Here is a 71,915-nt window from a genome sequence, read left to right on the forward strand (position 1 = left end):
TAATTCCAAGTATCCCGAAACACGTTAAAAGTCGTTTCTAGCATCTTGGTTTGTAATTCCAAGTATCCCAAAACACTTGAGAAGTCGTTTCTAGCATCTTGGTTTGTGATTCCAAGTATCCCGAAACACGTTAAAAGTCGTTTCTAGCATCTTGGTTTGTGATTGCAAGTATCCCGAAACACGTTAAAAGTCGTTTCTAGCATCTTGGTTTGTGATTGCAAGTATCCCGAAACACGTTGAAAGTCGTTTCTAGCATCTTGGTTTGTAAATCCAAGTATCCCGAAACACGTTAAAAGTCGTTTCTAGCATCTTGGTTTGTAATTCCAAGTATCCCGAAACACGTTAAAAGTCGTTTCTAGCATCTTGGTTTGTGATTCCAAGTATCCCGAAACACGTTAAAAGTCGTTTCTAGCATCTTGGTTTGTAATTCCAAGTATCCCAAAACACTTGAGAAGTCGTTTCTAGCATCTTGGTTTGTGATTCCAAGTATCCCGAAACACGTTAAAAGTCGTTTCTAGCATCTTGGTTTGTAATTCCAAGTATCCCGAAACACGTTAAAAGTCGTTTCTAGCATCTTGGTTTGTGATTCAAAGTATCCCGAAACACGTTAAAAGTCGTTTCTAGCATCTTAGTTTGTGATTCCAAGTATCCCGAAACACGTTGAAAGTCGTTTCTAGCATCTTTGTTTGTGATTCCAAGTATCCCGAAACACGCTAAAAGTCGTTTCTAGCATCTTGGTTTGTGATTCCAAGTATCCCGAAACACGTTAAAAGTCGTTTCTAGCATCTTGGTTTGTGATTCCCGAAACACGTTGAAAGTCGTTTCTAGCATCTTGGTTTGTAAATCCAAGCATCCCGAAACACGTTAAAAGTCGTTTCTAGCATCTTGGTTTGTAATTCCAAGTATCCCGAAACACGTTAAAAGTCGTTTCTAGCATCTTGGTTTGTAATTCCAAGTATCCCAAAACACTTGAGAAGTCGTTTCTAGCATCTTGGTTTGTGATTCCAAGTATCCCGAAACACGTTAAAAGTCGTTTCTAGCATCTTGGTTTGTGATTCCAAGTATCCCGAAACACGTTAAAAGTCGTTTCTAGCATCTTGGTTTGTGATTGCAAGTATCCCGAAACACGTTAAAAGTCGTTTCTAGCATCTTGGTTTGTGATTCCAAGTATCCCAAAACACTTGAGAAGTCGTTTCTAGCATCTTGGTTTGTGATTCCCGAAACACGTTGAAAGTCGTTTCTAGCATCTTGGTTTGTAAATCCAAGTATCCCGAAACACGTTAAAAGTCGTTTCTAGCATCTTGGTTTGTAATTCCAAGTATCCCAAAACACTTGAGAAGTCGTTTCTAGCATCTTGGTTTGTGATTCCAAGTATCCCGAAACACGTTAAAAGTCGTTTCTAGCATCTTGGTTTGTAATTCCAAGTATCCCGAAACACGTTAAAAGTCGTTTCTAGCATCTTGGTTTGTGATTCAAAGTATCCCGAAACACGTTAAAAGTCGTTTCTAGCATCTTGGTTTGTAAATCCAAGTATCCCGAAACACGTTGAAAGTCGTTACTAGCATCTTTGTTTGTGATTCCAAGTATCCCGAAACACGCTAAAAGTCGTTTCTAGCATCTTGGTTTGTGATTCCAAGTATCCCGAAACACGTTAAAAGTCGTTTCTAGCATCTTGGTTTGTGATTGCAAGTATCCCGAAACACGTTAAAAGTCGTTTCTAGCATCTTGGTTTGTAATTCCAAGTATCCCGAAACACGTTAAAAGTCGTTTCTAGCATCTTGGTTTGTGATTCCAAGTATCCCGAAACACGTTAAAAGTCGTTTCTAGCATCTTGGTTTGTAATTCCAAGTATCCCAAAACACTTGAGAAGTCGTTTCTAGCATCTTGGTTTGTGATTCCAAGTATCCCGAAACACGTTAAAAGTCGTTTCTAGCATCTTGGTTTGTAATTCCAAGTATCCCGAAACACGTTAAAAGTCGTTTCTAGCATCTTGGTTTGTGATTCAAAGTATCCCGAAACACGTTAAAAGTCGTTTCTAGCATCTTGGTTTGTAAATCCAAGTATCCCGAAACACGTTGAAAGTCGTTTCTAGCATCTTTGTTTGTGATTCCAAGTATCCCGAAACACGCTAAAAGTCGTTTCTAGCATCTTGGTTTGTGATTCCAAGTATCCCGAAACACGCTAAAAGTCGTTTCTAGCATCTTGGTTTGTGATTCCAAGTATCCCGAAACACGTTGAAAGTCGTTTCTAGCATCTTGGTTTGTAAATCCAAGCATCCCGAAACACGTTAAAAGTCGTTTCTAGCATCTTGGTTTGTAATTCCAAGTATCCCGAAACACGTTAAAAGTCGTTTCTAGCATCTTGGTTTGTAATTCCAAGTATCCCAAAACACTTGAGAAGTCGTTTCTAGCATCTTGGTTTGTGATTCCAAGTATCCCGAAACACGTTAAAAGTCGTTTCTAGCATCTTGGTTTGTGATTCCAAGTATCCCGAAACACGTTAAAAGTCGTTTCTAGGATCTTGGTTTGTGATTCCAAGTATCCCGAAACACGTTAAAAGTCGTTTGTAGCATCTTAGTTTGTGATTCCAAGTATCCCGAAACACGTTAAAAGTCGTTTCTAGCATCTTGGTTTGTGATTCCAAGTATCCCGAAACACGTTAAAAGTCGTTTCTAGCATCTTGGTTTGTAATTCCAAGTATCCCGAAACACGTTAAAAGTCGTTTCTAGCATCTTGGTTTGTAATTCCAAGTATCCCGAAACACGTTAAAAGCCGGTTCTAGCATCTTAGTTTGTGATTCCAAGTATCCCGAAACACGTTGAAAGTCGTTTCTAGCATCTTGGTTTGTAAATCCAAGTATCCCGAAACACGTTAAAAGTCGTTTCTAGCATCTTGGTTTGTAAATCCAAGTATCCCGAAACACGTTAAAAGTCGTTTCTAGCATCTTGGTTTGTAATTCCAAGTATCCCGAAACACGTTAAAAGTCGTTTCTAGCATCTTGGTTTGTAATTCCAAGTATCCCGAAACACGTTAAAAGTCGTTTCTAGCATCTTGCTTTGTGATACCAAGTATCCCGAAACACGTTAAAAGTCGTTTCTAGCATCTTGGTTTGTGATTCCAAGTATCCCGAAACACGTTAAAAGTCGTTTCTAGCATCTTGGTTTGTAATTCCAAGTATCCCGAAACACGTTAAAAGTCGTTTCTAGCATCTTGGTTTGTAATTCCAAGTATCCCGAAACACGTTAAAAGCCGGTTCTAGCATCTTAGTTTGTGATTCCAAGTATCCCGAAACACGTTGAAAGTCGTTTCTAGCATCTTGGTTTGTGATTCCAAGTATCCCGAAATACGTTAAAAGTCGTTTCTAGCATCTTGGTTTGTGATTCCAAGTATCCCGAAACACGTTAAAAGTCGTTTCTAGCATCTTGGTTTGTGATTCCAAGTATCCCGAAACACGTTAAAAGTCGTTTCTAGCATCTTGGTTTGTAATTCCAAGTATCCCGAAACACGTTAAAAGTCGTTTCTAGCATCTTGGTTTGTAATTCCAAGTATCCCGAAACACGTTAAAAGCCGGTTCTAGCATCTTAGTTTGTGATTCCAAGTATCCCGAAACACGTTAAAAGTCGTTTCTAGCATCTTAGTTTGTGATTCCAAGTATCCCGAAACACGTTAAAAGTCGTTTCTAGCATCTTGGTTTGTAAATCCAAGTATCCCGAAACACGTTAAAAGTCGTTTCTAGCATCTTGGTTTGTAATTCCAAGTATCCCGAAACACGTTAAAAGTCGTTTCTAGCATCTTGGTTTGTGATTCCAAGTATCCCGAAACACGTTGAAAGTCGTTTCTAGCATCTTGGTTTGTGATTCCAAGTATCCCGAATCACTTTAAAAGTCGTTTCTAGCATCTTGGCTTGTGATTCCAAGTATCCCGAAACACTTTAAAAGTCGTTTCTAGCATCTTGGTTTGTGATTCCAAGTATCCCGAAACACGTTAAAAGTCGTTTCTAGCATCTTGGTTTGTGATTCCAAGTATCCCGAAACACGTTAAAAGTCGTTTCTAGCATCTTGGTTTGTGATTCCAAGTATCCCGAAACACGTTGAAAGTCGTTTCTAGCATCTTGGTTTGTGATTCCAAGTATCCCGAAACACGTTAAAAGTCGTTTCTAGCATCTTGGTTTGTAATTCCAAGTATCCCGAAACACGTTAAAAGTCGTTTCTAGCATCTTGGTTTGTAATTCCAAGTATCCCGAAACACGTTAAAAGTCGTTTCTAGCATCTTGCTTTGTGATACCAAGTATCCCGAAACACGTTAAAAGTCGTTTCTAGCATCTTGGTTTGTGATTCCAAGTATCCCGAAACACGTTAAAAGTCGTTTCTAGCATCTTGGTTTGTAATTCCAAGTATCCCGAAACACGTTAAAAGTCGTTTCTAGCATCTTGGTTTGTAATTCCAAGTATCCCGAAACACGTTAAAAGCCGGTTCTAGCATCTTAGTTTGTGATTCCAAGTATCCCGAAACACGTTGAAAGTCGTTTCTAGCATCTTGGTTTGTGATTCCAAGTATCCCGAAACACGTTAAAAGTCGTTTCTAGCATCTTGGTTTGTGATTCCAAGTATCCCGAAACACGTTAAAAGTCGTTTCTAGCATCTTGGTTTGTGATTCCAAGTATCCCGAAACACGTTAAAAGTCGTTTCTAGCATCTTGGTTTGTAATTCCAAGTATCCCGAAACACGTTAAAAGTCGTTTCTAGCATCTTGGTTTGTAATTCCAAGTATCCCGAAACACGTTAAAAGCCGGTTCTAGCATCTTAGTTTGTGATTCCAAGTATCCCGAAACACGTTAAAAGTCGTTTCTAGCATCTTAGTTTGTGATTCCAAGTATCCCGAAACACGTTAAAAGTCGTTTCTAGCATCTTGGTTTGTAAATCCAAGTATCCCGAAACACGTTAAAAGTCGTTTCTAGCATCTTGGTTTGTAAATCCAAGTATCCCGAAACACGTTAAAAGTCGTTTCTAGCATCTTGGTTTGTAATTCCAAGTATCCCGAAACACGTTAAAAGTCGTTTCTAGCATCTTGGTTTGTAATTCCAAGTATCCCGAAACACGTTAAAAGTCGTTTCTAGCATCTTGCTTTGTGATACCAAGTATCCCGAAACACGTTAAAAGTCGTTTCTAGCATCTTGGTTTGTGATTCCAAGTATCCCGAATCACTTTAAAAGTCGTTTCTAGCATCTTGGTTTGTGATTCCAAGTATCCCGAATCACTTTAAAAGTCGTTTCTAGCATCTTGGCTTGTGATTCCAAGTATCCCGAAACACTTTAAAAGTCGTTTCTAGCATCTTGGTTTGTGATTCCAAGTATCCCGAAACACGTTAAAAGTCGTTTCTAGCATCTTGGTTTGTGATTCCAAGTATCCCGAAACACGTTAAAAGTCGTTTCTAGCATCTTGGTTTGTGATTCCAAGTATCCCGAAACACGTTGAAAGTCGTTTCTAGCATCTTGGTTTGTGATTCCAAGTATCCCGAAACACGTTAAAAGTCGTTTCTAGCATCTTGGTTTGTGGTTCCAAGTAACACTTGAGAAGTCGTTTCTAGCATCTTGGTTTGTGATTCCAAGTATCCCGAAACACGTTAAAAGTCGTTTCTAGCATCTAGGTTTGTGATTCCAAGTATCCCGAAACACGTTGAAAGTCGTTTCTAGCATCTTGGTTTGTGATTCCAAGTATCCCGAAACACGTCAAAAGTCGTTTCTAGCATCTTAGTTTGTGATTCCAAGTATCCCGAAATACGGTAAAAGTCGTTTCTAGCATCTTGGTTTGTAATTCCAAGTATCCCGAAACACGTTCAAAGTCTTTTCTAGCATCTTGGTTTGTGATTCCAAGTATCCCAAAACACTTGAGAAGTCGTTTCTAGCATCTTGGTTTGTGATTCCAAGTATCCCGAAACTCGTTAAAAGTCGTTTCTAGCATCTTGGTTTGTGATTCCAAGTATCCCGAAACACGTTAAAAGTCGTTTCTAGCATCTTGGTTTGTGATTCCAAGTATCCCGAATCACTTTAAAAGTCGTTTCTAGCATCTTGGTTTGTGATTCCAAGTATCCCGAAACACGTTAAAAGTCGTTTCTAGCATCTTGGTTTGTGATTCCAAGTATCCCGAAACACGTTGAAAGTCGTTTCTAGCATCTTAGTTTGTGATTCCAAGTATCCCGAAACACGTTAAAAGTCGTTTCTAGCATCTTGGTTTGTAATTCCAAGTATTCCGAAACACGTTAAAAGTCGTTTCTAGCATCTTGGTTTGTAATAAAAAGTATCCCGAAACACGTTAAAAGTCGTTTCTAGCATCTTAGTTCGTCATCCCAAGTATCCCGAAACACGTTAAAAGTCGTTTCTAGCATCTTAGTTTGTGATTTCAAGTATCCCGAAATACGGTAAAAGTCGTTTCTAGCATCTTGGTTTGTAATTCCAAGTATCCCAAAACACTTGAGAAGTCGTTTCTAGCATCTTGGTTTGTGATTCCAAGTATCCCGAAACACGTTAAATGTCGTTTCTAGCATCTTGGTTTGTGATTCCAAGTATCCCGAAACACGCTAAAAGTCGTTTCTAGCATCTTGGTTTGTAATTCCAAGTATACCGAAACACGTCTAAAGTCGTTTCTAGCATCTTGCTTTGTAATTCCAAGTATCCCAAAACACGTTTAAAGTCGTTTCTAGCATCTTGGTTTGTGATTCCAAGTATCCCGAAACACGTTGAAAGTCGTTTCTAGCATCTTGGTTTGTGATTCCAAGTGTCCCGAAACACGTTAAAAGTCGTTTCTAGCATCTAGGTTTGTGATTCCAAGTATCCCAAAACACTTGAGAAGTCGTTTCTAGCATCTTGGTTTGTGATTCCTAGTATCCCGAAACACGTTAAAAGTCGTTTCTAGCATCTTGGTTTGTAATTCCAAGTATCCCGAAACACGTTAAAAGTCGTTTCTAGCATCTTAGTTTGTGATTCCAAGTATCCCGAAACACGTTGAAAGTCGTTTCTAGCATCTTGGTTTGTAATTCCAAGTATCCCGAAACACGTCTAAAGTCGTTTCTAGCATCTTGCTTTGTAATTCCAAGTATCCCAAAACACGTTAAAAGTCTTTTCTAGCATCTTAGTTTGTGATTCCAAGTATCCCGAAACACGTTAAAAGTCGTTTCTAGCATCTTGGTTTGTGATTCCAAGTATCCCGAAACACGCTAAAAGTCGTTTCTAGCATCTTGGTTTGTAATTCCAAGTATACCGAAACACGTCTAAAGTCGTTTCTAGCATCTTGCTTTGTAATTCCAAGTATCCCAAAACACGTTAAAAGTCTTTTCTAGCATCTTAGTTTGTGATTCCAAGTATCCCGAAACACGTTGAAAGTCGTTTCTAGCATCTTGGTTTGTAATTCCAAGTATCCCGAAACACGTTCAAAGTCTTTTCTAGCATCTTGGTTTGTAATTCCAAGTATCCCAAAACACTTGAGAAGTCGTTTCTAGCATCTTGGTTTGTGATTCCAAGTATCCCGAAACACGTTAAAAGTCGTTTCTAGCATCTTGGTTTGTAATTCCAAGTATCCCGAAACACGTTAAAAGTCGTTTCTAGCATCTTAGTTTGTGATTCCAAGTATCCCGAAACACGTTGAAAGTCGTTTCTAGCATCTTTGTTTGTAAATCCAAGTATCCCGAAACACGTTGAAAGTCGTTTCTAGCATCTTGGTTTGTAATTCCAAGTATCCCAAAACACTTGAGAAGTCGTTTCTAGCATCTTGGTTTGTGATTCCAAGTATCCCGAAACACGTTGAAAGTCGTTTCTAGCATCTTGGTTTGTGATTCCAAGTATCCTGAAACACGTTAAAAGTCGTTTCTAGCATCTTGGTTTGTGATTCCAAGTATCCCGAAACACGTTAAAAGTCGTTTCTAGCATCTTAGTTTGTGATTCCAAGTATCCCGAAACACGTTGAAAGTCGTTTCTAGCATCTTAGTTTGTGATTCCAAGTATCCCGAAACACGTTGAAAGTCGTTTCTAGCATCTTGGTTTGTAAATCTAAGTATCCCGAAACACGTTAAAAGTCGTTTCTAGCATCTTGGTTTGTAATTCCAAGTATCCCGAAACACGTTCAAAGTCTTTTCTAGCATCTTGGTTTGTAATTCCAAGTATCCCAAAACACTTGAGAAGTCGTTTCTAGCATCTTGGTTTGTGATTCCAAGTATCCCGAAACACGTTAAAAGTCGTTTCTAGCATCTTGGTTTGTAACTCCAAGTATCCCGAAACACGTTAAAAGTCTTTTCTAGCATCTTGGTTTGTAATTCCAAGTATCCCAAAACACTTGAGAAGTCGTTTCTAGCATCTTGGTTTGTGATTCCAAGTATCCCGAAACACGTTGAAAGTCGTTTCTAGCATCTTTGTTTGTAAATCCAAGTATCCCGAAACACGTTAAAAGTCGTTTCTAGCATCTTGGTTTGTGATTCCAAGTATCCCGAAACACGTTAAAAGTCGTTTCTAGCATCTAGGTTTGTGATTCCAAGTATCCCGAAACACGTTGAAAGTCGTTTCTAGCATCTTGGTTTGTGATTCCAAGTATCCCGAAACACGTTAAAAGTCGTTTCTAGCATCTTGGTTTGTAATTAAAAGTATCACGAAACACGTTAAAAGTCGTTTCTAGCATCTTGGTTTGTGATTCCAAGTATCCCGAAACACGTTAAAAGTCGTTTCTAGCATCTAGGTTTGTGATTCCAAGTATCCCGAAACACGTTGAAAGTCGTTTCTAGCATCTTGGTTTGTGATTCCAAGTATCCCGAAACACGTTAAAAGTCGTTTCTAGCATCTTGGTTTGTAATTAAAAGTATCACGAAACACGTTAAAAGTCGTTTCTAGCATCTTGGTTTGTGATTCCAAGTATCCCGAAACACGTTAAAAGTCGTTTCTAGCATCTTGGTTTGTAATTCCAAGTATCCCGAAACACGTTAAAAGTCTTTTCTAGCATCTTGGTTTGTAATTCCAAGTATCCCGAAACACGTTAAAAGTCGTTTCTAGCATCTTGGTTTGTGATTCCAAGTATCCCGAAATACTTGAGAAGTCGTTTCTAGCATCTTGGTTTGTGATTCCAAGTATCCCGAAACACGTTAAAAGTCGTTTCTAGCATCTTGGTTTGTAATTCCAAGTATCCCGAAACACGTTAAAAGTCTTTTCTAGCATCTTAGTTTGTGATTCCAAGTATCCCGAAACACGTTGAAAGTCGTTTCTAGCATCTTGGTTTGTAATTCCAAGTATCCCGAAACACGTTAAAAGTCGTTTCTAGCATCTTAGTTTGTGATTCCAAGTATCCCGAAACACGTTGAAAGTCGTTTCTAGCATCTAGGTTTGTGATTCCAAGTATCCCGAAACACGTTGAAAGTCGTTTCTAGCATCTTGGTTTGTGATTCCAAGTATCCCGAAACACGTTAAAAGTCGTTTCTAGCATCTTAGTTTGTGATTCCAAGTATCCCGAAACACGTTAAAAGTCGTTTCTAGCATCTTGGTTTGTGATTCCAAGTATCCCGAAACACGTTAAAAGTCGTTTCTAGCATCTAGGTTTGTGATTCCAAGTATCCCGAAACACGTTAAAAGTCTTTTCTAGCATCTAGGTTTGTGATTCCAAGTATCCCGAAACACGTTGAAAGTCGTTTCTAGCATCTAGGTTTGTGATTCCAAGTATCCCGAAACACGTTCAAAGTCTTTTCTAGCATCTTGGTTTGTAATTCCAAGTATCCCAAAACACTTGAGAAGTCGTTTCTAGCATCTTGGTTTGTGATTCCAAGTATCCCGAAACACGTTAAAAGTCGTTTCTAGCATCTTGGTTTGTAATTCCAAGTATCCCGAAACACTTTAAAAGTCGTTTCTAGCATCTTAGTTTGTGATTCCAAGTATCCCGAAACACGTTGAAAGTCGTTTCTAGCATCTTTGTTTGTAAATCCAAGTATCCCGAAACACGTTGAAAGTCGTTTCTAGCATCTTGGTTTGTAATTCCAAGTATCCCAAAACACTTGAGAAGTCGTTTCTAGCATCTTGGTTTGTGATTCCAAGTATCCCGAAACACGTTGAAAGTCGTTTCTAGCATCTTGGTTTGTGATTCCAAGTATCCTGAAACACGTTAAAAGTCGTTTCTAGCAACTTAGTTTGTGATTCCAAGTATCCCGAAACACGTTGAAAGTCGTTTCTAGCATCTTAGTTTGTGATTCCAAGTATCCCGAAACACGTTGAAAGTCGTTTCTAGCATCTTGGTTTGTAAATCTAAGTATCCCGAAACACGTTAAAAGTCGTTTCTAGCATCTTGGTTTGTAATTCCAAGTATCCCGAAACACGTTTAAAGCCGTTTCTAGCATCTTGGTTTGTAAATCTAAGTATCCCAAAACACTTGAGAAGTCGTTTCTAGCATCTTGGTTTGTGATTCCAAGTATCCCGAAACACGTTGAAAGTCGTTTCTAGCATCTTGGTTTGTAAATCTAAGTATCCCGAAACACGTTAAAAGTCGTTTCTAGCATCTTGGTTTGTAATTCCAAGTATCCCGAAACACGTTCAAAGTCTTTTCTAGCATCTTGGTTTGTAATTCCAAGTATCCCAAAACACTTGAGAAGTCGTTTCTAGCATCTTGGTTTGTGATTCCAAGTATCCCGAAACACGTTAAAAGTCTTTTCTAGCATCTTGGTTTGTGATTCCAAGTATCCCGAAACACGTTAAAAGTCGTTTCTAGCATCTAGGTTTGTGATTCCAAGTATCCCGAAACACGTTGAAAGTCGTTTCTAGCATCTTGGTTTGTGATTCCAAGTATCCCGAAACACGTTAAAAGTCGTTTCTAGCATCTTGGTTTGTAATTCCAAGTATCCCGAAACACGTTAAAAGTCTTTTCTAGCATCTTGGTTTGTGATTCCAAGTATCCCGAAACACGTTAAAAGTCGTTTCTAGCATCTAGGTTTGTGATTCCAAGTATCCCGAAACACGTTGAAAGTCGTTTCTAGCATCTTGGTTTGTGATTCCAAGTATCCCGAAACACGTTAAAAGTCGTTTCTAGCATCTTGGTTTGTAATTAAAAGTATCACGAAACACGTTAAAAGTCGTTTCTAGCATCTTGGTTTGTGATTCCAAGTATCCCGAAACACGTTAAAAGTCGTTTCTAGCATCTTGGTTTGTAATTCCAAGTATCCCGAAACACGTTTAAAGTCGTTTCTAGCATCTAGGTTTGTGATTCCAAGTATCCCGAAACACGTTGAAAGTCGTTTCTAGCATCTTGGTTTGTGATTCCAAGTATCCCGAAACACGTTAAAAGTCGTTTCTAGCATCTTGGTTTGTAATTAAAAGTATCACGAAACACGTTAAAAGTCGTTTCTAGCATCTTGGTTTGTGATTCCAAGTATCCCGAAACACGTTAAAAGTCGTTTCTAGCATCTAGGTTTGTGATTCCAAGTATCCCGAAACACGTTGAAAGTCGTTTCTAGCATCTTGGTTTGTGATTCCAAGTATCCCGAAACACGTTAAAAGTCGTTTCTAGCATCTTGGTTTGTAATTAAAAGTATCACGAAACACGTTAAAAGTCGTTTCTAGCATCTTGGTTTGTGATTCCAAGTATCCCGAAACACGTTAAAAGTCGTTTCTAGCATCTTGGTTTGTAATTCCAAGTATCCCGAAACACGTTAAAAGTCTTTTCTAGCATCTTGGTTTGTAATTCCAAGTATCCCGAAACACGTTAAAAGTCGTTTCTAGCATCTTGGTTTGTAATTCCAAGTATCCCAAAACACTTGAGAAGTCGTTTCTAGCATCTTGGTTTGTGATTCCAAGTATCCCGAAACACGTTAAAAGTCTTTTCTAGCATCTTGGTTTGTGATTCCAAGTATCCCGAAACACGTTAAAAGTCGTTTCTAGCATCTAGGTTTGTGATTCCAAGTATCCCGAAACACGTTGAAAGTCGTTTCTAGCATCTTAGTTTGTGATTCCAAGTATCCCGAAACACGTTAAAAGTCGTTTCTAGCATCTTGGTTTGTAATTCCAAGTATCCCGAAACACGTTAAAAGTCTTTTCTAGCATCTTGGTTTGTGATTCCAAGTATCCCGAAACACGTTAAAAGTCGTTTCTAGCATCTAGGTTTGTGATTCCAAGTATCCCGAAACACGTTGAAAGTCGTTTCTAGCATCTTGGTTTGTGATTCCAAGTATCCCGAAACACGTTAAAAGTCGTTTCTAGCATCTTGGTTTGTAATTAAAAGTATCACGAAACACGTTAAAAGTCGTTTCTAGCATCTTGGTTTGTGATTCCAAGTATCCCGAAACACGTTAAAAGTCGTTTCTAGCATCTTGGTTTGTAATTCCAAGTATCCCGAAACACGTTTAAAGTCGTTTCTAGCATCTAGGTTTGTGATTCCAAGTATCCCGAAACACGTTGAAAGTCGTTTCTAGCATCTTGGTTTGTGATTCCAAGTATCCCGAAACACGTTAAAAGTCGTTTCTAGCATCTTGGTTTGTAATTAAAAGTATCACGAAACACGTTAAAAGTCGTTTCTAGCATCTTGGTTTGTGATTCCAAGTATCCCGAAACACGTTAAAAGTCGTTTCTAGCATCTAGGTTTGTGATTCCAAGTATCCCGAAACACGTTGAAAGTCGTTTCTAGCATCTTGGTTTGTGATTCCAAGTATCCCGAAACACGTTAAAAGTCGTTTCTAGCATCTTGGTTTGTAATTAAAAGTATCACGAAACACGTTAAAAGTCGTTTCTAGCATCTTGGTTTGTGATTCCAAGTATCCCGAAACACGTTAAAAGTCGTTTCTAGCATCTTGGTTTGTAATTCCAAGTATCCCGAAACACGTTAAAAGTCTTTTCTAGCATCTTGGTTTGTAATTCCAAGTATCCCGAAACACGTTAAAAGTCGTTTCTAGCATCTTGGTTTGTAATTCCAAGTATCCCAAAACACTTGAGAAGTCGTTTCTAGCATCTTGGTTTGTGATTCCAAGTATCCCGAAACACGTTAAAAGTCGTTTCTAGCATCTAGGTTTGTGATTCCAAGTATCCCGAAACACGTTAAAAGTCGTTTCTGGCATCTTGGTTTGTGATTCCAAGTATCCCGAAACACGTTGAAAGTCGTTTCTAGCATCTTAGTTTGTGATTCCAAGTATCCCGAAACACGTTGAAAGTCGTTTCTAGCATCTTAGTTTGTGATTCCAAGTATCCCGTAACACGTTAAAAGTCGTTTCTAGCATCTTAGTTTGTGATTCCAAGTATCCCGAAACACGTTGAAAGTCGTTTCTAGCATCTTGGTTTGTGATTCCAAGTATCCCGAAACACGTTAAAAGTCGTTTCTAGCATCTTAGTTTGTGATTCCAAGAATCCCGAAACACGTTGAAAGTCGTTTCTAGCATCTTGGTTTGTAATTCCAAGTATCCCGAAACACGTTAAAAGTCGTTTCTAGCATCTTGGTTTGTGATTCCAAGTATCCCGAAACACGTTGAAAGTCGTTTCTAGCATCTTAGTTTGTGATTCCAAGTATCCCGAAACACGTTAAAAGTCGTTTCTAGCATCTTGGTTTGTGATTCCAAGTATCCCGAAATACTTGAGAAGTCGTTTCTAGCATCTTGGTTTGTGATTCCAAGTATCCCGAAACACGTTAAAAGTCGTTTCTAGCATCTAGGTTTGTGATTCCAAGAATCCCGAAACACGTTGAAAGTCGTTTGTAGCATCTTGGTTTGTGATTCCAAGTATCCCGAAACACGTTAAAAGTCGTTTCTAGCATCTTGGTTTGTGATTCCAAGTATCCCGAAACACGTTGAAAGTCGTTTCTAGCATCTTAGTTTGTGATTCCAAGTATCCCGAAACACGTTAAAAGTCGTTTCTAGCATCTTAGTTTGTGATTCCAAGTATCCCGAAACACGTTGAAAGTCGTTTCTAGCATCTTAGTTTGTGATTCCAAGTATCCCGTAACACGTTAAAAGTCGTTTCTAGCATCTTAGTTTGTGATTCCAAGTATCCCGAAACACGTTGAAAGTCGTTTCTAGCATCTTGGTTTGTGATTCCAAGTATCCCGAAACACGTTAAAAGTCGTTTCTAGCATCTTAGTTTGTGATTCCAAGTATCCCGAAACACGTTGAAAGTCGTTTCTAGCATCTTAGTTTGTGATTCCAAGTATCCCGAAACACGTTGAAAGTCGTTTCTAGCATCTTAGTTTGTGATTCCAAGTATCCCGTAACACGTTAAAAGTCGTTTCTAGCATCTTAGTTTGTGATTCCAAGTATCCCGAAACACGTTGAAAGTCGTTTCTAGCATCTTGGTTTGTGATTCCAAGTATCCCGAAACACGTTAAAAGTCGTTTCTAGCATCTTAGTTTGTGATTCCAAGAATCCCGAAACACGTTGAAAGTCGTTTCTAGCATCTTGGTTTGTGATTCCAAGTATCCCGAAACACGTTAAAAGTCGTTTCTAGCATCTTAGTTTGTGATTCCAAGAATCCCGAAACACGTTGAAAGTCGTTTCTAGCATCTTGGTTTGTAATTCCAAGTATCCCGAAACACGTTAAAAGTCGTTTCTAGCATCTTGGTTTGTGATTCCAAGTATCCCGAAACACGTTGAAAGTCGTTTCTAGCATCTTAGTTTGTGATTCCAAGTATCCCGAAACACGTTAAAAGTCGTTTCTAGCATCTTGGTTTGTGATTCCAAGTATCCCGAAATACTTGAGAAGTCGTTTCTAGCATCTTGGTTTGTGATTCCAAGTATCCCGAAACACGTTAAAAGTCGTTTCTAGCATCTAGGTTTGTGATTCCAAGAATCCCGAAACACGTTGAAAGTCGTTTCTAGCATCTTGGTTTGTGATTCCAAGTATCCCGAAACACGTTAAAAGTCGTTTCTAGCATCTTGGTTTGTGATTCCAAGTATCCCGAAACACGTTGAAAGTCGTTTCTAGCATCTTAGTTTGTGATTCCAAGTATCCCGAAACACGTTAAAAGTCGTTTCTAGCATCTTAGTTTGTGATTCCAAGTATCCCGAAACACGTTGAAAGTCGTTTCTAGCATCTTGGTTTGTGATTCCAAGTATCCCGAAACACGTTAAAAGTCGTTTCTAGCATCTTAGTTTGTGATTCCAAGAATCCCGAAACACGTTGAAAGTCGTTTCTAGCATCTTGGTTTGTGATTCCAAGAATCCCGAAACACGTTGAAAGTCGTTTCTAGCATCTTGGTTTGTGATTCCAAGTATCCCGAAACACGTTAAAAGTCGTTTCTAGCATCTTAGTTTGTGATTCCAAGAATCCCGAAACACGTTGAAAGTCGTTTCTAGCATCTTGGTTTGTAATTCCAAGTATCCCGAAACACGTTGAAAGTCGTTTCTAGCATCTTAGTTTGTGATTCCAAGTATCCCGAAACACGTTAAAAGTCGTTTCTAGCATCTTAGTTTGTGATTCCAAGTATCCCGAAACACGTTGAAAGTCGTTTCTAGCATCTTGGTTTGTGATTCCAAGTATCCCGAAACACGTTAAAAGTCGTTTCTAGCATCTTAGTTTGTGATTCCAAGAATCCCGAAACACGTTGAAAGTCGTTTCTAGCATCTTGGTTTGTAATTCCAAGTATCCCGAAACACGTTAAAAGTCGTTTCTAGCATCTTGGTTTGTGATTCCAAGTATCCCGAAACACGTTGAAAGTCGTTTCTAGCATCTTAGTTTGTGATTCCAAGTATCCCGAAACACGTTAAAAGTCGTTTCTAGCATCTTGGTTTGTGATTCCAAGTATCCCGAAATACTTGAGAAGTCGTTTCTAGCATCTTGGTTTGTGATTCCAAGTATCCCGAAACACGTTAAAAGTCGTTTCTAGCATCTAGGTTTGTGATTCCAAGAATCCCGAAACACGTTGAAAGTCGTTTCTAGCATCTTGGTTTGTGATTCCAAGTATCCCGAAACACGTTAAAAGTCGTTTCTAGCATCTTGGTTTGTGATTCCAAGTATCCCGAAACACGTTGAAAGTCGTTTCTAGCATCTTAGTTTGTGATTCCAAGTATCCCGAAACACGTTAAAAGTCGTTTCTAGCATCTTAGTTTGTGATTCCAAGTATCCCGAAACACGTTGAAAGTCGTTTCTAGCATCTTGGTTTGTGATTCCAAGTATCCCGAAACACGTTGAAAGTCGTTTCTAGCATCTTGGTTTGTGATTCCAAGTATCCCGAAACACGTTAAAAGTCGTTTCTAGCATCTTAGTTTGTGATTCCAAGAATCCCGAAACACGTTGAAAGTCGTTACTAGCATCTTAGTTTGTGATTCCAAGTATCCCGGAACACGTTAAAAGTCGTTTCTAGCATCTTAGTTTGTGATTCCAAGTATCCCGAAACACGTTGAAAGTCGTTACTAGCATCTTAGTTTGTGATTCCAAGTATCCCGAAACACGTTAAAAGTCGTTTCTAGCATCTTAGTTTGTGATTCCAAGTATCCCGAAACACGTTGAAAGTCGTTTCTAGCTTCTTGGTTTGTAAATCTAAGTATCCCGAAACACGTTAAAAGTCGTTTCTAGCATCTTGGTTTGTAATTCCAAGTATCCCGAAACACGTTAAAAGTCTTTTCTAGCATCTTGGTTTGTAAATCTAAGTATCCCGAAACACGTTGAAAGTCGTTTCTAGCATCTTGGTTTGTAATTCCAAGTATCCCAAAACACTTGAGAAGTCGTTTCTAGCATCTTGGTTTGTGATTCCAAGTATCCCGAAACACGTTAAAAGTCGTTTCTAGCATCTTAGTTTGTGATTCCAAGAATCCCGAAACACGTTGAAAGTCGTTTCTAGCATCTTGGTTTGTAATTCCAAGTATCCCGAAACACGTTGAAAGTCGTTTCTAGCATCTTAGTTTGTGATTCCAAGTATCCCGAAACACGTTAAAAGTCGTTTCTAGCATCTTAGTTTGTGATTCCAAGAATCCCGAAACACGTTGAAAGTCGTTTCTAGCATCTTGGTTTGTGATTCCAAGTATCCCAAAACACTTGAGAAGTCGTTTCTAGCATCTTGGTTTGTGATTCCAAGTATCCCGAAACACGTTAAAAGTCGTTTCTAGCATCTAGGTTTGTGATTCCAAGTATCCCGAAACACGTTGAAAGTCGTTTCTAGCATCTTGGTTTGTGATTCCAAGTATCCCGAAACACGTTAAAAGTCGTTTCTAGCATCTTAGTTTGTGATTCCAAGAATCCCGAAACACGTTGAAAGTCGTTACTAGCATCTTAGTTTGTGATTCCAAGTATCCCGAAACACGTTAAAAGTCGTTTCTAGCATCTTAGTTTGTGATTCCAAGTATCCCGAAACACGTTGAAAGTCGTTTCTAGCTTCTTGGTTTGTAAATCTAAGTATCCCGAAACACGTTAAAAGTCGTTTCTAGCATCTTGGTTTGTAATTCCAAGTATCCCGAAACACGTTAAAAGTCTTTTCTAGCATCTTGGTTTGTAAATCTAAGTATCCCGAAACACGTTGAAAGTCGTTTCTAGCATCTTGGTTTGTAATTCCAAGTATCCCAAAACACTTGAGAAGTCGTTTCTAGCATCTTGGTTTGTGATTCCAAGTATCCCGAAACACGTTAAAAGTCGTTTCTAGCATCTTAGTTTGTGATTCCAAGAATCCCGAAACACGTTGAAAGTCGTTTCTAGCATCTTGGTTTGTAATTCCAAGTATCCCGAAACACGTTGAAAGTCGTTTCTAGCATCTTAGTTTGTGATTCCAAGTATCCCGAAACACGTTAAAAGTCGTTTCTAGCATCTTAGTTTGTGATTCCAAGAATCCCGAAACACGTTAAAAGTCGTTTCTAGCATCTTGGTTTGTAATTCCAAGTATCCCAAAACACTTGAGAAGTCGTTTCTAGCATCTTGGTTTGTGATTCCAAGTATCCCGAAACACGTTAAAAGTCGTTTCTAGCATCTAGGTTTGTGATTCCAAGTATCCCGAAACACGTTGAAAGTCGTTTCTAGCATCTTGGTTTGTGATTCCAAGTATCCCGAAACACGTTAAAAGTCGTTTCTAGCATCTTAGTTTGTGATTCCAAGAATCCCGAAACACGTTGAAAGTCGTTACTAGCATCTTAGTTTGTGATTCCAAGTATCCCGAAACACGTTAAAAGTCGTTTCTAGCATCTTAGTTTGTGATTCCAAGTATCCCGAAACACGTTGAAAGTCGTTTCTAGCTTCTTGGTTTGTAAATCTAAGTATCCCGAAACACGTTAAAAGTCGTTTCTAGCATCTTGGTTTGTAATTCCAAGTATCCCGAAACACGTTAAAAGTCTTTTCTAGCATCTTGGTTTGTAAATCTAAGTATCCCGAAACACGTTGAAAGTCGTTTCTAGCATCTTGGTTTGTAATTCCAAGTATCCCAAAACACTTGAGAAGTCGTTTCTAGCATCTTGGTTTGTGATTCCAAGTATCCCGAAACACGTTAAAAGTCGTTTCTAGCATCTAGGTTTGTGATTCCAAGTATCCCGAAACACGTTGAAAGTCGTTTCTAGCATCTTGGTTTGTGATTCCAAGTATCCCGAAACACGTTGAAAGTCGTTTCTAGCATCTTAGTTTGTGATTCCAAGTATCCCGAAACACGTTAAAAGTCGTTTCTAGCATCTTAGTTTGTGATTCCAAGTATCCCGAAACACGTTAAAAGTCGTTTCTAGCATCTAGGTTTGTGATTCCAAGTATCCCGAAACACGTTAAAAGTCGTTTCTAGCATCTTGGTTTGTGATTCCAAGTATCCCGAAACACGTTGAAAGTCGTTTCTAGCATCTTAGTTTGTGATTCCAAGTATCCCGAAACACGTTAAAAGTCGTTTCTAGCATCTTGGTTTGTGATTCCAAGTATCCCGAAACACGTTAAAAGTCGTTTCTAGCATCTAGGTTTGTGATTCCAAGTATCCCGAAACACGTTGAAAGTCGTTTCTAGCATCTTGGTTTGTGATTCCAAGTATCCCGAAACACGTTGAAAGTCGTTTCTAGCATCTTAGTTTGTGATTCCAAGTATCCCGAAACACGTTAAAAGTCGTTTCTAGCATCTTAGTTTGTGATTCCAAGTATCCCGAAACACGTTAAAAGTCGTTTCTAGCATCTTAGTTTGTGATTCCAAGAATCCCGAAACACGTTAAAAGTCGTTTCTAGCATCTTGGTTTGTGATTCCAAGTATCCCGAAACACGTTAAAAGTCGTTTCTAGCATCTTGGTTTGTAATTCCAAGTATCCCAAAACACTTGAGAAGTCGTTTCTAGCATCTTGGTTTGTGATTCCAAGTATCCCGAAACACGTTAAAAGTCGTTTCTAGCATCTAGGTTTGTGATTCCAAGTATCCCGAAACACGTTGAAAGTCGTTTCTAGCATCTTGGTTTGTGATTCCAAGTATCCCGAAACACGTTAAAAGTCGTTTCTAGCATCTTAGTTTGTGATTCCAAGAATCCCGAAACACGTTGAAAGTCGTTACTAGCATCTTAGTTTGTGATTCCAAGTATCCCGAAACACGTTAAAAGTCGTTTCTAGCATCTTAGTTTGTGATTCCAAGTATCCCGAAACACGTTGAAAGTCGTTTCTAGCTTCTTGGTTTGTAAATCTAAGTATCCCGAAACACGTTAAAAGTCGTTTCTAGCATCTTGGTTTGTAATTCCAAGTATCCCGAAACACGTTAAAAGTCTTTTCTAGCATCTTGGTTTGTAAATCTAAGTATCCCGAAACACGTTGAAAGTCGTTTCTAGCATCTTGGTTTGTAATTCCAAGTATCCCAAAACACTTGAGAAGTCGTTTCTAGCATCTTGGTTTGTGATTCCAAGTATCCCGAAACACGTTAAAAGTCGTTTCTAGCATCTAGGTTTGTGATTCCAAGTATCCCGAAACACGTTGAAAGTCGTTTCTAGCATCTTGGTTTGTGATTCCAAGTATCCCGAAACACGTTGAAAGTCGTTTCTAGCATCTTAGTTTGTGATTCCAAGTATCCCGAAACACGTTAAAAGTCGTTTCTAGCATCTTAGTTTGTGATTCCAAGTATCCCGAAACACGTTAAAAGTCGTTTCTAGCATCTAGGTTTGTGATTCCAAGTATCCCGAAACACGTTAAAAGTCGTTTCTAGCATCTTGGTTTGTGATTCCAAGTATCCCGAAACACGTTGAAAGTCGTTTCTAGCATCTTAGTTTGTGATTCCAAGTATCCCGAAACACGTTAAAAGTCGTTTCTAGCATCTTGGTTTGTGATTCCAAGTATCCCGAAACACGTTAAAAGTCGTTTCTAGCATCTTGGTTTGTGATTCCAAGTATCCCGAAACACGTTAAAAGTCGTTTCTAGCATCTTGGTTTGTGATTCCAAGTCTCCCGAAACACGTTAAAAGTCGTTTCTAGCATCTTGGTTTGTGATTCCAAGTATCCCGAAACACGTTGAAAGTCGTTTCTAGCATCTTAGTTTGTGATTCCAAGTATCCCGAAACACGTTAAAAGTCGTTTCTAGCATCTTAGTTTGTGATTCCAAGTATACCGAAACACGTTCAAAGTCGTTTCTAGCATCTTGGTTTGTAATTCCAAGTATCCCAAAACACTTGAGAAGTCGTTTCTAGCATCTTGGTTTGTGATTCCAAGTATCCCGAAACACGTTGAAAGTCGTTTCTAGCATCTTAGTTTGTGATTCCAAGTATCCCGAAACACGTTAAAAGTCGTTTCTAGCATCTTAGTTTGTGATTCCAAGTATCCCGAAACACGTTGAAAGTCGTTTCTAGCATCTTGGTTTGTAAATCTAAGTATCCCGAAACACGTTAAAAGTCGTTTCTAGCATCTTGGTTTGTAATTCCAAGTATCCCGAAACACGTTAAAAGTCTTTTCTAGCATCTTGGTTTGTAAATCTAAGTATCCCGAAACACGTTGAAAGTCGTTTCTAGCATCTTGGTTTGTAATTCCAAGTATCCCAAAACACTTGAGAAGTCGTTTCTAGCATCTTGGTTTGTGATTCCAAGTATCCCGAAACACGTTAAAAGTCGTTTCTAGCATCTTAGTTTGTGATTCCAAGAATCCCGAAACACGTTGAAAGTCGTTTCTAGCATCTTGGTTTGTAATTCCAAGTATCCCAAAACACTTGAGAAGTCGTTTCTAGCATCTTGGTTTGTGATTCCAAGTATCCCGAAACACGTTAAAAGTCGTTTCTAGCATCTAGGTTTGTGATTCCAAGTATCCCGAAACACGTTGAAAGTCGTTTCTAGCATCTTGGTTTGTGATTCCAAGTATCCCGAAACACGTTGAAAGTCGTTTCTAGCATCTTGGTTTGTGATTCCAAGTATCCCGAAACACGTTAAAAGTCGTTTCTAGCATCTTAGTTTGTGATTCCAAGAATCCCGAAATACGTTAAAAGTCGTTTCTAGCATCTTGGTTTGTAATTCCAAGTATCCCAAAACACTTGAGAAGTCGTTTCTAGCATCTTGGTTTGTGATTCCAAGTATCCCGAAACACGTTAAAAGTCGTTTCTAGCATCTTGGTTTGTGATTCCAAGTATCCCGAAACACGTTGAAAGTCGTTTCTAGCATCTTGGTTTGTGATTCCAAGTATCCCGAAACACGTTAAAAGTCGTTTCTAGCATCTTGGTTTGTAATTCCAAGTATCCCGAAACACGTTAAAAGTCGTTTCTAGCATCTTAGTTTGTGATTCCAAGTATCCCGAAACACGTTGAAAGTCGTTTCTAGCATCTTGGTTTGTAATTCCAAGTATCCCAAAACACTTGAGAAGTCGTTTCTAGCATCTTGGTTTGTAAATCTAAGTATCCCGAAACACGTTAAAAGTCGTTTCTAGCATCTTGGTTTGTAATTCCAAGTATCCCGAAACACGTTAAAAGTCTTTTCTAGCATCTTGGTTTGTAATTACAAGTATCCCAAAACACTTGAGAAGTCGTTTCTAGCATCTTGGTTTGTAAATCTAAGTATCCCGAAACACGTTAAAAGTCGTTTCTAGCATCTTGGTTTGTGATTCCAAGTATCCCGAAACACGTTAAAAGTCGTTTCTAGCATCTTGGTTTGTGATTCCAAGTATCCCGAAACACGTTGAAAGTCGTTTCTAGCATCTTGGTTTGTAATTCCAAGTATCCCGAAACACGTTAAAAGTCGTTTCTAGCATCTTGGTTTGTGATTCCAAGTACCCCGAAACACGTTAAAAGTCGTTTCTAGCATCTTGGTTTGTGATTCCAAGTATCCCGAAACACGTTAAAAGTCGTTTCTAGCATCTTGGTTTGTGATTCCAAGTATCCCGAAACACGTTAAAAGTCGTTTCTAGCATCTTGGTTTGTGATTCCAAGTATCCCGAAACACGTTGAAAGTCGTTTCTAGCATCTTGGTTTGTAATTCCAAGTATCCCAAAACACTTGAGAAGTCGTTTCTAGCATCTTGGTTTGTGATTCCAAGTATCCCGAAACACGTTAAAAGTCGTTTCTAGCATCTTAGTTTGTGATTCCAAGAATCCCGAAACACGTTAAAAGTCGTTTCTAGCATCTTGGTTTGTAATTCCAAGTATCCCGAAACACGTTAAAAGTTGTTTCTAGCATCTTGGTTTGTGATTCCAAGTATCCCGAAACACGTTGAAAGTCGTTTCTAGCATCTTGGTTTGTAATTCCAAGTATCCCGAAACACGTTAAAAGTCGTTTCTAGCATCTTAGTTTGTGATTCCAAGTATCCCGAAACACGTTGAAAGTCGTTTCTAGCATCTTGGTTTGTAAATCTAAGTATCCCGAAACACGTTGAAAGTCGTTTCTAGCATCTTGGTTTGTAATTCCAAGTATCCCAAAACACTTGAGAAGTCGTTTCTAGCATCTTGGTTTGTGATTCCAAGTATCCCGAAACACGTTAAAAGTCGTTTCTAGCATCTTGGTTTGTGATTCCAAGTATCCCGAAACACGTTAAAAGTCGTTTCTAGCATCTTGGTTTGTGATTCCAAGTATCCCGAAACACGTTAAAAGTCGTTTCTAGCATCTTGGTTTGTAATTCCAAGTATCCCGAAACACGTTAAAAGTTGTTTCTAGCATCTTGGTTTGTGATTCCAAGTATCCCGAAACACGTTGAAAGTCGTTTCTAGCATCTTGGTTTGTAATTCCAAGTATCCCGAAACACGTTAAAAGTCGTTTCTAGCATCTTAGTTTGTGATTCCAAGTATCCCGAAACACGTTGAAAGTCGTTTCTAGCATCTTGGTTTGTGATTCCAAGTATCCCGAAACACGTTAAAAGTCGTTTCTAGCATCTTGGTTTGTGATTCCAAGTATCCCGAAACACGTTGAAAGTCGTTTCTAGCATCTTGGTTTGTAATTCCAAGTATCCCGAAACACGTTAAAAGTCGTTTCTAGCATCTTAGTTTGTGATTCCAAGTATCCCGAAACACGTTGAAAGTCGTTTCTAGCATCTTGGTTTGTAAATCTAAGTATCCCGAAACACGTTAAAAGTCGTTTCTAGCATCTTGGTTTGTAATTCCAAGTATCCCGAAACACGTTAAAAGTCTTTTCTAGCATCTTGGTTTGTAATTCCAAGTATCCCAAAACACTTGAGAAGTCGTTTCTAGCATCTTGGTTTGTGATTCCAAGTATCCCGAAACACGTTAAAAGTCGTTTCTAGCATCTAGGTTTGTGATTCCAAGTATCCCGAAACACGTTAAAAGTCGTTTCTAGCATCTTGGTTTGTGATTCCAAGTATCCCGAAACACGTTAAAAGTCGTTTCTAGCATCTTAGTTTGCGATTCCAAGTATCCCGAAACACGTTGAAAGTCGTTTCTAGCATCTTGGTTTGTAATTCCAAGTATCCCGAAATACGTTAAAAGTCGTTTCTAGCATCTTGTTTGTAATTCCAAGTATCCCAAAACACTTGAGAAGTCGTTTCTAGCATCTTGGTTTGTGATTCCAAGTATCCCGAAACACGTTAAAAGTCGTTTCTAGCATCTTGGTTTGTGATTCCAAGTATCCCGAAACACGTTGAAAGTCGTTTCTAGCATCTTGGTTTGTAATTCCAAGTATCCCAAAACACTTGAGAAGTCGTTTCTAGCATCTTGGTTTGTAAATCTAAGTATCCCGAAACACGTTAAAAGTCGTTTCTAGCATCTTGGTTTGTAATTCCAAGTATCCCGAAACACGTTGAAAGTCGTTTCTAGCATCTTGGTTTGTAATTCCAAGTATCCCAAAACACTTGAGAAGTCGTTTCTAGCATCTTGGTTTGTAAATCTAAGTATCCCGAAACACGTTAAAAGTCGTTTCTAGCATCTTGGTTTGTAATTCCAAGTATCCCGAAACACGTTAAAAGTCTTTTCTAGCATCTTGGTTTGTAATTACAAGTATCCCAAAACACTTGAGAAGTCGTTTCTAGCATCTTGGTTTGTGATTCCAAGTATCCCGAAACACGTTAAAAGTCGTTTCTAGCATCTTAGTTTGTGATTCCAAGAATCCCGAAACACGTTAAAAGTCGTTTCTAGCATCTTGGTTTGTAATTCCAAGTATCCCGAAACACGTTGAAAGTCGTTTCTAGCATCTTGGTTTGTAATTCCAAGTATCCCGAAATACGTTAAAAGTCGTTTCTAGCATCTTGTTTGTAATTCCAAGTATCCCAAAACACTTGAGAAGTCGTTTCTAGCATCTTGGTTTGTGATTCCAAGTATCCCGAAACACGTTAAAAGTCGTTTCTAGCATCTTGGTTTGTGATTCCAAGTATCCCGAAACACGTTGAAAGTCGTTTCTAGCATCTTGGTTTGTAATTCCAAGTATCCCAAAACACTTGAGAAGTCGTTTCTAGCATCTTGGTTTGTAAATCTAAGTATCCCGAAACACGTTAAAAGTCGTTTCTAGCATCTTGGTTTGTAATTCCAAGTATCCCGAAACACGTTGAAAGTCGTTTCTAGCATCTTGGTTTGTAATTCCAAGTATCCCAAAACACTTGAGAAGTCGTTTCTAGCATCTTGGTTTGTAAATCTAAGTATCCCGAAACACGTTAAAAGTCGTTTCTAGCATCTTGGTTTGTGATTCCAAGTATCCCGAAACACGTTGAAAGTCGTTTCTAGCATCTTGGTTTGTAATTCCAAGTATCCCAAAACACTTGAGAAGTCGTTTCTAGCATCTTGGTTTGTGATTCCAAGTATCCCGAAACACGTTAAAAGTCGTTTCTAGCATCTTAGTTTGTGATTCCAAGAATCCCGAAACACGTTAAAAGTCGTTTCTAGCATCTTGGTTTGTAATTCCAAGTATCCCGAAACACGTTAAAAGTTGTTTCTAGCATCTTGGTTTGCGATTCCAAGTATCCCGAAACACGTTAAAAGTCTTTTCTAGCATCTTGGTTTGTAATTACAAGTATCCCAAAACACTTGAGAAGTCGTTTCTAGCATCTTGGTTTGTGATTCCAAGTATCCCGAAACACGTTAAAAGTCGTTTCTAGCATCTAGGTTTGTGATTCCAAGTATCCCGAAACACGTTAAAAGTCGTTTCTAGCATCTTGGTTTGTGATTCCAAGTATCCCGAAACACGTTAAAAGTCGTTTCTAGCATCTTAGTTTGCGATTCCAAGTATCCCGAAACACGTTGAAAGTCGTTTCTAGCATCTTGGTTTGTAATTCCAAGTATCCCGAAATACGTTAAAAGTCGTTTCTAGCATCTTGTTTGTAATTCCAAGTATCCCAAAACACTTGAGAAGTCGTTTCTAGCATCTTGGTTTGTGATTCCAAGTATCCCGAAACACGTTAAAAGTCGTTTCTAGCATCTTGGTTTGTGATTCCAAGTATCCCGAAATACGTTAAAAGTCGTTTCTAGCATCTTGTTTGTAATTCCAAGTATCCCAAAACACTTGAGAAGTCGTTTCTAGCATCTTGGTTTGTGATTCCAAGTATCCCGAAACACGTTAAAAGTCGTTTCTAGCATCTTGGTTTGTAATTCCAAGTATCCCGAAACACGTTGAAAGTCGTTTCTAGCATCTTGGTTTGTAATTCCAAGTATCCCAAAACACTTGAGAAGTCGTTTCTAGCATCTTGGTTTGTAAATCTAAGTATCCCGAAACACGTTAAAAGTCGTTTCTAGCATCTTGGTTTGTAATTCCAAGTATCCCGAAACACGTTAAAAGTCTTTTCTAGCATCTTGGTTTGTAATTACAAGTATCCCAAAACACTTGAGAAGTCGTTTCTAGCATCTAGGTTTGTGATTCCAAGTATCCCGAAACACGTTGAAAGTCGTTTCTAGCATCTTGGTTTGTAATTCCAAGTATCCCAAAACACTTGAGATTTCGTTTCTAGCATCTTGGTTTGTGATTCCAAGTATCCCGAAACACGTTAAAAGTCGTTTCTAGCATCTTGGTTTGTGATTCCAAGTATCCCGAAACACGTTGAAAGTCGTTTCTAGCATCTTGGTTTGTAATTCCAAGTATCCCAAAACACTTGAGATTTCGTTTCTAGCATCTTGGTTTGTGATTCCAAGTATCCCGAAACACGTTAAAAGTCGTTTCTAGCATCTAGGTTTGTGATTGCAAGTATCCCGAAACACGTTGAAAGTCGTTTCTAGCATCTTGGTTTGTGATTCCAAGTATCCCGAAACACGTTAAAAGTCGTTTCTAGCATCTTGGTTTGTAATTCCAAGTATCCCGAAACACGTTAAAAGTCGTTTCTAGCATCTTGGTTTGTAATTCCAAGTATCCCAAAACACTTGAGAAGTCGTTTCTAGCATCTTGGTTTGTGATTCCAAGTATCCCGAAACACGTTAAAAGTCGTTTCTAGCATCTTGGTTTGTGATTCCAAGTATCCCGAAACACGTTAATAGTCGTTTCTAGCATCTTGGTTTGTAATTCCAAGTATCCCGAAACACGTTAAAAGTTGTTTCTAGCATCTTGGTTTGTGATTCCAAGTATCCCGAAACACGTTGAAAGTCGTTTCTAGCATCTTGGTTTGTAATTCCAAGTATCCCAAAACACTTGAGAAGTCGTTTCTAGCATCTTGGTTTGTGATTCCAAGTATCCCGAAACACGTTAAAAGTCGTTTCTAGCATCTTGGTTTGTGATTCCAAGTATCCCGAAACACGTTAATAGTCGTTTCTAGCATCTTGGTTTGTAATTCCAAGTATCCCGAAACACGTTAAAAGTTGTTTCTAGCATCTTGGTTTGTGATTCCAAGTATCCCGAAACACGTTGAAAGTCGTTTCTAGCATCTTGGTTTGTAATTCCAAGTATCCCAAAACACTTGAGAAGTCGTTTCTAGCATCTTGGTTTGTGATTCCAAGTATCCCGAAACACGTTAAAAGTTGTTTCTAGCATCTTGGTTTGTGATTCCAAGTATCCCGAAACACGTTGAAAGTCGTTTCTAGCATCTTGGTTTGTAATTCCAAGTATCCCGAAACACGTTAAAAGTCGTTTCTAGCATCTTAGTTTGTGATTCCAAGTATCCCGAAACACGTTGAAAGTCGTTTCTAGCATCTTGGTTTGTGATTCCAAGTATCCCGAAACACGTTAAAAGTCGTTTCTAGCATCTTGGTTTGTGATTCCAAGTATCCCGAAACACGTTGAAAGTCGTTTCTAGCATCTTGGTTTGTAATTCCAAGTATCCCAAAACACTTGAGAAGTCGTTTCTAGCATCTTGGTTTGTGATTCCAAGTATCCCGAAACACGTTAAAAGTCGTTTCTAGCATCTTGGTTTGTGATTCCAAGTACCCCGAAACACGTTAAAAGTCGTTTCTAGCATCTTGGTTTGTGATTCCAAGTATCCCGAAACACGTTAAAAGTCGTTTCTAGCATCTTAGTTTGTGATTCCAAGTATCCCGAAACACGTTGAAAGTCGTTTCTAGCATCTTGGTTTGTAAATCTAAGTATCCCAAAACACTTGAGAAGTCGTTTCTAGCATCTTGGTTTGTGATTCCAAGTATCCCGAAACACGTTAAAAGTCGTTTCTAGCATCTTGGTTTGTGATTCCAAGTATCCCGAAACACGTTAAAAGTCGTTTCTAGCATCTTGGTTTGTGATTCCAAGTATCCCGAAACACGTTGAAAGTCGTTTCTAGCATCTTGGTTTGTAATTCCAAGTATCCCGAAACACGTTAAAAGTCGTTTCTAGCATCTTAGTTTGTGATTCCAAGTATCCCGAAACACGTTGAAAGTCGTTTCTAGCATCTTGGTTTGTAATTCCAAGTATCCCGAAACACGTTGAAAGTCGTTTCTAGCATCTTGGTTTGTAATTCCAAGTATCCCGAAACACGTTGAAAGTCGTTTCTAGCATCTTGGTTTGTAAATCTAAGTATCCCGAAACACGTTGAAAGTCGTTTCTAGCATCTTGGTTTGTAATTCCAAGTATCCCAAAACACTTGAGAAGTCGTTTCTAGCATCTTGGTTTGTGATTCCAAGTATCCCGAAACACGTTAAAAGTCGTTTCTAGCATCTTGGTTTGTAATTCCAAGTATCCCGAAACACGTTGAAAGTCGTTTCTAGCATCTTGGTTTGTAATTCCAAGTATCCCGAAACACGTTGAAAGTCGTTTCTAGCATCTTGGTTTGTGATTCCAAGTATCCCGAAACACTTGAGAAGTCGTTTCTAGCATCTTGGTTTGTAATTCCAAGTATCCCGAAACACGTTAAAAGTCGTTTCTAGCATCTTAGTTTGTGATTCCAAGTATCCCGAAACACGTTGAAAGTCGTTTCTAGCATCTTGGTTTGTAAATCTAAGTATCCCGAAACACGTTGAAAGTCGTTTCTAGCATCTTGGTTTGTAATTCCAAGTATCCCAAAACACTTGAGAAGTCGTTTCTAGCATCTTGGTTTGTGATTCCAAGTATCCCGAAACACGTTAAAAGTCGTTTCTAGCATCTTGGTTTGTGATTCCAAGTATCCCGAAACACGTTAAAAGTCGTTTCTAGCATCTTGGTTTGTGATTCCAAGTATCCCGAAACACGTTAAAAGTCGTTTCTAGCATCTTGGTTTGTGATTCCAAGTATCCCGAAACACGTTAAAAGTTGTTTCTAGCATCTTGGTTTGTGATTCCAAGTATCCCGAAACACGTTGAAAGTCGTTTCTAGCATCTTGGTTTGTAATTCCAAGTATCCCGAAACACGTTAAAAGTCGTTTCTAGCATCTTAGTTTGTGATTCCAAGTATCCCGAAACACGTTGAAAGTCGTTTCTAGCATCTTGGTTTGTAAATCTAAGTATCCCAAAACACTTGAGAAGTCGTTTCTAGCATCTTGGTTTGTGATTCCAAGTATCCCGAAACACGTTAAAAGTCGTTTCTAGCATCTTGGTTTGTGATTCCAAGTATCCCGAAACACGTTAAAAGTCGTTTCTAGCATCTTGGTTTGTGATTCCAAGTATCCCTAAACACGTTGAAAGTCGTTTCTAGCATCTTGGTTTGTAATTCCAAGTATCCCGAAACACGTTAAAAGTCGTTTCTAGCATCTTAGTTTGTGATTCCAAGTATCCCGAAACACGTTGAAAGTCGTTTCTAGCATCTTGGTTTGTAATTCCAAGTATCCCGAAACACGTTGAAAGTCGTTTCTAGCATCTTGGTTTGTAAATCTAAGTATCCCGAAACACGTTGAAAGTCGTTTCTAGCATCTTGGTTTGTAATTCCAAGTATCCCAAAACAACTGAGAAGTCGTTTCTAGCATCTTGGTTTGTGATTCCAAGTATCCCGAAACACGTTAAAAGTCGTTTCTAGCATCTTGGTTTGTGATTCCAAGTATCCCGAAACACGTTAAAAGTCGTTTCTAGCATCTTGGTTTGTAAATATAAGTATCCCGAAACACGTTGAAAGTCGTTTCTAGCATCTTGGTTTGTAATTCCAAGTATCCCGAAACACGTTAAAAGTCGTTTCTAGCATCTTAGTTTGTGATTCCAAGTATCCCGAAACACGTTGAAAGTCGTTTCTAGCATCTTGGTTTGTAATTCCAAGTATCCCGAAACACGTTGAAAGTCGTTTCTAGCATCTTGGTTTGTAATTCCAAGTATCCCGAAACACGTTAAAAGTCGTTTCTAGTGTGATAGAATCACCTCACCTATGCATATTATTTCATAAACAACAGGCGCTAACCAATCGGTTAGCATACGAAGGGTTTACCAACAAGCTAGCTGGTAAACAAGAGGTAAACGCACTCAAAAGTGCAGCGTAGGCTATATACTAGCTCGCACCGGAAAGCCACCCTTTACCACTTTGACCAATTATAACACAAGTTGACATCATCTAGCCGAGTCAACTATTTCGGCAACCGTCACAAACACTTTCCTAAAAACCGTGTAAAATCATTCAAAAAGTTGGTATAAATAAAGAACCGATAGTTGGACAAAAGAGCCAGTTCATCGGAGATAATGATAAATTAAACCTCGTGTCTATTTATTGATTTCTCCCGGAACGTCGAAGTCCCCCTACCCGAGGTAAGGCCCGACGCTTCCCAACGTTCCGTACCGTGTATTTGGGAAACACCTTAAGTGTTTCCATGCTGTCCGGTCAGCAGAGTCCGCCCGCGACTCATGTGCGCGTAAAAGTTCTAAACGGTTAAAGTTTGCGACGCAGCAAGTCCACCACCTCCACCATCTACCACATGGCGACCGTGACGGTGTGATGGGAATTCCTGATGTGCATACTGAGAAAGAACGAGTGAAGTGATTAAAAAGACTCGAATCATCGTGACGACTGTTCAGTGTGATCACTAATGGGAACCATCACTGAAGAAGAGAACAATAAGAACCTTGATGGTTGAGAGTGCAGAAAAGTGTAACTTTACCTTCCTATGATAACCTTTAACAATTGACAAAATGGGAGGAAAATCATCAAAACCGCAGTCTGATGTCTCGGGAACAAAAGACATTACAATTGTGCAAAATCAGGAAGTGCACACAGAAATGCACGTAGCACATGAGCTCAAGCTCAACATTCTTTTGGTTTTGGTGACAGCAATCATACTGCTGAAGTGTTTGAAATATGCGTACAAATTCGCTGTAAAAAACGCTAAAAAACAAACATTGAAGGCATTCGAGCTACCACGATAAACAGTGAGTGAAAAAAATAAGACTATAAGTGAAAAAAAAACCCAGACTATAAGTGAAAAAAAAAACCGAGACTATAAGGAAAAAAAAACCGGACTAAAAGTGAAAACAAATTGTGCCCGTTTGCACAAAACCCCTATGGAGAACCAGCGACAAGCGGAAAACCAGCGGCAAGCGAGGAACTAGCGGCAAGCGGAGGACCAGAGACAAGCGGAAGACCAGCGGCTTGTGGAGAACCAGCGGATATGCAGAAATCGAAGCAGTGCAGAAATCGAAGCAGTGCAGACCCGAAGCAGTGCAGACCTGAAGCAGTGGCAGCCTGGAAGACTAGTAGCAGCCGTCAGCAGAAATGACGAATGATGACTTTACCAGCAATAGCAGTTTATCGGCGCAGAACACCGGCAGCACAATGCGTAAAAGATAAGTAAAAACAAAAATGTACGTTTTTCCCTCTGAATATGACGCAACCGCAAGAAGATCTGAGAAAACTAGAAAGGCTACTCGATAGAGTCAAAGATATTACCAAACGCCATAGAAAGGTTACTTTAAAGGCAATTAAAAATACAGCTGATGAAACGTATAAAAATTTGCAGTGCTTTCTGTTGAAACACGAGAGCAAATATAACGACAGTGAGGTTACAGAGTATATGCTCAAATCAAGAAATTTCATTACAAAAATAACAGAGTTGATCAATCTCCATTTGTCTAAGCCACAACACGTGCAATTTAAAACAATAGCACATTGCATAATAAACCTTCTTAAAAGACACAAAAAAGTCAGAATGGCGACACTAACAGAAACGCTAAATGTTATCACCAATCTCGTACCAAAGTACGATGGTAACGCCGAATCGTTAAATAACATTGACAGCATGTAAAGATCTTGTTTCTGATGCAAACCGAAATGTACTGATTCAAGTGATACTATCCAAATTCGAAGGAAAGGCAAGTCAAATATTTACAGCGGTTCCGACAACCATCGACGCTATCATTGACAGCCTAAAGCAGAAATTCTCGATTAAAACAGAACCTCAAACAATTATTGCCAAGCTTTCAATTTCGAAACAAAGAAAGGATTTCGCTAGTTTTGCAGACGAGATAGAAAAACTAAGCGCAAAGCTCGAACTAGCATATGTGGAAAACAAAGTCCCACAAGATGTTGCTAAGACTCTAGCAAATAAAGCGGGAATTCAAGCTTTGGTTAATGGTGCTAAAAATGAAGACACCAAAAATACCGTTAAGTTTTCAAAATGTGAAAACTTAGCAAAAGCAATTCGAGTTGCGACAGAAAATGAGGACACCATTGATAGTGTGGAACGCACCAATGTTTTTTATGCGAGTAGAACCAATAACCAGCATAGGAACAACAATGGATACCAAGTGGACAGATACCGTCAAGACAGAAGGTCAAACTTCAGAAACGGAAGAGGAGGTAGAGGAAGAAGTGCACGTTGCCAAAATTGCAACCATGCACATAATCAATATCCATCTAACCTATCCAATACCTTCAACCCCCCTGAAACAAGCAATCAAAACCGCGGAAAAAACATTCCGTACAGGCAAAATAATTCTGGTCGTGGATATCAAAACAACGCGAACCAAAGAAACCATAATGCCTACGTTGCAGAAGCAACTAAAATGCAGCAAGAACATACAAGCAACGGACAGAACCACCCTTTAGGAGGAGAATTGGGGCAGCTTACACAATAAACGTAACTGTCTCAAATTTCGTAAACATCAAATTGAAATTTTCAGACAGTAGATGTACCCTGTTGGTAGATACCGGTTCTGATATATCCATAATTAAAGCCTCAAAAGTAAAGTTGGACCAAATTTGCTATCCAACCGAAAACTGTTCTATCAAAGGAATAGGCGAAGGGCTTGTAAAGTCGATAGGTAGTACTCACACTACTTTAGATGCGGAAGGAAAACATATCCCAACCACTTTTCAAGTTGTTGGTAAAGATTTTCCGATACCAACGGATGGTATATTGGGAAGAGATTTTTTAAAAAGATATCAATGTAAGCTAGACTACGAGTTAGGAATATTATTTTTTAATTTTGAAAATGAAACAATCAGTATACCTATAGAAGATAATGTAAATGGAGCCATACTGATACCACCAAGATGTGAGGTGATAAGACGTATCAGTACGCTCACAAAGTATACAGATGATCAAGTAGTAGAACCCAAGGAACTTACGGAAGGAGTTTTGCTTGGAGGTAGTATCATAAATAAAAATTATCCATACGTCAAAATTATCAATACATTAGAAAAAGCAATATTATTAAAAGATTTAAATATAGATTCAGTACCATTACAAGAGTACACGATTTACAAAGCTAATTTTGGATGTAAGCAAACTGATTATAGAATCAATGCCGTTAAAAAGCAAGTAAAAACGGGTAATATATCAACAAAAGGCAGAAATGCGTTCGAAAAACTCATTTCAGAGTACAACGACATTTTTCACATGCCTGAAGAAAAACTAACGACGAATAATTTTTACGAGCAAACAATTCAACTGCAGGACAAAACGCCTGTGTACATACCTAATTACAAGCAAATCCATGCTCAAGGAGCGGAGATCAAAAAACAAATTGATAAGATGCTCGATGATGGAATTATTGAAAATTCTGTCTCGCATTATAACTCTCCAATATTGCTTGTACCAAAAAAATCATCAAACGAAAAGAAATGGAGACTTGTAGTTGACTTTCGTCAGCTAAACAAGAAACTTTTGCCGGATAAATTTCCGTTACCGAGAATAGATTCTATACTGGATCAGTTAGGAAGGGCAAAGTTCTTTAGCACCCTGGACCTTATGTCAGGATTTCATCAAATTCCATTAGCAGAAAATTCAAAACAATATACAGCTTTTTCTGGCCCAGAAGGACACTATCATTTCAACAGATTACCGTTTGGATTGAATATTTCTCCAAACAGTTTTCAGAGGATGATGACCATCGCTACAGCTGGACTATCACCAGAATGTTCATTCGTTTACGTGGACGACATTGTAGTGATAGGATGCTCAGAGAATCATCATTTGAAAAACTTAGGGCGAGTATTTGAAAGGCTGAGACATTACAATCTCAAACTCAATCCTGAGAAATGCAGTTTTTTCAAAACTGACGTTACATATCTTGGACATAAAATAACAGATAAAGGCATACTGCCAGATGAATCAAAATATGACAGCATAAAAAAATTATCCAGTTCCAACTGATGCAGACGCTGTCAGACGATACGTAGCTTTCTGCAACTAATACAGAAAATTTATACCAAATTTTTCAGAAACAGCACAACCTTTGAATAAGTTGTTAAAGAAAAAAGCAGTGTTTATATGGAGCAACGAATGTCAAAAAGCATTCGAAAAACTCAAGAAAGCCCTTATTAATCCAAAAATCCTACAGTATCCAGACTTCACTAAAGAATTTATATTGACTACAGACGCTTCAATTACAGCCTGTGGAGCAGTCTTGTCACAAGAACATAACGGAAATGATTTACCAATTGCTTTTGCAAGCAGAACATTCACGAAAGGTGAAATGAATAAGGCGATAATCGAAAAAGAATTAGCCGCAATACATTGGGCAATTCTTCACTTTAAAGCATACCTCTTCGGCAAGAGATTCAAGATAAAAACAGATCACAGACCACTAGTGTATCTATTCGGAATGAAGAACCCGTCATCAAAACTGACGAGGATGCGTCTTGATTTAGAAGAATTCGACTTCGATATCGAATATGTCAAAGGAAAACATAATGTAGTCGCAGATGCTTTGTCAAGAATCCAAATAACATCAGATGAAATAAAAAACGTTAACGTAATTACCAGAAAAATGGCAAGCAAAGAAGAAACGAAAACATTGGTAAAAGACAAACTAGAGATTGATCACCTCAAAATGTTTAATGCTTTAACCTTTGAAGAAATAATGAATTTACCAAAACTAGAGCTAGCGATGCAGGAGAACGACAATACGTATGAAATCAGAGCATGCATAAAAAACAAAAAGCGCACAAAAGAAATAATGAAAATAAAAGAATACTTCCTCAAAAGAAGCAATAAGGAACTTCTATTAGTAGAAGATATCCGGTTCAGTGCTGAAATCTGTGCATTAGTGCAATTTTTCAAGCAATTAGAAGAAATCGCGAAAAACAGAAATATAAAAATGCTAGCTATATCTAAAGGCCAAGATATATTCAAGAAAATTCCTGCTGAGGCAGTGAAAAAGGCAGCCAATGAAGCGCTAAAAGAAACGAAAATACTAGTATACGAACAACAAAAAGTTATAACAAGACCAGAAGAAATCTCCGAGATTCTGCAGAAAACACACAACACCCCAACTGGAGGACATCTAGGTCAATGTAAAATGTATAAGAAGTTAAGAAAAGAATTTGCGTGGAAGAACATGAAAGATACAATTAAGCAATTCGTAGAAAAATGTAGACTTTGTAAACTAAACAAACACCATAGACAACCTATAGAACAATTCGAAAAAACTGACACACCTGAAAAACCATTTCAAATTATTTCAATAGATACAGTTGGACCATTTCAAAGAACCATAAATAATAACAGATATGCAGTCACAATACAGTGCAATTTAACCAAACATATAACAGTTATACCGATACCAAACAAAGAAGCTTAAACAGTAGCTAAAGCATTCGTCGAAAAATTCACATTGATATTTGGAACAAATATTTCAGAAGTACGAACAGATATGGGAACAGAATATAAAAACGAACTATTCGACAATATTGCCAAATTGCTCAACTATAAGCACAAATTTTCCACACCTTATCATCCACAGACAATAGGTGCACTGGAACGAAACCACAAATGTCTAAACGAATATCTAAAAATTTTCTCAAATGAACATAATGATGATTGGGACGAATGGGTAAACTTTTATGCATTCGCATACAACACAACCCCAAATTTAGAACACGGTTATACACCATTTGAGTTAGTCTTTGGAAGAAATGAAAAAATCAATCAAGAAATAATCAATACTAAAATACCATTATATAACCCCGAAAATTACGTTAAAGAGCTAAATACCAGATTACACATGGCACATGAACGAACAAGGAAATATATCGATAAGGAAAAACTCAAAAGAATTGAAAAACAGAGTCACCTAAACCCTGTAACATTCAATATAGACGACGAAATAGCCATTACCAACGAAAATCGCAAAAAATTAGATCCTATTTACAAAGGACCCTACAAAGTTAAACAAATAGAAGGTACAAATTTAGTAATCGAAAACGATTTAGGAACGATTCAAATAGTACACAAAAATCGAGCTATTAAACTTTAGAATTTCTTCACTTCAAAATTTTGCGTTACGAAATTCTTTTAGGAAGGGAGGTGTGATAGAATCACCTCACCTATGCATATTATTTCATAAACAACAGGCGCTAACCAATCGGTTAGCATACGAAGGGTTTACCAACAAGCTAGCTGGTAAACAAGAGGTAAACGCACTCAAAAGTGCAGCGTAGGCTATATACTAGCTCGCACCGGAAAGCCACCCTTTACCACTTTGACCAATTATAACACAAGTTGACATCATCTAGCCGAGTCAGCTATTTCGGCAACCGTCACAAACACTTTCCTAAAAACCGTGTAAAATCATTCAAAAAGTTGGTATAAATAAAGAACCGATAGTTGGACAAAAGAGCCAGTTCATCGGAGATAATGATAAATTAAACCTCGTGTCTATTTATTGATTTCTCCCGGAACGTCGAAGTCCCCCTACCCGAGGTAAGGCCCGCCGTTTCCCAACGTTCCGTACCGTGTATTTGGGAAAACACCTTAAGTGTTTCCATGCTGTCCGGTCAGCAGAGTCCGCCCGCGACTCATGTGCGCGATAAAGTTCTAAACGTTTGAAGTCCGCGACGCAGCAAGTCCACCACCTCCACCATCTACCACACTAGCATCTTAGTTTGTGATTCCAAGTATCCCGAAACACGTTGAAAGTCGTTTCTAGCATCTTGGTTTGTAAATCTAAGTATCCCGAAACACGTTGAAAGTCGTTTCTAGCATCTTGGTTTGTAATTCCAAGTATCCCAAAACACTTGAGAAGTCGTTTCTAGCATCTTGGTTTGTGATTCCAAGTATCCCGAAACACGTTAAAAGTCGTTTCTAGCATCTTGGTTTGTGATTCCAAGTATCCCGAAACACGTTAAAAGTCGTTTCTAGCATCTTGGTTTGTGATTCCAAGTATCCCGAAACACGTTAAAAGTCGTTTCTAGCATCTTGGTTTGTAATTCCAAGTATCCCAAAACACTTGAGAAGTCGTTTCTAGCATCTTGGTTTGTGATTCCAAGTATCCCGAAACACGTTAAAAGTCGTTTCTAGCATCTTGGTTTGTGATTCCAAGTATCCCGAAACACGTTAAAAGTCGTTTCTAGCATCTTGGTTTGTGATTCCAAGTATCCCGAAACACGTTAAAAGTCGTTTCTAGCATCTTGGTTTGTAATTCCAAGTATCCCGAAACACGCTAAAAGTTGTTTCTAGCATCTTGGTTTGTGATTCCAAGTATCCCGAAACACGTTAAAAGTCGTTTCTAGCATCTTGGTTTGTGATTCCAAGTATCCCGAAACACGTTAAAAGTCGTTTCTAGCATCTTGGTTTGTGATTCCAAGTATCCTATTGAGCTATGGAAGACCATGCGGCAGTACAGCTTCCCCGAGAAGTTGGTTCGACTGCTAGAGGCCACAATGGAGGGGGTGCAGTGTAAGGTGAGGATTTCGAACATGCTGTCGGATCCGTTCGAATCTCATCGGGGTCTGAGGCAAGGTGATGGACTCTCCTGCCTTCTATTCAACATCGCTCTGGAAGGTGTCATGAGGAGCGCGGGCTTCGACATCCGTGGCACGATTTTCACCCGCTCTCTCCAATTCCTCGGTTTCGCGGATGACATCGACATCATCGGGCGGAACACAAGGACGGTGTGCGAGGCGTACACCCGACTGAAACGCGAGGCCGCAAGGATTGGATTGATGATCAATGCGACGAAAACGAAGTACCTGCTCGTCGGAGGCTCTGACAGTGACAGAGCCAGGCTGGGGAGCAGTGTATCAGTAGACGGCGACGAACTCGAGGTAGTAGAGGAGTTTTGCTACCTTGGCACTGTCGTAACTCCGGACAACAACGTAAGCTGCGAAATCCGGAGGCGCATTGTTCAGGGTAATCGTGCCTACTATGGGCTCCACAAACTCCTGAGGTCCAGATGGCTTCTCCCACGCACTAAGTGTGCCATATATCGCACGCTGATTAGACCGGTCGTCCTTTATGGGCACGAATCTTGGACCCTACTCACGGAGGACGCTAACGCTCTCGCAGTCTTCGAGCGGCGCGTGCTCCGGTCTATCTTTGGCGGCGTGTATGAGCAGGGCGTGTGGAGGAGAAGGATGAACCACGAGCTAGCTGAGCTGTATGGCGAGCCGGACATCCTGACGGTGGCGAAGGCCGGCAGGATTCGTTGGTTGGGGCATGTCATGAGGATGCCGGACTCATGCCCCACCAAGAAGGTGCTCACCAGCGACCCGCCCGGCACGAGACGACGAGGAGCTCAGCGAGCTCGGTGGATGGACCAAGTGGAGCAGAACCTGCGGGACATCGGATGCGACCGGGGTTGGAGGGCTGCAGCCATGGACCGAGCGACCTGGAAAGCGATTGGTGACCAGGCCATGTCAGCACGACGTGCTCAACTGCGAGCGGGCCAGTGAAGAAGAAGAAGAAGAAGCATCTTGGTTTGTGATTCCAAGTATCCCGAAACACGTTAAAAGTCGTTTCTAGCATCTTGGTTTGTGATTCCAAGTATCCCGAAACACGTTAAAAGTCGTTTCTAGCATCTTGGTTTGTGATTCCAAGTATCCCGAAACACGTTAAAAGTTGTTTCTAGCATCTTGGTTTGTGATTCCAAGTATCCCGAAACACGTTGAAAGTCGTTTCTAGCATCTTGGTTTGTAATTCCAAGTATCCCGAAACACGTTTAAAGTCGTTTGTAGCATCTTGGTTTGTGATTCCAAGTATCCCGAAACACGTTAAAAGTCGTTTCTAGCATCTTGGTTTGTGATTCCAAGTATCCCGAAACACGTTAAAAGTCGTTTCTAGCATCTTGGTTTGTGATTCCAAGTATCCCGAAACACGTTAAAAGTCGTTTCTAGCATCTTGGTTTGTAATTCCAAGTATCCCGAAACACGTTAAAAGTTGTTTCTAGCATCTTGGTTTGTGATTCCAAGTATCCCGAAACACGTTGAAAGTCGTTTCTAGCATCTTGGTTTGTAATTCCAAGTATCCCGAAACACGTTAAAAGTCGTTTCTAGCATCTTAGTTTGTGATTCCAAGTATCCCGAAACACGTTGAAAGTCGTTTCTAGCATCTTGGTTTGTAATTCCAAGTATCCCAAAACACTTGAGAAGTCGTTTCTAGCATCTTGGTTTGTAATTCCAAGTATCCCAAAACACTTGAGAAGTCGTTTCTAGCATCTTGGTTTGTGATTCCAAGTATCCCGAAACACGTTAAAAGTCGTTTCTAGCATCTTGGTTTGTAATTCCAAGTATCCCGAAACACGTTAAAAGTTGTTTCTAGCATCTTGGTTTGTGATTCCAAGTATCCCGAAACACGTTAAAAGTCGTTTCTAGCATCTTGGTTTGTGATTCCAAGTATCCCGAAACACGTTAAAAGTCGTTTCTAGCATCTTGGTTTGTGATTCCAAGTATCCCGAAACACGTTAAAAGTCGTTTCTAGCATCTTGGTTTGTGATTCCAAGTATCCCGAAACACGTTAAAAGTCGTTTCTAGCATCTTGGTTTGTGATTCCAAGTATCCCGAAACACGTTAAAAGTCGTTTCTAGCATCTTGGTTTGTGATTCCAAGTATCCCGAAACACGTTAAAAGTCGTTTCTAGCATCTTGGTTTGTGATTCCAAGTATCCCGAAACACGTTAAAAGTTGTTTCTAGCATCTTGGTTTGTGATTCCAAGTATCCCGAAACACGTTAAAAGTCGTTTCTAGCATCTTGGTTTGTGATTCCAAGTATCCCGAAACACGTTAAAAGTCGTTTCTAGCATCTTGGTTTGTGATTCCAAGTATCCCGAAACACGTTAAAAGTCGTTTCTAGCATCTTGGTTTGTGATTCCAAGTATCCCGAAACACGTTAAAAGTCGTTTCTAGCATCTTGGTTTGTGATTCCAAGTATCCCGAAACACGTTAAAAGTCGTTTCTAGCATCTTGGTTTGTGATTCCAAGTATCCCGAAACACGTTAAAAGTCGTTTCTAGCATCTTGGTTTGTGATTCCAAGTATCCCGAAACACGTTAAAAGTCGTTTCTAGCATCTTGGTTTGTGATTCCAAGTATCCCGAAACACGTTAAAAGTCGTTTCTAGCATCTTGGTTTGTGATTCCAAGTATCCCGAAACACGTTAAAAGTCGTTTCTAGCATCTTGGTTTGTGATTCCAAGTATCCCGAAACACGTTAAAAGTCGTTTCTAGCATCTTGGTTTGTGATTCCAAGTATCCCGAAACACGTTAAAAGTTGTTTCTAGCATCTTGGTTTGTGATTCCAAGTATCCCGAAACACGTTAAAAGTCGTTTCTAGCATCTTGGTTTGTGATTCCAAGTATCCCGAAACACGTTAAAAGTCGTTTCTAGCATCTTGGTTTGTGATTCCAAGTATCCCGAAACACGTTAAAAGTCGTTTCTAGCATCTTGGTTTGTGATTCCAAGTATCCCGAAACACGTTAAAAGTCGTTTCTAGCATCTTGGTTTGTGATTCCAAGTATCCCGAAACACGTTAAAAGTCGTTTCTAGCATCTTGGTTTGTGATTCCAAGTATCCCGAAACACGTTAAAAGTCGTTTCTAGCATCTTGGTTTGTGATTCCAAGTATCCCGAAACACGTTAAAAGTCGTTTCTAGCATCTTGGTTTGTAATTCCAAGTATCCCGAAACACGTTAAAAGTTGTTTCTAGCATCTTGGTTTGTGATTCCAAGTATCCCGAAACACGTTGAAAGTCGTTTCTAGCATCTTGGTTTGTAATTCCAAGTATCCCGAAACACGTTAAAAGTCGTTTCTAGCATCTTAGTTTGTGATTCCAAGTATCCCGAAACACGTTGAAAGTCGTTTCTAGCATCTTGGTTTGTAATTCCAAGTATCCCAAAACACTTGAGAAGTCGTTTCTAGCATCTTGGTTTGTAATTCCAAGTATCCCAAAACACTTGAGAAGTCGTTTCTAGCATCTTGGTTTGTGATTCCAAGTATCCCGAAACACGTTAAAAGTCGTTTCTAGCATCTTGGTTTGTAATTCCAAGTATCCCGAAACACGTTAAAAGTTGTTTCTAGCATCTTGGTTTGTGATTCCAAGTATCCCGAAACACGTTAAAAGTCGTTTCTAGCATCTTGGTTTGTGATTCCAAGTATCCCGAAACACGTTAAAAGTCGTTTCTAGCATCTTGGTTTGTGATTCCAAGTATCCCGAAACACGTTAAAAGTCGTTTCTAGCATCTTGGTTTGTGATTCCAAGTATCCCGAAACACGTTAAAAGTCGTTTCTAGCATCTTGGTTTGTGATTCCAAGTATCCCGAAACACGTTAAAAGTCGTTTCTAGCATCTTGGTTTGTGATTCCAAGTATCCCGAAACACGTTAAAAGTCGTTTCTAGCATCTTGGTTTGTGATTCCAAGTATCCCGAAACACGTTAAAAGTCGTTTCTAGCATCTTGGTTTGTAATTCCAAGTATCCCGAAACACGTTAAAAGTTGTTTCTAGCATCTTGGTTTGTGATTCCAAGTATCCCGAAACACGTTGAAAGTCGTTTCTAGCATCTTGGTTTGTAATTCCAAGTATCCCGAAACACGTTAAAAGTCGTTTCTAGCATCTTGGTTTGTAATTCCAAGTATCCCGAAACACGTTAAAAGTTGTTTCTAGCATCTTGGTTTGTGATTCCAAGTATCCCGAAACACGTTGAAAGTCGTTTCTAGCATCTTGGTTTGTAATTCCAAGTATCCCGAAACACGTTAAAAGTCGTTTCTAGCATCTTAGTTTGTGATTCCAAGTATCCCGAAACACGTTGAAAGTCGTTTCTAGCATCTTGGTTTGTAATTCCAAGTATCCCAAAACACTTGAGAAGTCGTTTCTAGCATCTTGGTTTGTAATTCCAAGTATCCCAAAACACTTGAGAAGTCGTTTCTAGCATCTTGGTTTGTGATTCCAAGTATCCCGAAACACGTTAAAAGTCGTTTCTAGCATCTTGGTTTGTAATTCCAAGTATCCCGAAACACGTTAAAAGTTGTTTCTAGCATCTTGGTTTGTGATTCCAAGTATCCCGAAACACGTTAAAAGTCGTTTCTAGCATCTTGGTTTGTGATTCCAAGTATCCCGAAACACGTTAAAAGTCGTTTCTAGCATCTTGGTTTGTAATTCCAAGTATCCCGAAACACGTTAAAAGTTATTGTTATTGTTATTATTTATTTTCAAATTGTTCGCCATGAGGCTATACAAAGTCCAAACTTAAAAACTTAACAGAGGGATAAACACAAACTAGGAGGATTTATAACGGGTACGGGATAGGGGCAACGAATAAAGGTTAGGAGACGGTGGACAGGAGACGAGAACGGAAACTGACCAAGGACATGTGGTGGTCAAACAGGTGACCAACGGCGTTAAAGTCGGACAACGCACGCAGCCATGGGTCATTCTGGGCAAACAGGGACCGGCGTGTAGGAATGTGAAGAGGAGGACGGGCTCGCAACCTGTAGGACGGGACGTAGAAAGGAATGGCTGCGAGAAGGCCAGGAGAGTCTATATGGCCATGCAGGATGTTAGCGATCAGCAACGAGCGAGCGTGGCTGTGGCGATCCTTGACGCTAACCAGCCCCAGCAAACGGCACCGGACCGGATAGGGAGGCAAGGTAGCAGAGGGGTCATTCAGGAATCGCCTGACGGCAAGACGTGTGAATTTCCGCTGCACACCCTCCAACCTGTCCATCGCTGTGACGCCCGCCGGTGACCAGACAACGCAAGCGTAGTCGATGATGGGTCGAACCCAACAGCAGTACAACGCCTTCAGGCATAGGGGGTCGCGAATTTCTGATGACATGCGGGCGATGAGTCCCAGCAGCCTGTTGGCCCGTTCGACGACTGAGTCCAGGTGCGAACTGAATGTCAGCCTCTCATCCAGCAACACCCCCAGATCCTTGACTACGGTCACCCGGGGGAGGGGCAGGCCACTGAGATGGTAGTTGTGCACCAGTTTGTCGGGAGAGCGACCAAACGAGATGACACAACACTTCGCCACGCATAGCACCAGACCGTTGGCGATGCACCAAGCTGAGAAGGAATCTGCAAAGGTTTGCAGAGAGAGGAGATCACTGGACGAGGACACAGGAAGATAAAACTTGACATCGTCGGCGTACATCAAACAGCCCTCTGGTGGGAGGGCGCAGACACAATCCGAGATGAAAAGAGTGAAAAGGAGGGGACTCAGGACGCTCCCCTGAGGTACACCGGATAGGCCAATGAACGGATCGGAGAGGGACCCCCCGACTCTGACCCTGTACGTCCGATCCGATAGGAAGGACTGGAGCCAGCCCAGGAGTGCCCCCCCGAAACCCATCCGCTCGAGTTTGGCCAACAGTAACTGGTGGGGCAAGCAGTCAAATGCCGCCTTAAAGTCGGTGTAGATGACATCAACCTGCCCCCCAGAAACCAGACACGGGTACAGGTCTTGCAACAGAGACATAAGATTTGTAACGGTGGAGCGTCTAGGCATGAAACCATGCTGGGCGGATGGGATGATAGGCTGAACACACGGAAGGATGGCTGAGTGGATAATAGACTCGAGGACTTTAGAGACAGCACAAAGGAGGGAAATGCCTCGGTAGTTAGGGACGGACGTACGACATCCTCCCTTATGGACAGGAACCAACCAAGCTGACGCCCACATGGTGGGAAAACTCCCATCCCTGATCGACCGAGTGAAGAGCCGAGCAAGGATGGGTGCGAACGCTTCCTTGGCCTGGATCAGCACCGAGGAAGGAATGCCGTCGGGACCAGGGGAATAGGAACATTTCAGCTGGTTAAGGGAAGCGATCACCGAGGGTACATCAATGGCCACGGTGTCGACATTGACTGCATCACACGGTACATTCGCCACCCCTGACGAGAGGGACGCCGTAGATAGCGCTGGGTCGACAAAAAGGCCAGCAAAATGCTCAGCAAACAGGTTACTGACCGCTTGGGGAGAGGAAGCCGAGCGGTTGCCCGAGGACATGGTGGAGGGGATACGGGATTGGCCTCTGCGCTGGTTAACAAACCGCCAGAACGACCGGGGATTGGAGTACAGCCTCCCCTGAATACGCCAGACATGGGTCCTGAGACGTACCCGGTTGTAGCTGCGATAGGCGGACGCCGCGTACTTAAACACACGCAGATGGTACTGGGACCGAGAGACGCGGTACGCTCGCAGCGCCCGCCTGAAGTCCGCCTTAAGCGCACGGAGATGACCGTCTGACCACAACGGGTGGGGAGGGGGATGAAGGACGGGACAGCAGGAGACAAGGAAAGACGAGATCACAGAAGTAAAATTTGCAGCAGCGTCGTCAACGGAAAAGTCCGACTCCAGGAAGCTCCAGTCATGCTCTGAGATGAGGCGGGCGAGTTTAGCTTTATCGAGCTTGCGGTAATCCAATGCCGGCAATCCTAAGGATGAGGCGGGGTGGCTGATGGGCTCGGACGAAGAGGAGTCAACCGCAAGACACATTTCCAGCGCTGGGTGGTGAACATCTTCGGGCAGCAGCTGCAGAGCCGCGTGGTAGATGGCGCCGGATACCTCGGTGGCCGGGGTGTTGCCCAGGATCAGGTCAAGTTGTCGTCCGTTAGTGTTGAGAATCCCGGAGAGTTGTGTAAGCCCATTAAAGTTCATACCGTTGATGAACGCTACGTCGCATCGGGCGAAACAGGACGGACGAAAGAACGGCAGCACACCAGGGTCGGGACCCCAGACGATGGATGGCAGGTTAAAATCGCCGGCAATAAGAAGTAGGTCATTTGGGCCAAGTTGCTCAGTTAGGGCTCCAATGACGTCATAGAGTCGCTCAATGATTGCCGGGTTGTTGCTCTGGTCAGGTGGGATGTAGATAGCACCCAGGGACAGGAATGCGTGGCGAAGCTTGATGCGCACCCAGACAGCCTCGAGAGACGGGAGAGGAGAACTGACTTGGGTCACAGCGAGCGATGAAGAGCAAGCAATAAGTGCCCCACCACCACGAGAGCGAGTACTATTTGCGCTGCTGCGGTCACATCGGAATGCAACGAAGGCATCGTCGAACAGTAGTGAGGATGTGATGGTGTCGTCTAGCCAAGTCTCAGTGAGAATGATCACATCGTAGTCAGACGATGAAACGGCCAGGCGAAAAGAGTCGAGTTTAGACCGGAGGCCACGCACGTTCTGATAGTAGCAGTGCAACTCCGGGCACGTCGGTGCATCATTCGGGCCAGCATTAGGTACGAAAACGGTTGGCTCGGTACCTCAGTATTCTGACTGCGAGTCAGCATTCTTTGTCGCTTGCTGGGCGGAGCGGCGGGCTGCAGAGGGAACCGTCTCGGAGTGGCGACGGAGCCCAACACAGTAGGTGTAGATGTGTGTGGTGTCGACGGTGAGCGTGAGCCAGTGTGTATAAGTGTGCGGTTGTGGCTGGACACTCCGTTGTGGGTGGCATCGGTGAGAGGCTGTAGCGGTGACTCGAGTAAGTTCGGAGCACGAGTGTCCCGGCGGGGAGCAATGACAAACTCTCTCACCCGCACACCTGCTGGCCAGGAATCCGGATGGAGAGCCTTCTCACGGCAGGATTCGGGGATGCGCACCTTAAACGAAAGGGTACGTCGCGACGCTGGGCTAATACCTCTGCTCAGGAGAGAGAAGGCGAGAACGTCATCCGTGACAAGTCGACGACTCACGGATGCAGTCACTTGGTCGGCAGTGACGTGATTTGCGAGTCCCATGAGGTGCAACCAAAACCGTGGAGGAACACGTCCCTGTGCGGGTACTAGGTTCGGCGATGCGCCGCTCGAGCCCGAGATCGTCTCGTACGCCGGTGCACTTGAACGGCTTGCAACTGCGGCATAGGAGGCAGGCCGGTGGGACCGTGGTGCTGGTGAACTGTGATCAATGCAGCCCTCGACGACATTCGGTGCGGTGTTGGCAGAGTGAGATGTGCTCGCTTTCATCAGTGAATGCATCTCACTAGTGAGCGGGGGAATAATAGCGTCCTTCAGCGAGTTGACCAGTGTGCCAAGCGCCGACTGGAAACCCGCTTGCAGCCCAATGTCCTTTAGGACCTTGCTACGGGGATTGGAGAGGGCCTTCGTGCAACCGGGGCAGCTCCAATGCAGACAAGAGTGTAGTTTAATGTCCGCCAGGATGGAGTGCGGAATCTTAGTGCAGGCGTCATGAAACGAAGCCTCACAGATGGAGCACTGCATCATATCCGAGCCCGGGGCGAGATCGTTTGCACAAGCAAAACAAACAGCCGCCATTACTCCAGCGAGGCGCGGGAAAACGATGAAATAGGGCAGCGGCTCACGGAATGCACAGGAAAACGGTGAAAAACGGACCGCAACTACACGACACACGGTACAGCACAACTGGACAGTGGTATGAACACGCACGAACAGTAATATTGGGCGGTAGGACACTGTTAACACGAAGAAATTGACTATTTTCAGAGGAGCCAACTGGAGACACGACCGGAGTCAACAAATGACAAATGACAAAGTTGTTTCTAGCATCTTGGTTTGTGATTCCAAGTATCCCGAAACACGTTGAAAGTCGTTTCTAGCATCTTGGTTTGTAATTCCAAGTATCCCGAAACACGTTAAAAGTCGTTTCTAGCATCTTGGTTTGTGATTCCAAGTATCCCGAAACACGTTAAAAGTCGTTTCTAGCATCTTGGTTTGTGATTCCAAGTATCCCGAAACACGTTAAAAGTCGTTTCTAGCATCTTGGTTTGTAATTTCAAGTATCCCGAAACACGTTAAAAGTTGTTTCTAGCATCTTGGTTTGTGATTCCAAGTATCCCGAAACACGTTGAAAGTCGTTTCTAGCATCTTGGTTTGTAATTCCAAGTATCCCGAAACACGTTAAAAGTCGTTTCTAGCATCTTGGTTTGTAATTCCAAGTATCCCAAAACACTTGAGAAGTCGTTTCTAGCATCTTGGTTTGTGATTCCAAGTATCCCGAAACACGTTAAAAGTCGTTTCTAGCATCTTGGTTTGTGATTCCAAGTATCCCGAAACACGTTAAAAGTCGTTTCTAGCATCTAGGTTTGTGATTCCAAGTATCCCGAAACACGTTAAAAGTCGTTTCTAGCATCTTGGTTTGTGATTCCAAGTATCCCAAAACACGTTGAAAGTCGTTTCTAGCATCTTAGTTTGTGATTCCAAGTATCCCGAAACACGTTGAAAGTCGTTTCTAGCATCTTGGTTTGTGATTCCAAGTATCCCGAAACACGGTTAAAGCCATTTCTAGCATCTTGGTTTGTAATTCCAAGTATCCCGAAACACGTTAAAAGTCGTTTCTAGCATCTTGGTTTGTAATTCCAAGTATCCCGAAACACGTTAAAAGTCGTTTCTAGCATCTTGGTTTGTGATTCCAAGTATCCCAAAACACGTTAAAAGTTGTTTCTAGCATCTTGGTTTGTGATTCCAGGTATCCCGAAACACGTTGAAAGTCGTTTCTAGCATCTTGGTTTGTAATTCCAAGTATCCCGAAACACGTTAAAAGTCGTTTCTAGCATCTTAGTTTGTGATTCCAAGTATCCCGAAACACGTTGAAAGTCGTTTCTAGCATCTTGGTTTGTAAATCTAAGTATCCCGAAACACGTTAAAAGTCGTTTCTAGCATCTTGGTTTGTAATTCCAAGTATCCCGAAACACGTTAAAAGTCTTTTCTAGCATCTTGGTTTGTAATTCCAAGTATCCCAAAACACTTGAGAAGTCGTTTCTAGCATCTTGGTTTGTGATTCCAAGTATCCCGAAACACGTTAAAAGTCGTTTCTAGCATCTAGGTTTGTGATTCCAAGTATCCCGAAACACGTTGAAAGTCGTTTCTAGCATCTTGGTTTGTGATTCCAAGTATCCCGAAACACGTTAAAAGTCGTTTCTAGCATCTTGGTTTGTAATTCCAAGTATCCCGAAACACGTTAAAAGTCGTTTCTAGCATCTAGGTTTGTGATTCCAAGGATCCCAAAACACGTTGAAAGTCGTTTCTAGCATCTTGGTTTGTGATTCCAAGTATCCCGAAACACGTTGAAAGTCGTTTCTAGCATCTTGGTTTGTAATTCCAAGTATCCCGAAACACGTTAAAAGTCGTTTCTAGCATCTTGGTTTGTAATTCCAAGTATCCCGAAACACGTTAAAAGTCGTTTCTAGCATCTTGGTTTGTAATTCCAAGTATCCCAAAACACTTGAGAAGTCGTTTCTAGCATCTTGGTTTGTGATTCCAAGTATCCCGAAACACGTTAAAAGTCGTTTCTAGCATCTTGGTTTGTGATTCCAAGTATCCCAAAACACGTTGAAAGTCGTTTCTAGCATCTTAGTTTGTGATTCCAAGTATCCCGAAACACGTTGAAAGTCGTTTCTAGCATCTTGGTTTGTGATTCCAAGTATCCCGAAACACGGTTAAAGCCATTTCTAGCATCTTGGTTTGTAATTCCAAGTATCCCGAAACACGTTAAAAGTCGTTTCTAGCATCTTAGTTTGTGATTCCAAGTATCCCGAAACACGTTAAAAGTCGTTTCTAGCATCTTGGTTTGTGATTCCAAGTATCCCAAAACACGTTAAAAGTTGTTTCTAGCATCTTGGTTTGTGATTCCAGGTATCCCGAAACACGTTGAAAGTCGTTTCTAGCATCTTGGTTTGTAATTCCAAGTATCCCGAAACACGTTAAAAGTCGTTTCTAGCATCTTAGTTTGTGATTCCAAGTATCCCGAAACACGTTGAAAGTCGTTTCTAGCATCTTGGTTTGTAAATCTAAGTATCCCGAAACACGTTAAAAGTCGTTTCTAGCATCTTGGTTTGTAATTCCAAGTATCCCGAAACACGTTAAAAGTCTTTTCTAGCATCTTGGTTTGTAATTCCAAGTATCCCAAAACACTTGAGAAGTCGTTTCTAGCATCTTGGTTTGTGATTCCAAGTATCCCGAAACACGTTAAAAGTCGTTTCTAGCATCTAGGTTTGTGATTCCAAGTATCCCGAAACACGTTGAAAGTCGTTTCTAGCATCTTGGTTTGTGATTCCAAGTATCCCGAAACACGTTAAAAGTCGTTTCTAGCATCTTGGTTTGTGATTCCAAGTATCCCGAAACACGTTAAAAGTCGTTTCTAGCATCTTGGTTTGTGATTCCAAGTATCCCGAAACACGTTGAAAGTCGTTTCTAGCATCTTGGTTTGTGATTCCAAGTATCCCGAAACACGTTGAAAGTCGTTTCTAGCATCTTGGTTTGTAATTCCAAGTATCCCGAAACACGTTAAAAGTCGTTTCTAGCATCTTGGTTTGTAATTCCAAGTATCCCGAAACACGTTAAAAGTCGTTTCTAGCATCTTGGTTTGTAATTCCAAGTATCCCAAAACACTTGAGAAGTCGTTTCTAGCATCTTGGTTTGTGATTCCAAGTATCCCGAAACACGTTAAAAGTCGTTTCTAGCATCTTGGTTTGTGATTCCAAGTATCCCAAAACACGTTGAAAGTCGTTTCTAGCATCTTAGTTTGTGATTCCAAGTATCCCGAAACACGTTGAAAGTCGTTTCTAGCATCTTGGTTTGTGATTCCAAGTATCCCGAAACACGGTTAAAGCCATTTCTAGCATCTTGGTTTGTAATTCCAAGTATCCCGAAACACGTTAAAAGTCGTTTCTAGCATCTAGGTTTGTGATTCCAAGTATCCCGAAACACGTTAAAAGTTGTTTCTAGCATCTTGGTTTGTGATTCCAGGTATCCCGAAACACGTTGAAAGTCGTTTCTAGCATCTTGGTTTGTAATTCCAAGTATCCCGAAACACGTTAAAAGTCGTTTCTAGCATCTTAGTTTGTGATTCCAAGTATCCCGAAACACGTTGAAAGTCGTTTCTAGCATCTTGGTTTGTAAATCTAAGTATCCCGAAACACGTTAAAAGTCGTTTCTAGCATCTTGGTTTGTAATTCCAAGTATCCCGAAACACGTTAAAAGTCTTTTCTAGCATCTTGGTTTGTAATTCCAAGTATCCCAAAACACTTGAGAAGTCGTTTCTAGCATCTTGGTTTGTGATTCCAAGTATCCCGAAACACGTTAAAAGTCGTTTCTAGCATCTAGGTTTGTGATTCCAAGTATCCCGAAACAAGTTGAAAGTCGTTTCTAGCATCTTGGTTTGTGATTCCAAGTATCCCGAAACACGTTAAAAGTCGTTTCTAGCATCTTGGTTTGTAATTCCAAGTATCCCGAAACACGTTAAAAGTCGTTTCTAGCATCTAGGTTTGTGATTCCAAGTATCCCAAAACACGTTGAAAGTCGTTTCTAGCATCTTGGTTTGTGATTCCAAGTATCCCGAAACACGTTGAAAGTCGTTTCTAGCATCTTGGTTTGTGATTCCAAGTATCCCGAAACACGTTAAAAGTCGTTTCTAGCATCTTGGTTTGTGATTCCAAGTATCCTGAAACACGTTTAAAATCGTTTCTAGCATCTAGGTTTGTGATTCCAAGTATCCCGAAACACGTTAAAAGTCGTTTCTAGCATCTAGGTTTGTGATTCCAAGTATCCCGAAACACGTTAAAAGTCGTTTCTAGCATCTTGGTTTGTAATTCCAAGTATCCCGAAACACGTTAAAAGTCGTTTCTAGCATTCAGGTTTGTGATTCCAAGTATCCCGAAACACGTTAAAAGTCGTTTCTAGCATCTTGGTTTGTGATTCCAAGTATCCCGAAACACGTTAAAAGTCGTTTCTAGCATCTTGGTTTGTGATTCCAAGTATCCCGAAACACGTTAAAAGTCGTTTCTAGCATCTTGGTTTGTAATTCCAAGTATCCCGAAACACGTTAAAAGTCGTTTCTAGCATCTAGGTTTGTGATTCCAAGTATCCCGAAACACGTTAAAAGTCGTTTCTAGCATCTAGGTTTGTGATTCCAAGTATCCCAAAACACGTTAAAAGTCGTTTCTAGCATCTTGGTTTGTGATTCCAAGTATCCCGAAACACGTTAAAAGTCGTTTCTAGCATCTTGGTTTGTGATTCCAAGTATCCCGAAACACGTTAAAAGTCGTTTCTAGCGTCTTGGTTTGTGATTCCAAGTATCCCGAAACACGTTAAAAGTCGTTTCTAGCATCTTGGTTTGTAATTCCAAGTATCCCGAAACACGTTAAAAGTCGTTTCTAGCATTCAGGTTTGTGATTCCAAGTATCCCGAAACACGTTAAAAGTCGTTTCTAGCATCTTGGTTTGTGATTCCAAGTATCCCGAAACACGTTAAAAGTCGTTTCTAGCATCTTGGTTTGTGATTCCAAGTATCCCGAAACACGTTAAAAGTCGTTTCTAGCATCTTGGTTTGTAATTCCAAGTATCCCGAAACACGTTAAAAGTCGTTTCTAGCATCTAGGTTTGTGATTCCAAGTATCCCGAAACACGTTAAAAGTCGTTTCTAGCATCTAGGTTTGTGATTCCAAGTATCCCAAAACACGTTAAAAGTCGTTTCTAGCATCTTGGTTTGTGATTCCAAGTATCCCGAAACACGTTAAAAGTCGTTTCTAGCATCTTGGTTTGTGATTCCAAGTATCCCGAAACACGTTAAAAGTCGTTTCTAGCATCTAGGTTTGTGATTCCAAGTATCCCGAAACACGTTAAAAGTCGTTTCTAGCGTCTTGGTTTGTGATTCCAAGTATCCCAAAACACGTTGAAAGTCGTTTCTAGCATCTTAGTTTGTGATTCCAAGTATCCCGAAACACGTTGAAAGTCGTTTCTAGCATCTTGGTTTGTGATTCCAAGTATCCCGAAACACGGTTAAAGCCATTTCTAGCATCTTGGTTTGTAATTCCAAGTATCCCGAAACACGTTGAAAGTCGTTTCTAGCATCTTGGTTTGTGATTCCAAGTATCCCAAAACACGTTAAAAGTTGTTTCTAGCATCTTGGTTTGTGATTCCAGGTATCCCGAAACACGTTGAAAGTCGTTTCTAGCATCTTGGTTTGTAATTCCAAGTATCCCGAAACACGTTAAAAGTCGTTTCTAGCATCTTAGTTTGTGATTCCAAGTATCCCGAAACACGTTGAAAGTCGTTTCTAGCATCTTGGTTTGTAAATCTAAGTATCCCGAAACACGTTAAAAGTCGTTTCTAGCATCTTGGTTTGTAATTCCAAGTATCCCGAAACACGTTAAAAGTCTTTTCTAGCATCTTGGTTTGTAATTCCAAGTATCCCAAAACACTTGAGAAGTCGTTTCTAGCATCTTGGTTTGTGATTCCAAGTATCCCGAAACACGTTAAAAGTCGTTTCTAGCATCTAGGTTTGTGATTCCAAGTATCCCGAAACAAGTTGAAAGTCGTTTCTAGCATCTTGGTTTGTGATTCCAAGTATCCCGAAACACGTTAAAAGTCGTTTCTAGCATCTTGGTTTGTAATTCCAAGTATCCCGAAACACGTTAAAAGTCGTTTCTAGCATCTAGGTTTGTGATTCCAAGTATCCCAAAACACGTTGAAAGTCGTTTCTAGCATCTTGGTTTGTGATTCCAAGTATCCCGAAACACGTTGAAAGTCGTTTCTAGCATCTTGGTTTGTGATTCCAAGTATCCCGAAACACGTTAAAAGTCGTTTCTAGCATCTTGGTTTGTGATTCCAAGTATCCTGAAACACGTTTAAAATCGTTTCTAGCATCTAGGTTTGTGATTCCAAGTATCCCGAAACACGTTAAAAGTCGTTTCTAGCATCTAGGTTTGTGATTCCAAGTATCCCGAAACACGTTAAAAGTCGTTTCTAGCATCTTGGTTTGTAATTCCAAGTATCCCGAAACACGTTAAAAGTCGTTTCTAGCATTCAGGTTTGTGATTCCAAGTATCCCGAAACACGTTAAAAGTCGTTTCTAGCATCTTGGTTTGTGATTCCAAGTATCCCGAAACACGTTAAAAGTCGTTTCTAGCATCTTGGTTTGTGATTCCAAGTATCCCGAAACACGTTAAAAGTCGTTTCTAGCATCTTGGTTTGTAATTCCAAGTATCCCGAAACACGTTAAAAGTCGTTTCTAGCATCTAGGTTTGTGATTCCAAGTATCCCGAAACACGTTAAAAGTCGTTTCTAGCATCTAGGTTTGTGATTCCAAGTATCCCAAAACACGTTAAAAGTCGTTTCTAGCATCTTGGTTTGTGATTCCAAGTATCCCGAAACACGTTAAAAGTCGTTTCTAGCATCTTGGTTTGTGATTCCAAGTATCCCGAAACACGTTAAAAGTCGTTTCTAGCGTCTTGGTTTGTGATTCCAAGTATCCCGAAACACGTTAAAAGTCGTTTCTAGCATCTTGGTTTGTAATTCCAAGTATCCCGAAACACGTTAAAAGTCGTTTCTAGCATTCAGGTTTGTGATTCCAAGTATCCCGAAACACGTTAAAAGTCGTTTCTAGCATCTTGGTTTGTGATTCCAAGTATCCCGAAACACGTTAAAAGTCGTTTCTAGCATCTTGGTTTGTGATTCCAAGTATCCCGAAACACGTTAATAGTCGTTTCTAGCATCTTGGTTTGTGATTCCAAGTATCCCGAAACACGTTAAAAGTCGTTTCTAGCATCTAAGTTTGTGATACCAAGTATCCCGAAACACGTTGAAAGTCGTTTCTAGCATCTTGGTTTGTGATTCCAAGTATCCCGAAACACGTTAATAGTCGTTTCTAGCATCTTATTTTGTGATTCCAAGTGTCCCGAAACACTTTAAAAGTCGTTTCTAGCATCTTGGTTTGTGATTGCAAATATCCCGAAACACGTTAAAAGTCGTTTCTAGCATCTTGGTTTGTGATTCCAAGTATCCCGAAACACGTTGAAAGTCGTTTCTAGCATCTTGGTTTGTAATTCCAAGTATCCCAAAACACTTGAGAAGTCGTTTCTAGCATCTTGCTTTGTGATACCAAGTATCCCGAAACACGTTAAAAGTCGTTTCTAGCATCTTAGTTTGTGATTCCAAGTATCCCGATACACGTTAAAAGTCGTTTCTAGCATCTTAGTTTGTGATTCCAAGTATCCCGAAACACGTTAAAAGTCGTTTCTAGCATCTTGCTTTGTGATACCAAGTATCCCGAAACACGTTAAAAGTCGTTTCTAGCATCTTAGTTTGTGATACCAAGTATCCCGAAATACGTTAAAAGTCGTTTCTAGCATCTTAGTTTGTGATTCCAAGTATCCCAAAACACGTTAAAAGTCGTTTCTAGCATCGAAGTTTGTGTTTCCAAGTATCCCAAAACACTTGAGAAGTCGTTTCTAGCATCTTAGTTTGTGATTCCAAGTATCCCGAAACACGTTAAAAGTCGTTTCTAGCATCTTGCTTTGTGATACCAAGTATCCCGAAACACGTTAAAAGTCGTTTCTAGCATCTTGGTTTGTGATTCCAAGTATCCCGAAACACGTTAAAAGTCGTTTCTAGCATCTTGGTTTGTGATTCCAAGTATCCCGAAACACGTTAATAGTCGTTTCTAGCATCTTATTTTGTGATTCCAAGTATCCCGAAACACGTTAATAGTCGTTTCTAGCATCTTGGTTTGTGATATCAAGTATCCCGAAACACGTTAAAAGTCGTTTCTAGCATCTTAGTTTGTGATTCCAAGTATCCCGATACACGTTAAAAGTCGTTTCTAGCATCTAAGTTTGTGATTCCAAGTATCCCGAAACACGCTAAAAGACGTTTCTAGCATCTTAGTTTGTGATTCCAAGTATCCCGAAACACGTTAAAAGTCGTTTCTAGCATCTTGCTTTGTGATACCAAGTATCCCGAAACACGTTAAAAGTCGTTTCTAGCATCTTGGTTTGTGATTCCAAGTATCCCGAAACACGTTAAAAGTCGTTTCTAGCATCTTGGTTTGTGATTCCAAGTATCCCGAAACACGTTAAAAGTCGTTTCTAGCATCTTGGTTTGTGATTCCAAGTATCCCGAAACACGTTAATAGTCGTTTCTAGCATCTTAGTTTGTGATTCCAAGTATCCCGAAACACGTTAAAAGTCGTTTCTAGCATCTTGGTTTGTGATTCCAAGTATCCCGAAACACGTTAAATGTCGTTTCTAGCATCTTGGTTTGTGATTCCAAGTATCCCGAAACACGTTAAATGTCGTTTCTAGCATCTTGGTTTGTAATTCCAAGTATTCCGAAACACGTTAAAAGTAGTTTCTAGCATCTTGGTTTGTAATTCCAAGTATTCCGAAACACGTTAAAAGTCGTTTCTAGCATCTTGGTTTGTAATTCCAAGTATTCCAAAACACGTTAAAAGTCGTTTCTAGCATCTTGGTTTGTAATTAAAAGTATCCCGAAACACGTTAAAAGTCGTTTCTAGCATCTTGGTTTGTGATTCCAAGTATCCCGAAACACGTTAAAAGTCGTTTCTAGCATCTTGGTTTGTGATTCCAAGTATCCCGAAACACGCTTAAAGTCGTTTCTAGCATCTTGGTTTGTAATTCCAAGTATTATGAAACACGTTAAAAGTCGTTTCTTGCATCTTGGTTTGTAATTAAAAGTATCCCGAAACACGTTAAAAGTCGTTTCTAGCATCTTGGTTTGTAATTCCAAGTATTCCGAAACACGTTAAAAGTCGTTTCTAGCATCTTGGTTTGTAATTAAAAGTATCCCGAAACACGTTAAAAGTCGTTTCTAGCATCTTGGTTTGTAATTAAAAGTATCCCGAAACACGTTAAAAGTCGTTTCTAGCATCTTGGTTTGTAATTCCAAGTATTCCGAAACACGTTAAAAGTCGTTTCTAGCATCTTGGTTTGTAATTAAAAGTATCCCGAAACACGTTAAATGTCGTTTCTAGCATCTTGGTTTGTAATTCCAAGTATTCCGAAACACGTTAAAAGTCGTTTCTAGCATCTTGGTTTGTAATTCCAAGTATTCCGAAACACGTTAAAAGTCGTTTCTAGCATCTTGGTTTGTAATTCCAAGTATTCCGAAACACGTTAAAAGTAGTTTCTAGCATCTTGGTTTGTAATTCCAAGTATTCCGAAACACGTTAAAAGTCGTTTCTAGCATCTTGGTTTGTAATTCCAAGTATTCCAAAACACGTTAAAAGTCGTTTCTAGCATCTTGGTTTGTAATTAAAAGTATCCCGAAACACGTTAAATGTCGTTTCTATTATCTTGGTTTGTAATTCCAAGTATTCCGAAACGCGTTAAAAGTCGTTTCTAGCATCTTGGTTTGTAATTAAAAGTATCCCGAAACACGTTAAAAGTCGTTTCTAGCATCTTGGTTTGTAATTAAAAGTATCCCGAAACACGTTAAAAGTCGTTTCTAGCATCTTGGTTTGTGATTCCAAGTATCCCGAAACACGTTAAAAGTCGTTTCTAGCATCTTGGTTTGTGATTCCAAGTATCCCGAAACACGCTTAAAGTCGTTTCTAGCATCTTGGTTTGTAATTCCAAGTATTATGAAACACGTTAAAAGTCGTTTCTTGCATCTTGGTTTGTAATTAAAAGTATCCCGAAACACGTTAAAAGTCGTTTCTAGCATCTTGGTTTGTAATTCCAAGTATTCCGAAACACGTTAAAAGTCGTTTCTAGCATCTTGGTTTGTAATTAAAAGTATCCCGAAACACGTTAAAAGTCGTTTCTAGCATCTTGGTTTGTAATTAAAAGTATCCCGAAACACGTTAAAAGTCGTTTCTAGCATCTTGGTTTGTAATTCCAAGTATTCCGAAACACGTTAAAAGTCGTTTCTAGCATCTTGGTTTGTAATTAAAAGTATCCCGAAACACGTTAAATGTCGTTTCTAGCATCTTGGTTTGTAATTCCAAGTATTCCGAAACACGTTAAAAGTCGTTTCTAGCATCTTGGTTTGTAATTCCAAGTATTCCGAAACACGTTAAAAGTCGTTTCTAGCATCTTGGTTTGTAATTCCAAGTATTCCGAAACACGTTAAAAGTCGTTTCTAGCATCTTGGTTTGTGATTCCAAGTACCCCGAAACACGTTAAAAGTCGTTTCTAGCATCTTGGTTTGTGATTCCAAGTATCCCGAAACACGTTAAATGTCGTTTCTAGCATCTTGGTTTGTGATTCCAAGTATCCCGAAACACGTTAAATGTCGTTTCTAGCATCTTGGTTTGTAATTCCAAGTATTCCGAAACACGTTAAAAGTAGTTTCTAGCATCTTGGTTTGTAATTCCAAGTATTCCGAAACACGTTATTAGATGTTTCTAGCATCTTGGTTTGTGATTCCAAGTATCCCGAAACACGTTAAAAGTCGTTTCTAGCATCTTGGTTTGTGATTCCAAGTATCCCGAAACACGTTAAATGTCGTTTCTAGCATCTTGGTTTGTGATTCCAAGTATCCCGAAACACGTTAAATGTCGTTTCTAGCATCTTGGTTTGTAATTCCAAGTATTCCGAAACACGTTAAAAGTAGTTTCTAGCATCTTGGTTTGTAATTCCAAGTATTCCGAAACACGTTAAAAGTCGTTTCTAGCATCTTGGTTTGTAATTCCAAGTATTCCAAAACACGTTAAAAGTCGTTTCTAGCATCTTGGTTTGTAATTAAAAGTATCCCGAAACACGTTAAATGTCGTTTCTATTATCTTGGTTTGTAATTCCAAGTATTCCGAAACGCGTTAAAAGTCGTTTCTAGCATCTTGGTTTGTAATTAAAAGTATCCCGAAACACGTTAAATGTCGTTTCTAGCATCTTGGTTTGTAATTCCAAGTATTCCGAAACACGTTAAATGTCGTTTCTAGCATCTTGGTTTGTAATTAAAAGTATCCCGAAACACGTTAAAAGTCGTTTCTAGCATCTTGGTTTGTAATTAAAAGTATCCCGAAACACGTTAAATGTCGTTTCTAGCATCTTGTTTTGTGATTCCAAGTATCCCGAAACACGTTAAAAGTCGTTTCTAGCATCTTGGTTTGTGATTCCAAGTATCCCGAAACACGCTAAAAGTCGTTTCTAGCATCTTGGTTTGTGATTCCAAGAATCCCGAAACACGCTAAAAGTCGTTTCTAGCATCTTGGTTTGTAATTCCAAGCATACCGAAACACGTTAAAAGTCGTTTCTAGCATCTTGGTTTGTGATTCCAAGTATCCCGAAACACGTTAAAAGTCGTTTCTATCATCTTTGTTTGTGATTCCAAGTATCCCGAAACTTGGAAACACGTTAAAAGTCGTTTCTAGCATCTTGGTTTGTGATTCCAAGTATCCCGAAACACGTTAAAAGTCGTTTCTATCATCTTTGTTTGTGATTCCAAGTATCCCGAAACTTGGAAACACGTTAAAAGTCGTTTCTAGCATCTTGGTTTGTGATTCCAAGAATCCCGAAACACGCTAAAAGTCGTTTCTAGCATCTTAGTTTGTAATTCCAAGTATTCCGAAACACGTTAAAAGTCGTTTCTAGCATCTTGGTTTGTGATTCCAAGTATCCCGAAACACGTTAAAAGTCGTTTCTATCATCTTTGTTTGTGATTCCAAGTATCCCGAAACACGTTAAAAGTCGTTTCTAGCATCTTGGTTTGTGATTCCAAGTATCCCGAAACACGTTAAAAGTCGTTTCTAGCATCTTGGTTTGTAATTAAAAGTATCCCGAAACACGTTAAAAGTCGTTTCTAGCATCTTGGTTTGTGTTTCCAAGTATTCCGAAACACGTTAAAAGTCGTTTCTAGCATCTTGGTTTGTAATTCCAAGTATTCCGAAACACGTTAAAAGTCGTTTCTAGCATCTTGGTTTGTAATTCCAAGTATTCCGAAACACGTTAAAAGTCGTTTCTAGCATCTTGGTTTGTAATTAAAAGTATCCCGAAACACGTTAAAAGTCGTTTCTAGCATCTTGGTTTGTAATTAAAAGTATCCCGAAACACGTTAAAAGTCGCTTCTAGCATCTTGGTTTGTAATTAAAAGTATCCCGAAACACGTTAAAAGTCGTTTCTAGCATCTTGGTTTGTGATTCCAAGTATCCCGAAACACGTTAAAAGTCGTTTCTAGCATCTTGGTTTGTGATTCCAAGTATCCCGAAACACGTTAAATGTCGTTTCTAGCATCTTGGTTTGTAATTCCAAGTATTCCGAAACACGTTAAAAGTCGTTTCTAGCATCTTGGTTTGTAATTAAAAGTATCCCGAAACACGTTAAAAGTCGTTTCTAGCATCTTGGTTTGTAATTAAAAGTATCCCGAAACACGTTAAATGTCGTTTCTAGCATCTTGGTTTGTAATTAAAAGTATCCCGAAACACGTTAAAAGTCGTTTCTAGCATCTTGGTTTGTAATTAAAAGTATCCCGAAACACGTTAAATGTCGTTTCTAGCATCTTGGTTTGTGATTCCAAGTATCCCGAAACACGTTAAAAGTCGTTTCTAGCATCTTGGTTTGTGATTCCAAGTATCCCGAAACACGCTAAAAGTCGTTTCTAGCATCTTGGTTTGTGATTCCAAGTATCCCGAAACACGCTAAAAGTCGTTTCTATCATCTTGGTTTGTGATTCCAAGTATCCCGAAACACGTTAAAAGTCATTTCTAGCATCTTGGTTTGTAATTAAAAGTATCCCGAAACACGTTAAAAGTCGTTTCTAGCATCTTGGTTTGTGATTCCAAGTATCCCGAAACACTTTAAAAGTCGTTTCTAGCATCTTGGTTTGTAATTAAAAGTATCCCGAAACACGTTAAAAGTCGTTTCTAGCATCTTGGTTTGTGATTCCAAGTATCCCGAAAGACGCTAAAAGTCGTTTCTAGCATCTTGGTTTGTGATTCCAAGTATCCCGAAACACGTTAAAAGTCGTTTCTAGCATCTTGGTTTGTAATTAAAAGTATCCCGAAACACGTTAAAAGTCGTTTCTAGCATCTTGGTTTGTGATTCCAAGTATCCCGAAACACGCTAAAAGTCGTTTCTAGCATCTTGGTTTGTGATTCCAAGTATCCCGAAACACGCTAAAAGTCGTTTCTAGCATCTTGGTTTGTAATTCCAAGTATACCGAAACACGTTAAAAGTCGTTTCTAGCATCTTGGTTTGTGATTCCAAGTATCCCGAAACACGTTAAAAGTCGTTTCTAGCATCTTGGTTTGTGATTCCATGTATCCCGAAACACGTTAAAAGTCATTTCTAGCATCTTGGTTTGTAATTAAAAGTATCCCGAAACACGTTAAAAGTCGTTTCTAGCATCTTGGTTTGTAATTAAAAGTATCCCGAAACACGTTAAAAGTCGTTTCTAGCATCTTGGTTTGTGATTCCAAGTATTCCGAAACACGTTAAAAGTCGTTTCTAGCATCTTGGTTTGTAATTCCAAGTATTCCGAAACACGTTAAAAGTCGTTTCTAGCATCTTGGTTTGTAATTAAAAGTATCCCGAAACACGTTAAAAGTCGTTTCTAGCATCTTGGTTTGTAATTAAAAGTATCCCGAAACACGTTAAATGTCGTTTCTAGCATCTTGGTTTGTGATTCCAAGTATCCCGAAACACGTTAAAAGTCGTTTCTAGCATCTTGGTTTGTAATTCCAAGTATTCCGAAACACGTTAAAAGTCGTTTCTAGCATCTTAGTTTGTAATTAAAAGTATCCCGAAACACGTTAAAAGTCGTTTCTAGCATCTTGGTTTGTAATTAAAAGTATCCCGAAACACGTTAAATGTCGTTTCTAGCATCTTAGTTTGTAATTAAAAGTATCCCGAAACACGTTAAAAGTCGTTTCTAGCATCTTGGTTTGTAATTCCAAGTATTCCGAAACACGTTAAAAGTCGTTTCTAGCATCTTGGTTTGTAATTCCAAGTATTCCGAAACACGTTAAAAGTCGTTTCTAGCATCTTGGTTTGTAATTAAAAGTATCCCGAAACACGTTAAAAGTCGTTTCTAGCATCTTGGTTTGTAATTAAAAGTATCCCGAAACACGTTAAATGTCGTTTCTAGCATCTTGGTTTGTGATTCCAAGTATCCCGAAACACGCTAAAAGTCGTTTCTAGCATCTTGGTTTGTGATTCCAAGTATCCCGAAACACGCTAAAAGTCGTTTCTAGCATCTTGGTTTGTAATTCCAAGTATCCCGAAACACGTTAAATGTCGTTTCTAGCATCTTGGTTTGTGATTCCAAGTATCCCGAAACACGTTAAAAGTCGTTTCTAGCATCTTGGTTTGTGATTCCAAGTATCCCGAAACACGTTAAAAGTCGTTTCTAGCATCTTGGTTTGTGATTCCAAGTATCCCGAAACACGTTAAAAGTCATTTCTAGCATCTTGGTTTGTAATTAAAAGTATCCCGAAACACGTTAAATGTCGTTTCTAGCATCTTGGTTTGTGATTCCAAGTATCCCGAAACACGTTAAAAGTCGTTTCTAGCATCTTGGTTTGTAATTCCAAGTATTCCGAAACACGTTAAAAGTCGTTTCTAGCATCTTAGTTTGTAATTAAAAGTATCCCGAAACACGTTAAAAGTCGTTTCAAGCATCTTGGTTTGTAATTAAAAGTATCCCGAAACACGTTAAATGTCGTTTCTAGCATCTTAGTTTGTAATTAAAAGTATCCCGAAACACGTTAAAAGTCGTTTCTAGCATCTTGGTTTGTAATTCCAAGTATTCCGAAACACGTTAAAAGTCGTTTCTAGCATCTTGGTTTGTAATTCCAAGTATTCCGAAACACGTTAAAAGTCGTTTCTAGCATCTTGGTTTGTAATTAAAAGTATCCCGAAACACGTTAAAAGTCGTTTCTAGCATCTTGGTTTGTAATTAAAAGTATCCCGAAACACGTTAAATGTCGTTTCTAGCATCTTGGTTTGTGATTCCAAGTATCCCGAAACACGCTAAAAGTCGTTTCTAGCATCTTGGTTTGTGATTCCAAGTATCCCGAAACACGTTAAAAGTCGTTTCTAGCATCTTGGTTTGTAATTAAAAGTATCCCGAAACACGTTAAATGTCGTTTCTAGCATCTTGGTTTGTGATTCCAAGTATCCCGAAACACGTTAAAAGTCGTTTCTAGCATCTTGGTTTGTGATTCCAAGTATCCCGAAACACGTTAAAAGTCGTTTCTAGCATCTTGGTTTGTGATTCCAAGTATCCCGAAACACGTTAAAAGTCATTTCTAGCATCTTGGTTTGTAATTAAAAGTATCCCGAAACACGTTAAAAGTCGTTTCTAGCATCTTGGTTTGTAATTCCAAGTATTCCGAAACACGTTAAAAGTCGTTTCTAGCATCTTGGTTTGTAATTCCAAGTATTCCGAAACACGTTAAAAGTCGTTTCTAGCATCTTGGTTTGTAATTAAAAGTATCCCGAAACACGTTAAAAGTCGTTTCTAGCATCTTGGTTTGTAATTAAAAGTATCCCGAAACACGTTAAATGTCGTTTCTAGCATCTTAGTTTGTAATTAAAAGTATCCCGAAACACGTTAAAAGTCGTTTCTAGCATCTTGGTTTGTAATTCCAAGTATTCCGAAACACGTTAAAAGTCGTTTCTAGCATCTTAGTTTGTAATTAAAAGTATCCCGAAACACGTTAAAAGTCGTTTCTAGCATCTTGGTTTGTAATTAAAAGTATCCCGAAACACGTTAAATGTCGTTTCTAGCATCTTAGTTTGTAATTTAAAGTATCCCGAAACACGTTAAAAGTCGTTTCTAGCATCTTGGTTTGTAATTCCAAGTATTCCGAAACACGTTAAAAGTCGTTTCTAGCATCTTGGTTTGTAATTCCAAGTATTCCGAAACACGTTAAAAGTCGTTTCTAGCATCTTGGTTTGTAATTAAAAGTATCCCGAAACACGTTAAAAGTCGTTTCTAGCATCTTGGTTTGTAATTAAAAGTATCCCGAAACACGTTAAATGTCGTTTCTAGCATCTTGGTTTGTGATTCCAAGTATCCCGAAACACGCTAAAAGTCGTTTCTAGCATCTTGGTTTGTGATTCCAAGTATCCCGAAACACGCTAAAAGTCGTTTCTAGCATCTTGGTTTGTAATTCCAAGTATACCGAAACACGTTAAAAGTCGTTTCTAGCATCTTGGTTTGTGATTCCAAGTATCCCGAAACACGTTAAAAGTCGTTTCTAGCATCTTGGTTTGTGATTCCAAGTATCCCGAAACACGTTAAAAGTCATTTCTAGCATCTTGGTTTGTAATTAAAAGTATCCCGAAACACGTTAAAAGTCGTTTCTAGCATCTTGGTTTGTAATTAAAAGTATCCCGAAACACGTTAAAAGTCGTTTCTAGCATCTTGGTTTGTAATTCCAAGTATTCCGAAACACGTTAAAAGTCGTTTCTAGCATCTTGGTTTGTAATTCCAAGTATTCCGAAACACGTTAAAAGTCGTTTCTAGCATCTTGGTTTGTAATTAAAATTATCCCGAAACACGTTAAAAGTCGTTTCTAGCATCTTGGTTTGTAATTAAAAGTATCCCGAAACACGTTAAATGTCGTTTCTAGCATCTTAGTTTGTAATTAAAAGTATCCCGAAACACGTTAAAAGTCGTTTCTAGCATCTTGGTTTGTAATTAAAAGTATCCCGAAACACGTTAAATGTCGTTTCTAGCATCTTGGTTTGTGATTCCAAGTATCCCGAAACACGTTAAAAGTCGTTTCTAGCATCTTGGTTTGTGATTCCAAGTATCCCGAAACACGCTAAAAGTCGTTTCTATCATCTTGGTTTGTGATTCCAAGTATCCCGAAACACGTTAAAAGTCATTTCTAGCATCTTGGTTTGTAATTAAAAGTATCCCGAAACACGTTAAAAGTCGTTTCTAGCATCTTGGTTTGTAATTAAAAGTATCCCGAAACACGTTAAAAGTCGTTTCTAGCATCTTGGTTTGTAATTCCAAGTATTCCGAAACACGTTAAAAGTCGTTTCTAGCATCTTGGTTTGTAATTCCAAGTATTCCGAAACACGTTAAAAGTCGTTTCTAGCATCTTGGTTTGTAATTAAAATTATCCCGAAACACGTTAAAAGTCGTTTCTAGCATCTTGGTTTGTAATTAAAAGTATCCCGAAACACGTTAAATGTCGTTTCTAGCATCTTAGTTTGTAATTAAAAGTATCCCGAAACACGTTAAAAGTCGTTTCTAGCATCTTGGTTTGTAATTAAAAGTATCCCGAAACACGTTAAATGTCGTTTCTAGCATCTTGGTTTGTGATTCCAAGTATCCCGAAACACGTTAAAAGTCGTTTCTAGCATCTTGGTTTGTGATTCCAAGTATCCCGAAACACGCTAAAAGTCGTTTCTAGCATCTTGGTTTGTGATTCCAAGTATCCCGAAACACGCTAAAAGTCGTTTCTATCATCTTGGTTTGTGATTCCAAGTATCCCGAAACACGTTAAAAGTCATTTCTAGCATCTTGGTTTGTAATTAAAAGTATCCCGAAACACTTTAAAAGTCGTTTCTAGCATCTTGGTTTGTAATTAAAAGTATCCCGAAACACGTTAAAAGTCGTTTCTAGCATCTTGGTTTGTGATTCCAAGTATCCCGAAACACGTTAAAAGTCATTTCTAGCATCTTGGTTTGTAATTAAAAGTATCCCGAAACACGTTAAAAGTCGTTTCTAGCATCTTGGTTTGTGATTCCAAGTATCCCGAAACACGTTAAATGTCGTTTCTAGCATCTTAGTTTGTAATTAAAAGTATCCCGAAACACGTTAAAAGTCGTTTCTAGCATCTTGGTTTGTAATTAAAAGTATCCCGAAACACGTTAAATGTCGTTTCTAGCATCTTGGTTTGTGATTCCAAGTATCCCGAAACACGTTAAAAGTCGTTTCTAGCATCTTGGTTTGTGATTCCAAGTATCCCGAAACACGCTAAAAGTCGTTTCTATCATCTTGGTTTGTGATTCCAAGTATCCCGAAACACGTTAAAAGTCATTTCTAGCATCTTGGTTTGTAATTAAAAGTATCCCGAAACACGTTAAAAGTCGTTTCTAGCATCTTGGTTTGTAATTCCAAGTATTCCGAAACACGTTAAAAGTCGTTTCTAGCATCTTGGTTTGTAATTAAAAGTATCCCGAAACACGTTAAAAGTCGTTTCTAGCATCTTGGTTTGTAATTAAAAGTATCCCGAAACACGTTAAATGTCGTTTCTAGCATCTTAGTTTGTAATTAAAAGTATCCCGAAACACGTTAAAAGTCGTTTCTAGCATCTTGGTTTGTAATTAAAAGTATCCCGAAACACTTTAAAAGTCGTTTCTAGCATCTTGGTTTGTAATTAAAAGTATCCCGAAACACGTTAAAAGTCGTTTCTAGCATCTTGGTTTGTGATTCCAAGTATCCCGAAACACGTTAAAAGTCGTTTCTAGCATCTTGGTTTGTAATTAAAAGTATCCCGAAACACGTTAAAAGTCGTTTCTAGCATCTTGGTTTGTAATTAAAAGTATCCCGAAACACGTTAAATGTCGTTTCTAGCATCTTAGTTTGTAATTAAAAGTATCCCGAAACACGTTAAAAGTCGTTTCTAGCATCTTGGTTTGTAATTAAAAGTATCCCGAAACACTTTAAAAGTCGTTTCTAGCATCTTGGTTTGTAATTAAAAGTATCCCGAAACACGTTAAAAGTCGTTTCTAGCATCTTGGTTTGTGATTCCAAGTATCCCGAAACACGCTAAAAGTCGTTTCTAGCATCTTGGTTTGTGATTCCAAGTATTCCGAAACACTTGAGAAGTCGTTTCTAGCATCTTGGTTTGTGATTCCAAGTATCCCGAAACACGTTAAATGTCGTTTCTAGCATCTTGGTTTGTGATTCCAAGTATCCCAAAACACGTTAAATGACGTTTCTAGCATCTTGGTTTGTAATTCCAAGTATTCCGAAACACGTTAAAAGTAGTTTCTAGCATCTTGGTTTGTAATTAAAAGTATCCCGAAACACGTTAAAAGTCGTTTCTAGCATCTTGGTTTGTAATTAAAAGTATCCCGAAACACGTTAAATGTCGTTTCTAGCATCTTAGTTTGTAATTAAAAGTATCCCGAAACACGTTAAAAGTCGTTTCTAGCATCTTGGTTTGTAATTAAAAGTATCCCGAAACACGTTAAATGTCGTTTCTAGCATCTTGGTTTGTGATTCCAAGTATCCCGAAACACGTTAAAAGTCGTTTCTAGCATCTTGGTTTGTAATTAAAAGTATCCCGAAACACGTTAAATGTCGTTTCTAGCATCTTGGTTTGTGATTCCAAGTATCCCGAAACACGTTAAAAGTCGTTTCTAGCATCTTGGTTTGTGATTCCAAGTATCCCGAAACACGCTAAAAGTCGTTTCTAGCATCTTGGTTTGTGATTCCAAGTATCCCGAAACACGCTAAAAGTCGTTTCTATCATCTTGGTTTGTGATTCCAAGTATCCCGAAACACGTTAAAAGTCATTTCTAGCATCTTGGTTTGTAATTAAAAGTATCCCGAAACACTTTAAAAGTCGTTTCTAGCATCTTGGTTTGTAATTAAAAGTATCCCGAAACACGTTAAAAGTCGTTTCTAGCATCTTGGTTTGTGATTCCAAGTATCCCGAAACACGTTAAAAGTCGTTTCTAGCATCTTGGTTTGTAATTAAAAGTATCCCGAAACACGTTAAATGTCGTTTCTAGCATCTTAGTTTGTAATTAAAAGTATCCCGAAACACGTTAAAAGTCGTTTCTAGCATCTTGGTTTGTAATTAAAAGTATCCCGAAACACGTTAAATGTCGTTTCTAGCATCTTGGTTTGTGATTCCAAGTATCCCGAAACACGCTAAAAATCGTTTCTAGCATCTTGGTTTGTGATTCCAAGTATCCCGAAACACGCTAAAAGTCGTTTCTATCATCTTGGTTTGTGATTCCAAGTATCCCGAAACACGTTAAAAGTCATTTCTAGCATCTTGGTTTGTAATTAAAAGTATCCCGAAACACGTTAAAAGTCGTTTCTAGCATCTTGGTTTGTGATTCCAAGTATTCCGAAACACGTTAAAAGTCGTTTCTAGCATCTTGGTTTGTAATTAAAAGTATCCCGAAACACGTTAAATGTCGTTTCTAGCATCTTGGTTTGTAATTAAAAGTATCCCGAAACACGTTAAATGTCGTTTCTAGCATCTTAGTTTGTAATTAAAAGTATCCCGAAACACGTTAAAAGTCGTTTCTAGCATCTTGGTTTGTAATTCCAAGTATCCCGAAACACTTTAAAAGTCGTTTCTAGCATCTTGGTTTGTAATTAAAAGTATCCCGAAACACGTTAAAAGTCGTTTCTAGCATCTTGGTTTGTGATTCCAAGTATCCCGAAACACGTTAAAAGTCGTTTCTAGCATCTTGGTTTGTGATTCCAAGTATCCCGAAACACGCTAAAAGTCGTTTCTAGCATCTTGGTTTGTGATTCCAAGTATCCCGAAACACGCTAAAAGTCGTTTCTAGCATCTTGGTTTGTGATTCCAAGTATTCCGAAACACTTGAGAAGTCGTTTCTAGCATCTTGGTTTGTGATTCCAAGTATCCCGAAACACGTTAAATGTCGTTTCTAGCATCTTGGTTTGTGATTCCAAGTATCCCAAAACACGTTAAATGTCGTTTCTAGCATCTTGGTTTGTAATTCCAAGTATTCCGAAACACGTTAAAAGTAGTTTCTAGCATCTTGGTTTGTGATTCCAAGTATCCCGAAACACGTTAAAAGTCGTTTCTAGCATCTTGGTTTGTAATTAAAAGTATCCCGAAACACGTTAAATGTCGTTTCTAGCATCTTAGTTTGTAATTAAAAGTATCCCGAAACACGTTAAAAGTCGTTTCTAGCATCTTGGTTTGTAATTAAAAGTATCCCGAAACACGTTAAATGTCGTTTCTAGCATCTTGGTTTGTGATTCCAAGTATCCCGAAACACGCTAAAAGTCGTTTCTATCATCTTGGTTTGTGATTCCAAGTATCCCGAAACACGTTAAAAGTCATTTCTAGCATCTTGGTTTGTAATTAAAAGTATCCCGAAACACGTTAAAAGTCGTTTCTAGCATCTTGGTTTGTAATTCCAAGTATTCCGAAACACGTTAAAAGTCGTTTCTAGCATCTTGGTTTGTAATTAAAAGTATCCCGAAACACGTTAAATGTCGTTTCTAGCATCTTAGTTTGTAATTAAAAGTATCCCGAAACACGTTAAAAGTCGTTTCTAGCATCTTGGTTTGTAATTAAAAGTATCCCGAAACACGTTAAATGTCGTTTCTAGCATCTTGGTTTGTGATTCCAAGTATCCCGAAACACGCTAAAAGTCGTTTCTATCATCTTGGTTTGTGATTCCAAGTATCCCGAAACACGTTAAAAGTCATTTCTAGCATCTTGGTTTGTAATTAAAAGTATCCCGAAACACGTTAAAAGTCGTTTCTAGCATCTTGGTTTGTAATTCCAAGTATTCCGAAACACGTTAAAAGTCGTTTCTAGCATCTTGGTTTGTAATTAAAAGTATTCCGAAACACGTTAAATGTCGTTTCTAGCATCTTAGTTTGTAATTAAAAGTATCCCGAAACACGTTAAAAGTCGTTTCTAGCATCTTGGTTTGTAATTAAAAGTATCCCGAAACACGTTAAATGTCGTTTCTAGCATCTTGGTTTGTGATTCCAAGTATCCCGAAACACGTTAAAAGTCGTTTCTAGCATCTTGGTTTGTGATTCCAAGTATCCCGAAACACGTTAAAAGTCGTTTCTAGCATCTTGGTTTGTGATTCCAAGTATCCCGAAACACGTTAAAAGTCGTTTCTAGCATCTTGGTTTGTGATTCCAAGTATCCCGAAACACGCTAAAAGTCGTTTCTAGCATCTTGGTTTGTGATTCCAAGTATCCCGAAACACGCTAAAAGTCGTTTCTATCATCTTGGTTTGTGATTCCAAGTATTCCGAAACACTTGAGAAGTCGTTTCTAGCATCTTGGTTTGTGATTCCAAGTATCCCGAAACACGTTAAATGTCGTTTCTAGCATCTTGGTTTGTGATTCCAAGTATCCCGAAACACGTTAAATGTCGTTTCTAGCATCTTGGTTTGTAATTAAAAGTATCCCGAAACACGCTAAAAGTCGTTTCTAGCATCTTGGTTTGTGATTCCAAGTATCCCGAAACACGCTAAAAGTCGTTTCTATCATCTTGGTTTGTGATTCCAAGTATCCCGAAACACGTTAAAAGTCATTTCTAGCATCTTGGTTTGTAATTAAAAGTATCCCGAAACACGTTAAATGTCGTTTCTAGCATCTTGGTTTGTAATTAAAAGTATCCCGAAACACGTTAAAAGTCGTTTCTAGCATCTTGGTTTGTAATTCCAAGTATTCCGAAACACGTTAAAAGTCGTTTCTAGCATCTTGGTTTGTAATTAAAAGTATCCCGAAACACGTTAAATGTCGTTTCTAGCATCTTGGTTTGTAATTCCAAGTATTCCGAAACACGTTAAAAGTCGTTTCTAGCATCTTGGTTTGTAATTAAAAGTATCCCGAAACACGTTAAATGTCGTTTCTAGCATCTTGGTTTGTAATTCCAAGTATTCCGAAACACGTTAAAAGTCGTTTCTAGCATCTTGGTTTGTAATTAAAAGTATCCCGAAACACGTTAAAAGTCGTTTCTAGCATCTTGGTTTGTAATTCCAAGTATTCCGAAACACGTTAAAAGTCGTTTCTAGCATCTTGGTTTGTAATTAAAAGTATCCCGAAACACGTTAAATGTCGTTTCTAGCATCTTGGTTTGTGATTCCAAGTATCCCGAAACACGTTAAAAGTCGTTTCTAGCATCTTGGTTTGTAACTCCAAGTATTCCGAAACACGTTAAAAGTCGTTTCTAGCATCTTGGTTTGTAATTAAAAGTATCCCGAAACACGTTAAAAGTAGTTTCTAGCATCTTGGTTTGTAATTCCAAGTATTCCTAAACACGTTAAATGTCGTTTCTAGCATCTTGGTTTGTAATTAAAAGTATCCCGAAACACGTTAAATGTCGTGTCTAGCATCTTGGTTTGTAATTCCAAGTATTCCGAAACACGTTAAATGTCGTTTCTAGCATCTTGGTTTGTAATTAAAAGTATCCCGAAACACGTTAAAAGTCGTTTCTAGCATCTTGGTTTGTAATTCCAAGTATTCCGAAACACGTTAAAAGTCGTTTCTAGCATCTTGGTTTGTAATTAAAAGTATCCCGAAACACGTTAAATGTCGTTTCTAGCATCTTGGTTTGTGATTCCAAGTATCCCGAAACACGTTAAATGTCGTTTCTAGCATCTTGGTTTGTGATTCCAAGTATCCCGAAACACGTTAAATGTCGTTTCTAGCATCTTGGTTTGTGATTCCAAGTATCCCGAAACACGTTAAATGTCGTTTCTAGCATCTTGGTTTGTAATTCCAAGTATTCCGAAACACGTTAAAAGTAGTTTCTAGCATCTTGGTTTGTAATTCCAAGTATTCCTAAACACGTTAAAAGTCGTTTCTAGCATCTTGGTTTGTAATTCCAAGTATTCCGAAACACGTTAAAAGTCGTTTCTAGCATCTTGGTTTGTAATTAAAAGTATCCCGAAACACGTTAAATGTCGTTTCTAGCATCTTGGTTTGTAATTCCAAGTATTCCGAAACACGTTAAAAGTCGTTTCTAGCACCTTGGTTTGTAATTAAAAGTATCCCGAAACACGTTAAATGTCGTTTCTACCATCTTGGTTTGTAATTCCAAGTGTTCCGAAACACGTTGAATGTCGTTTCTAGCATCTTGGTTTGTAATTAAAAGTATCCCGAAACACGTTAAAAGTCGTTTCTAGCATCTTGGTTTGTAATTAAAAGTATCCCGAAACACTTTAAAAGTCGTTTCTAGCATCTTGGTTTGTAATTAAAAGTATCCCGAAACACGTTAAATGTCGTTTCTAGCATCTTGGTTTGTGATTCCAAGTATCCCGAAACACGTTAAAAGCCGTTTCTGGCATCTTGGTTTGTGATTCCAAGTATCCCGAAACACGTTAAAAGTCGTTTCAAGCATCTTAGTTTGTAATTCCAAGTATCCCGAAACACGTTAAAAGTCGTATCTAGCATCTTGGTTTGTAATTCCAAGTATCCCGAAACATGCTAAAAGTCGTTTCTAGCATCTTGGTTTGTGATTCCAAGTATCCCGAAACACGTTAAAAGCCGTTTCTAGCATCTTGGTTTGTAATTCCAAGTATCCCGAAACACGTTAAAAGTCGTTTCTAGCATTTTGGTTTGTAATTCCAAGTATCCCGAAACACGTTCAAAGTCGTTTCAAGCATCTTAGTTTGTAATTCCAAGTATCCCGAAACACGTTAAAAGTCGTTTCTAGCATCTTGGTTTGTGATTCCAAGTATCCTGAAACACGTTAAAAGCGGTTTCTAGCATCTTGGTTTGTAATTCCATGTATCTCGAAACACGTTAAAAGTCGTTTCTAGCATCTTGGTTTGTAATTTAAAGTATCCCGAAAGACGTTAGAAGTCGTTTCTAGCATTTTGGTTTGTAATTCCAAGTATCCCGAAACACGTTAAAAGTCGTTTCTAGCATCTTGGTTTGTAATTCCAAGTATCCCGAAACATGCTAAAAGTCGTTTCTAGCATCTTGGTTTGTGATTCCAAGTATCCTGAAACACGTTAAAAGCGGTTTCTAGCATCTTGGTTTGTAATTCCATGTATCTCGAAACACGTTAAAAGTCGTTTCTAGCATCTTGGTTTGTAATTTAAAGTATCCCGAAAGACGTTAGAAGTCGTTTCTAGCATTTTGGTTTGTAATTCCAAGTATCCCGAAACACTTTTAAAGCCGTTTCTAGCATCTTGGTTTGTGATTCCAAGTATCCCGAAACACGTTAAAAGTCGTTTCTAGCATCTTGGTTTGTAATTCCAAATATCCCGAAACACGTTCAAAGTCGTTTCTAGCATCTTGGTTTGTAATTCCAAGTATCCCGAAACATGCTAAAAGTTGTTTCTAGCATCTTG

Source organism: Anopheles coustani, unplaced genomic scaffold (genome assembly GCF_943734705.1).
Source record: "Anopheles coustani unplaced genomic scaffold, idAnoCousDA_361_x.2 scaffold_13_ctg1, whole genome shotgun sequence".
Classification (NCBI taxonomy): domain Eukaryota; kingdom Metazoa; phylum Arthropoda; class Insecta; order Diptera; family Culicidae; genus Anopheles; species Anopheles coustani.